The following is a 70308-nucleotide window of genomic DNA, read 5'->3' as shown; positions in this document are numbered from 1 at the left end:
CAAAGCTTTAGTTTAAGAATGTCTATATATTGGCTAGGACTCAGATTATCTATTCTATGGGTTTTATTCCATTATTTAAACTATTTATTCCCGTAATATTCTAGCATGATTAATGATATTTCCTATTTGTTTTTTAAGCATGATATTTCATAGTTGTTAAAAAATTAATGGAGTATATTAAAATTTTTTTATAAAAGTAATTAATTTTCTTTTATCAATTACATTATAGTCTTTTCGTACATGCAGATGTGATTAATTTATATTTAGATCAGAAAAAAATTAATAATGATAGATTTCAGAATTGAAACCTCTAATCTTAAGATAAAATGTATCAGGAATAATTATACTTCTTTGATCCAATTACTTGTTGATTTATAGAGATAATTAATTAATGAGCAAAGAAATGGAGAAAGCCGGCAAAGCAAACCCAGAAAAAGGACGACCACCAGTGTCTCATGTAGCAGACGCATGCCTCCGTTTAAAGCTAAGTTTTATCATTTAAGTATGCGATTGTGTTCCCTTAGTCTTTGCCATTTCTGCTACGTAACTATGTTGGTTTCCATCTCTACACAAGACATATTATAATTAAATTAAATTTTTATTGATTAATTTTTGCGCTAATTAATGAAAATGAGTTTACAACAACTGTATTTATTGCTTTGCGGGAGAGAAAGTGTAGACCACCATCTTTCCTTTCCTAGTCAGAGTTCAGACTGATGGTGGATGAAGCATGGAAGAGGAGGAGGAGATCTGATACGGTGGATGGATGACATGACTTTCTCTTTGCATCGACACATGTTTATTGTTGACCATTAATTAGAAGGCGGCATATAGTTTTTCTTTTCTTCTGCCACGTTAACAAAACTTGTGACCTTTTAGGTGATAAATGGGTCTTTTTCTTTAGGACCTTTGAGTGAAGTTGATCATCTTCCCATTAGCGTAGTACTCCCTTAAACTTAATTTTAATTGCATGTTAATTAATTTAAAAATACCGTTAATTATAAATATAAAAAAATGATAAAAACAATAGAGATGCATAACACACAAGAAAAACAAATTAACAAACTCTAACATAAGTTATACCAATACGATCATATTCTAAACAATAACATAACTTATAAGAATGATAAGTATCAAGAAAAATGAAAAATTAAATGATATCGAAGACGTTTTTAAAATTATAAAATTATAAATTTAAATTTTAATTAGAGTCATTATAAAAAAAAAAATGACGTATTTTATAAGAAAATATATGATTTTTTACTAAATTTTAAGGTTAGAAGAGAATCAAAAGAAGATATGGGAGGATCTTGTATTAGTTAACCGTCCACAGTTACGTTTTAATGTGGCGAATTGACCTTCCAAAGATGATACATCCCTTCTATACCCTAGCTGTTCGATCATCATTATCACTTTGTTATTGAAAACACGTCTACATTTTTCTATTTCTTCCCAAGATTATTTAATTGGATTTTACAATAATGACAGCGATAATGACGATAAAATTCACTTGGAAATGACGATAACAATTATGATTTTAGAAAATAAAATAAATATTTATATAATAATATAAACGGAGGATTGTGACTTGTATATATTGAGTATGAATTTATATGGAGATGGAGATATGAATAAGAAATAAAAGAAAGAAATTATGATTTTTGTTTAATCAGTCCAGATTCAATGGCACATCTTAATTAGATTTCAAGTCCACGTTGTAAAAGGACTGCTTATCTTTTGGAATTTTTTGTCTACTTTTCTATTTATTTAATAAAATTATTATTAATAATAAGAAGATATTTATAATATTTTATTGCACTTCTTATCTTACATTGAATTAAAATAAAGATTTTATGTTAAATATAAAATTAGAATAATTTTTTTTTTGTTTGAGGTTGCTTTTGGGTGAACTCAGACTCAGATCATTTTTTTATTGGGTCACTCATAGATGTATTTATCTATAAATTTAATGTTCTAAATTCTTATACCTAAATGTGAAAAGGATATATTATCTCTCATTAATTTTGAGATAAGAACTTTGAGCTAAATATAATATTAAACAAATCTCCTCTTTTTTAACTACATTTTTGGTGGATGGAGTTAAACCCTTTTCATTTTCTTAATAATGTTTTCTATAAATTTCTTCAGAATCTAATTAAATTTTATTCTATTATTATTATTATTTGAATATGCTATTTGAAATTATTTAATTTTATATTCAACTCAACTAAATTTTTATTCAAAAATTTTAGGATATGCTATATGTATTCTCTTTCTCCACTCTAAACAATCCAATTTTGGATTAAATTCTCGGAAATATGTAATATTTATAGGTCATGTTGTACTACTCTCTTCCAAGTCAATTTTAGTCTACCTCTTATTTTATTTCTATCCTCTAACCTCTTGTACTCTACTTATTTAACTGGAGCCTCCATATGTCTACACTTCACATAATCAAACTACCTTAATTTCTCTTCTCTCAATTTAACCTCAATTGGCGCAATTCCTATCTTTTCTCTAATACTCTCATTACGAACTTTATCTAGTTGAGTATAGCCACTCATCCACCTTAACATTTTTATCTCCGTAACTCTTATCTTGGATATATATGACTCATTCATTATCTAACACTCATTATCATATAACATGACCAGTTGTACGATTGTATGGTTGAATTTTCCTTTCAACTTATAGGGGATCTTGCAAAAATTATTTAATTTTATATTTATTTTAATTAAAATTTTATATGAAAAATATATTATATTTAAAAATTTAATAATCCTATATGAGATTAAATTCTATTTATTTAAAATATAATATTAAAAATTCTATAAATATTATTTTAGATTATATATTTTATATATTAAATTATAAATTATTTAATTCATTTTATATAATTCAATCAAATTGATAAATAAATAACTTATGTTTCTAGTATAGCCACGTCAAACCTTCCATGGTTAATTTATTACAACACCTTTAATTTCTATATTAATTATCCATCTTGGTGCATATATTATTCTAATTTATAATTATAATTCTTGAGAAACTGAAATAGCTAGCAAGCATCGTTTTCTTAATAAATAATTAAATTTAAATTATCACAAATTTTTTTTAGCCTCATCATTAATGTTTTCATTTCAACAATAAAACCCACTGATAATTAAGTGGATTTTCAAGAATTTTAGAAAACTTTGTACGGTCATCCAATTAAGTTAAAACTTAAAGTCCATTTATGATTTTTTTTATTATTATCATGGAGACTAAATGGCTCCGTTTTAAAGCATGGGCAGCTGTACTATTACAAGTCAGCATAAGTTGGCATTACTCTTTTTTTTTTTTTTTTTTGGTTAGTAGAAAAAAAAAGTTGGCATTACTCTAACCTTCTATTTAATTAAGGATTAATTATTAATTAAGTTTAATGAAAATTTTCACAGAAAATAAAAAGGCAGTTTTTATTAGCTTTTGAAGAATTTAAATCGACCATCCATGGCGCTAATTTATTTATTTATTTATTTTTCAAATTCAAGTGTATTTATCTTAATTACGAAGTCTTGCTAGTGCTATGTTTATAATTAGTCTTAGAATGATTAGATAAATGTCTCCACGTGAGGCATCAGTCACGTGCGGCCGCCTTCTATGTCTAGATAATCGATAAATCGATGACTTAGATTATACTTAATAAGTTGAGCATATCTCATTTAAAAACTAAATAATATTAACACTAAAATTTTAAAGATCTAATTAACTTGTTGATATTTAATTATTATTTAAAAAAAAAAAAAGAAAAAGATACCACTATACAATCTTGAGACAACTTTATGATAGATAATGATGAGATTTTTTTTTTTTCTGTAATTAACTTTTGGATATGAAAGACAAAATAAAAGGTTGCGCATGCATCAACCAACATGGGTTCCCAAATACTCTTGAAAATAAACATTTTTATATATGTGGTTGTAAAGTAATTAAGAAAGCATTATGAACTCAAAGCGATGCCCCCAAAATCAAAGGCAGAAAATAAAAAGCAAAGTAGGTTGGAACATGCTTCTTTGTTTTTATCTCCCAAACTTGAAGACATTGTGTTGCTTAAAGCATAGCCAACATAATGGTTGGAGTTGAAACAATGCATCATCTCACAGCCATAGGTACTTGTGCTACATATATACATGTTCAAATCTTTTCGCTTTTTGTTAATTATATTGAGATTTAAATGTTAAATATATATAAATTATAAAAATACAACAAATTTTGACTTATTTTTATAATTAAACCATTGCAAATAGAGCAATTATTCGAAATTTACACCTAAATAACTAGGCTTCTTTTCTTGTATAACATTATCCCATCCTAAGTTCTCATATACAAACCCTGCAAATAGATTAGATTTGGAGCTACGTGCATATTAGCAAGCAACAAGCTTTTTGTGAGCAACTTTAGCCACCATCAACATATATATATATTATATATATATATAAAAGCCATCATGGAAACACCATTCCAATCGTGTGTGCTTTTACCTAGTTTATTGTCAACAAAGGATGCTTATTTCATTATAATATTACTTACATTACAAATATCTAAGACTAATTTAGCATCATAAATTAAAGGGGGAACAGAATCTTTCAGCTTAAATAAAAAAATATTAACAACTAATGAAACTACTCACTAGTCCATCAATAAAAATTGAAGTATTAATTTAATTGAAAAGTTAATTTATTCTTAAATATAACTATAATAAGATTTATAATAAGCATATTTTTAAGAATCATATTTATTATGATCTTTTAAAAAAATTATTATATAAAATTATTTCAAGTATTGAGAATGAAACCGTAATCGTATTGAATTATAATTGAAAAATCAATAATCGCATCAAATCGAAACTGAAAGAATAAAAAACCGAACTAAAAGAATACCAAAATTTCAATTTGATTTCAATTATTTGACAAACCCCAAACCGAACTATAATCCCACATCTCTAATAAAAATTAATCCTAACAATACCTTATCATAATAAAATAAAATAAAAAATCTGTGCCCAGTCAACAAGCTAGTTATTTACAAATTAATTTAAAGTGAAGTTGGATTCATGTTTTGTCTATTGCATGACTCAAGCAAGCTCGACGGATATCCTACCATATATAATGATTCTGTTTATCCAAGTGTATAACCATAAACTAATCGTAACCTACCACTTACATTACATTAATATGAATTTAATTAGCAGATGAAAAAGGTTCAACCTATCAAGTCAAAACCGATTCTTCACCCACCTTAAACAAATGGGTTGAAACACGAGTCAAAAAGGCCTAAAATGTCAACTACCAGAGCACGCAGTTATGCACAAAATTGAACCAAACTCTAAGTGGGTAAGGCAGGAGTCAGCTCAATAACCATTAATCTTCCCAGTTTGAATTAATAAACCTCTAATAATGATAACATGCATGCAAATTTCTTAGTTTGCAGAATTAGATTCAGGACTCCATGAATATATAACTTTGCAACAACACCTAATTTCCTTTGACATTAATTAATAAGCCTTGGACTTTTATCTCTATCCACTTAGATCGTACAAGTATCCATGTGATTGTGCAATGTCAACCCTTAATTCATGGATGCTTTTTCTTTTTTTTTTTTTTGCTCACCAACTGTTTGTTAGAAGTCTCCAATCACTCGCACGAGAAGTTTGTAATTGTAATTTGTACTATACCTTCAATGTGGGCCTTTTCTGGGTCTAATTTTAATCCATTGTTTGATCCAGATAAGGCATCATAATAACTTAACCATCTGCCCATCTATTTAATTTTTACAAGCCACAAGGCTAGGCCCATTTATTTCCCCACCCAAGAGAATACTGATCTCGGCTTTCATTTTATTTGTTGCTCTTGGATCAACTTCTTAATTTTGATGAACTTACCCTCATAGAAAAAAAACAATAATGAAAATTTAATTTTAAATTAGTTAATATTAATTATATGGATTTTTTTTGTTATTGACTTTACTTAAGATTAATTTTATATTAATATTTAAAAATTATAAATTTGTATAGCAACATTATAATCATGTCAAAATTATATAATTAAGTCATCTTAAAAATTATGAGATATTAAATTGGGATGATAATTATATTAGACTCCAAAGTATGGAATTACTTAGCCCTTGAAGCTTTTGAGCCTGAATCCTGGTCGTGCGTGGACTGTCGTTTTTGTTTACAATATAAACGAAACGGCATTAAAACTATAGTCTTGCACAATTCTCACATACGCATATGCGGCCTTTTTGATCTGTAACTTTTCGGGTCCTTCTCTTCATCTTCCATCTCCACTCTGCCAGAGAAAAAGCGCGTGAAAATTCATAAACTTCTCCTCTTCTTCAACTCTCCTTTTGCTTTCCTAAATCAAACACTAATTTCTCCATTCTCTCTTTTTTATTTTCTGATTATTTCACTTCGGCGATCCCTTCATTTTCTCTGATCATAGCCTATTTTGTCAACACAAGCCTTGCCTTGAGCATCAGCTGTCTCTAATCGATTCTTAAACCTCGAATTCGACGGCGTGGTTGATTTTTATTCTCGTAGGAATTAGGGCGTAAGTTAGCTGTGTCGACTCTGGGAGGATGTTTTTTACCGGTGATCCAACCACTCGGAAGCGAGTTGATTTGGGAGGCCGGAGCTCCAAGGAGAGAGACAGACAGAAACTTATTGAGCAAACTAGATTGGAGCGAAACCGTCGATTGTGGTTGCGCCAACAGAATTCGGCTGCAATAAAAATTCAGGTTAGGTTTAGCTCGATAAAGAGTTTTTGCTTTTGTTTTATCAACTAGACTGTTTTTATAACTTGTGTATACTTGCTATTGTAATTGATGGAAGCTTTTTTTTTTTTTAATTTTATTTTTTTTTTTATCTTAGTAAATGGATTTTTTATGGTTTGGAGTTGGAAACTGGGTGTTATGTACATTGTTACATTTTAAAAGTAATAGTGTTGTTTACATACGGATTCTATGTAATTTTTAAGATGTGGGTATAGGATTGGAAGGATTTCCAAAGGTTGGGGTTTTTACTGATTAATTAAGTTCTGATGGAGAGTTATGACGGTTGATATTTTATGGTTTTAGCTCAGGTTGATGCGTAGCAACTTCGTTAGATACTTTTAAGTAGCTTTTGTTGGGAATGGAAGAGTACTGGTTACAGAAATCAAATTGCTATGCTCAAGTTAACTTTCACAAATGTGTCTAGAAGCATTCAATTGGTAGCAAACTGTCTCTTTGATTGGAAACGTGATGTTTAGGTGGCAAGCTGCAGTGATTCATGGGCCCAATTTGTGCAGTGATCCTTTAGCAAGGATACATGTGGAAGATAATGGGGGAAATTACGTTCAAGAGACTGAATATTTTTTTTTTGGTGCGAAGCAATTTATTTGCATTATTTGTGGATGGAATGTTGTGTAATGTGATTACAATTAGCATGTGTTGTTATACCAAAAAACAACAGGGGCACCAGATTTAGTCAAAATCAATTTATGGAAATGAATCAGAAAAAGTTGATTTTGGTTACCAATGTACATATGTTACACGATATAGTCAGAAGAGGTTTAAAATAAGTAAGAGGAATTCATACTGATTTGTCTTAGGGCTAATAACTGTTTCATTTCAATACAAAGGACATGATGCTTTTCTGGTGAACGCAAATAAGAAGAATCAGAAAAGTTGATTTTGGTTGCCAATGTACATATGTTACATGACATAGCCATGAGAGGTTTAAAATAAGTAAGAGGACTTCATGCTGATTTGTCTTAGGGCTAATAACTGTTTCATTTCAATAAAAAGGACATGATGCTTTTCTGGTGAATGCAAATAAGAAGAATCAGAAAAGTTGATTTTGGTTGCCAATGTACATATGTTGCATGATATAGTCAGAAGAGGTTTAAAATACGTAAGAGGACTTAATGCTGATTTGTCTTAGGGCTAATAACTGTTTCACTTCAATAAAAAGGACATGATGCTTCTCTGGTGAATGCAAATAAGAAATTATCAAGTTTACTCATTCCCATGATTCTTACCACTTTAAATGGAGAAAAAAAAATTGAGGAATTCTTTTCTTATCAGGCTTAAAAATTAGATTAAGCTTTATATTTGTACCATAACTAAATAAACAGTTTTATGTTGTGAGATAGAAAATCTGTGGCAACTTTATTCATAATTTTTCAGAACAATCATTAGACTGGACACAGTCTACATCTCATTTACAGCGAATGGAATCTAAAATACATGCAGCTTGAATTAGTTAATTGATATTTACATCAGCAGTAGAGTTTAGAACTTGATTATGCATTTATTGCAAAGTGTTGACTGATTAATGACTACAGAAATGCTTTAGAGGGAGAAAGGCTGTGGAAGCTGAGCATGATAAGGTGCGAGATCAGTTCTATAGAACCTATGGGAAGAGTTACCTAAATATTAACAGGTTCACTGTTGTATATTTATTCTTATTTTAGTAAAATGCATTAAGCACTGTCAATCTCTAATGGGCATTACATGTCTGATGTTCTAAGTGGATTTTTCCACTTTACATTGTTTATGCATCTAGGCAATCTTTTGGTCCAGATTCAGAGTTCCTACGCAATCTATTCTTTTTCTTCAATGCACAAAATAATGGTGATTTTACTGTCCTTGTGGAGACCTGCCGATTGCTTTTGCAACTTGTTCAAGATAATGGTATCTATGCTCTCATCGAACTACTTCTTTACGGATTGATCATTGCTTCCTTTTTCCTAAGACTACTGTCTGCTTTGCTAACAGCTGTCTTAGGAATGGTCTTCTTTGCATTCTCACCTGTATTAATATAGTTGATATACTTCGCTGCTGGAAATTTTTTTGTTTGTATTAACAATTTGTAATTGCGTGACAGGGGATATCATTAGTCTGTTTGGTGGTGTAGATTATCTGACCAATCATGCTTTGGTGGACTATAGGGTGAAACAACTTGCGTTCTGTTGTATTCAGGCTGTATATCATAATAGGTTGGTTCCATCAATACCTTGTTTAAATATCTCTTAAAAATTTTGAGCAGTCAAATATACTGAATTTGGTTGTCAGTTGCTTGCCAAAGTTTTAACTTAATTATTTAAGTCTGTCCTTAGCTCTTGGTACATGAGAGGCATTCAAATGTTCGATTTATTTTCATGCGAAGTTGCCATTGGGCAATGGTTTTGACTATAATAACTGTAGAGTGGAGACGTTCGATTCTAGAAGCTCCAATTGTATCTGTCCTTTGCAAATATTCTTGATTAGTGGGCATAATTTGTTAATCTGTTGTGAAATTGTGATGCTGTCTGACCTTACTTTGAAAGGCAAGAGATTTTGTGGAGTCCTTGCATGAGAGATGTTTCATGTGCTATGTTTGTGTGTATATAATTCAGGGATATTGAAATTGTAAATAATTGTTTGAGATCTTCCATGAGTAATCAAGATTGCATGAAATTGTAATAAGGTAGTTGTGATGTCTGCTAAATTGGCATGATGTTCAGATATTGAATCTTAAATGTACACAGTACATATTTGTGTCAATCTTAAGTTGTTGTATGTCAGTTTCTCTGTATTTTTCAATATCTCATATTGAGTATGGACCTTATGTGATCATCTTGCAATTCACAAGTGGCTTTCATTGCATGCTTAACGTTTTTGGGATTTCTAGAAGAAAGGAAATTGAATCATTTCATTCTTGATGGTTAATTTGGCAATATAATTCTGCATGATCAGATATTGCTATTATGTCACTTGTCAATGCGGTTGATTTTCATTCTACTTATTTACTAGAATATATTTTACTTTTTATCTTTTGCTTAATTTATGAAGTTCTCTTATTTTATTTTATATATATATATATATATATATATATATATATATATAAGGCCTAGGATATCTAAAATTGCAATATGCTCAATTAGCACAAATCTTTTTGGACGATGCTGTTGGGTGTTCCCCCCCCCCCCCACCCCCAAAAAAAAAAAAAAAAAAAAATTGCTATCTTTATGTTTAAGTAGTTGTGTGATGCAAGTGTTGCTCATGCAACATTTCATTTTGGAGCAGAGAACAATTGAAGGATCAAGTATTGATGACACCGTGGGAATCTAGTGAACCGGCAGTTGTCTTGCTGGAAGTTGTAGTTCTGTTGATAGATCAAAAACTTCCATGGGCATGTAAGATTGTCGGCTATCTATTGCAAAGAAATGTCTTCACTCTATTTAGAGAAATTGTTCTTGTGGGGAAGGTATCATTCTAATTCCTGCAAACTTTCTTTTGCTTTGTTATCTGATGTGGTAAAATACAGTCTGGAAGTATTTTGACACTTTGGAAACTTTTAAATGGGAGAGGGCTTCTAGGGTTTGACCCTAACTTCTTGTTTTACAAGATAGGCACCCGACCGTTGGGCTACTAGCTCAATGGTAAAGTATGCATATTTTTATTGTAGTAAAATGCTGGATATAGACCATGCTCTATACTATCCAATTCATCATTTCCTTTTCCACAACAATCATCATGTCTCTTATGCTTTTCTTCAACCTTTATAAGATGATCTTTTTAATAACCATTGCAAACCTCTGTTTCCTTTATGCCTGTCTGGATATTATGTTTCCTTAAGTCTGGAGTTACATATTGTTCCTCCCCTTAACGATGTGCAGGAAAATAGAAGGCCTAACAATTGTGTTGGAAAAGCTCCTTCATTGGAGCGCATGCTCTCTATGATAATTTCTCATGTTGGTCAGAAGCCATGTATTTGCCCACATATTGATCCGCTATGTAGTTTCTCCTCTCAGATGCTGACAATTCCTTTCTTATGGCAGCTTTTTCCAAGCTTAAAAGAGGTATTGTTTTTTCTAATATTCTGGTGGGATTAGTAGATTTTCTTCATAATATTCTGGTGGTGTGCTGCTCATAAAAGAAAACTTTATTGATTATTTCATCCTTTTTTTTTTTTTATCTTGTTCCCTAGAATTTATTTTGCCAATGCATTTCTGTGTTGGACATTCCTTAATGTTATCTTCACTGCTAATTGTTGAAATTCTGTAATTGTTATATATTATAATTCGAGTGACTTTCCCGACCCAGGTCTTTGCAACTCGGGAGCTGAGCCGACATTACACTCATCAGATGGCACTATGTGTGCAGGGTCATGCTAATGTACTGCCCAATGATGTTTCAGCAGAATATCCTGGTTATGCCTGTCTCCTTGGAAACATGTTAGAAACTGCTGGAGTTACTTTATCGCAGCCTGATTGTTCATTTGAGATGGTGAGGAATCCTTGAAAATCTGAGTGGCTATGCATACATCTGTGCATGCACACACACACATTCATACATGGGAAGTGGAACTAATAGCTTTCTCTAATAATGAAACTTTGCGCTTTTCTTATTGACATTTCTAAGTCTTTCTCATTAGTTATTCCTTTTTTAAGTTACTTGATATTGGTTGCTGTTTTGTTCCTAATCGAAGTTACTTAGTTTGTTAGTGTTTTAAGGGAACTCATCAGGTTTTGAAGCTGATTTGCAGTCTTTTTTTTTATTTTAATTAGGCCATAGACCTTGCAGCTGTTACAACATTCTTGTTGGAGACACTTCCTCCTATAAAATCATCAAGTCGGGAAACTAGAGAAAGTATAAATGCTCACTCTATTAATTTTTTATTTGGTTATTCTGTTTAATATGAAATAAATTTATCTTTTACCATTATTTTAAAGCTGCTCGATCGAAATGTATAAATACCTGTAACTGCTGTTCTACAGATTCCACACTGGCTGAGGATGATGCCGCACTGCCTGATGAGATGGAAATAGTTTTGAATAGAGATTTGGAACAACAAATAACCAATGCTATAAATTCACGCTTCCTTTTACAATTGGTAAGCTTTCCAGTTTGACACTTTTCTGATGACTTCTTTCTAACAAGTAGAGCAGTATTCACCCTTTGATATGCAATCCACTGAGCAATAATTAGAAATTTTGTTTTGGGGCAGACAAATGTTTTATTTGGAGAAATTTCACTCAATGGTTCTCATTATGGACTGGATGAAAAAGAGGTTACAGCTGTTGGTGCTGCATGTGCTTTTCTGAATGTCATTTTCAATACTTTACCGCTCGAAAGAATCATGACTATACTAGCTTATAGAACTGATCTGGTTCGAGTGCTTTGGAATTTTATGAAGCAGTGTCATGAAAAGCAAAGATGGTCATCCTTGCCTGAGCAGTTATTGCATCTTCCAGCTGATGTGCCTGGCTGGTTACTGCCTCTGGCTGTTTTTTGTCCTGTATACAAGTAAGTCTGCTTCTGTATTTTTTTTTTTTGGTTTCTTCTGATATTGGTATTTGAAATTTTGTTCATTTCTGGGTTTCATTTACATATTCTTTTTCAATGCTAGAGTGCCATATTGCTTTCTGGACCCAAGTGAGGCCAACAGTTTTGAACCTTGACTGGGCCTGGCTTGTACAATAAAAAAATATTAATTTTTTATTAATCAGGTGTGCCTGTTCATATGTAAACTCAAATCCCAGACCCAGAACAAGCCTGGCATTTTTTCAGGCCGACCAGTTTCCCAGGCCCATGAATTAGTCTATTTTCCCCCTCATTCTCATACTTTTACATTTCAGGGATGTATATATTTCTTACTTCTATCTCTGGTCAACAGGCACATGCTTATGATTGTTGATAATGAGGAGTTCTATGAACAGGAGAAGCCACTATCATTAAAAGATATCAGATGCCTAATTATTATTCTGAGACAGGTAAATATTTGTTGACAAGTTGTAGTTTAACATCACAGAAAAGGGAAATGTAAACCGTACGCTGTTACTTTCGTTAGTCAGTGACTTTGTGGGAACCCATTTTTAAGTCTTGGTAATTTACAGTTATGTTTGTTGCATTTACTATTCTCTGCAGGCCTTATGGCAGCTCCTATGGGTGAATCCTATGGCACACAACAATGCAGTGAAACAGATGATGAACACTTCTGCTTATAGGCGGAACCCTGTTGAATCTATTAAACACAGAGTTAGCGTCGTAGCTTCTGAACTCCTCTCTCAGGTATTTGTTGAATTTCTAATGTAAAGAGAATGATGTTGTTAGTTGTTATTTGCAATTATTGGTTTTTATTTCTTAATCTAATCAAGGTAGATTCCATGGTTATTCTTCACTGAGGGGGAATAACTGGTTGCAGTAGACTATAATAATAATAATGCGGGAGGTAATATACTTCTTATTGTCTTATATCTTAAATAAAATGTTGTAGTTGCAAGATTGGAACAACAGACGACAATTTACTCCACCCAGTGACTTCCATGCTGATGGTGTTGATGATTTCTTCATTTCCCAGGCAAGCATCTTCAATGCATCTTTTGGATCCCTCAGACCCAAGATATTCTGTTGCTTTTTTATTTTTTTTTTTTTATTTTTTTTTTTTTTACATTTGTTTTTTCAGGCTGTACTAGATGGGACGAAAGCAAATGACATAATGAAGCGAGCTCCATTTTTGGTACCTTTTACAAGCAGGGTTAAAATATTCAATGTAAGTGATATAAGTTGTCTAACTTATTCTGGAATAACTGAAATTTTGAGAAATGGATTTAGAGTGGGAGTCATCGCCTTCGGCCATCCCCTCCCCCTCCCATCCATCCATTGATAATCTATGTTTTCCATCAGCCACAGTTTCAAATGTCCAACTTTCTCTCTGATATTTGTGTCAGTTCCTAACATGTAAATTTGTCTTGCAGTCGCAATTATTGGCAGCCAGGCAAAGAAATGGGGCCCATGGTGTTTTTACAAGGAACAGATTCAGAATTCGACGGGATCATATTCTGGAAGATGCTTATAATCAGATGAGTGCTTTGTCTGAAGAAGATCTTCGAGGATTGGTATTTTCTTTGGTTTATGCATAAGCTTCTGTTTGTAGATGATAAAAAAAAATTATGATTTCTAGCATGTTCATGGTTAGTCTGCTTACACACAGATTCGTGTGGCATTTGTCAATGAGTTTGGAGTTGAGGAGGCTGGCATTGATGGCGGTGGAATTTTTAAAGATTTCATGGAGAACATTACTCGAGCAGCATTCGATGTGCAGTATGGATTATTTAAGGTTTGAAATGCATGAGTTGTGATAATATTAGATGGCTCTCTCTCTCTCTCTCTCTCTCTCTCTCTCGCACACACACTTGCACACTGACACACACGCACTTGTATTAAACTGAACACAAAGGCACATTTCTGTGAATGTTTTGACCAGAATTGCAGATAAAGCACTGCTTTCTAATATGGTTTAGACTTTGGTGCTTCTTTTTCATGTATTCTAAGTATGTTTTGTTTGCTTCACAATTTCTCTTTATCGGTTAGTATATTTTCTCTCTTCGTCTCCTGCCTTTGTGTGCAGTCCAATGGCTGGGCGGTCCCTCCCTTAACGATTAGGCTTAACGCGTGTGAGGAATTGTCTGCTTTAGCCCTTTGGCGTTATTGTTTTAACCTACCTAAACCCTCATTATAAAGCCTAGATATCCTTAGCATACGCTCGATGTGGGAGTCAGCACAGTCCAACGCCCACATGACAAGATCTCTAACATCCTCGTTAGAGGTGATGAAATGTCACTGAGGTGGCTTTGATACCAAATGTAAATGTTAGGCCCGGCACATGTGAGTGATTGTTTGCTTTGGACCCTCGGTCATCACAGCTGTGCCCTTAAAAAGGCACCTCACAAGGTTGGAACCTAAACTATCACTATAAAGCCAGATCTTCTTACCATGTGCCTGACCTGGGATTCTACCACACCAATGCCCTCATGTTAGGCTCAGTAATCACCGTTGCTTGATGTTAACTCTCTACCCCCTCCTCAGTGCCTTGTTTTTGTGCTGAGTTTTTTTTTAAAAAAAATATTTGTTTATTTGAGGTGCTGACTTTCTGTTGCAATGCTGCACTCTTTATTTATTAACTTTCTGCTGGCACTTTACATCCAGGAAACAGCAGATCACCTACTGTATCCTAATCCGGGTTCAGGAATGATACATGAACAGCATCTTCAGTTTTTCCATTTTCTTGGAACTCTTCTTGCAAAGGTTTGGAATCCTCCCTACCTTCATATTTTATACGTTTGTCAATAATGTTGTGGTTTCAGTAACATTTATAGATTGAAGATCAACTGCTTGATGTCTCTCTGTTAGCAGCATATAAATGCTAGCGAGCAGCACATCTGACATGAATTACTTTCTATCACTAGCATTTGAATTTCCTGTGTTATTTACTCTGGGATGGCATTAACTATTAGCAAATCTTATGGTTGTCCATTGTATATTTAGTTTTGAGTAAATCAGTTTAGAGCGTCTTTGATAGGCTTTCTTGGACATCTCAACTCTTATGGATGAATGAGCTTTCACTATAAAGTCACTGTTATGTGAGCATGCAATTATTTTAAGCATTGCCACCAGTTGGCAGAAGGCACTGCTACTATCTTGCTTTCTTCACAATCCTATTTTTGGTTCAACATCATTGTATTTGCTGATGGTTGGTGCAATGGTAAGTTTCTCGTAACATGTGGGCAATCATGTTTTTGAAACATGGAAACAGCCTCTGTGCAACATTGCTTGAAGGCTGCCTTCTCAGAACTTGCATTGGCAAAAACTTGTGTGCTTGGCTACCATTCTAATTACTTTTGAAATTTTTAATATGAAAATCCATGTGGGTGGTTGTCATTTGTCTCTTTTACATGGATCCAAAATTTTGCCCACATGGTGTAATTGAATGTTTCATATTTAATTTCTGTGCATGCTATCAATTTTAATTCGTAATAGTGTTAATTTTCTTCTTTTTGCAGGCTATGTTTGAAGGTATTCTTGTTGATATACCATTCGCAACATTCTTCTTGAGCAAATTAAAACAAAAGTATGATTTCTAATGCTATCTATACTCTACATTCCTTCAGTTTGTATGTATTTTTGCGAACATCCTCCAATTCCCTACTTGTATATTTATGAATTTTGTGTGTTTTCTTTCAGTTTACATGGTTTTATCTCTAGTTAATCTCTTAGCATGTTGTGTTGAGATCTTGGACAAGATTGATGCTGTTGAATGTGCTATTGCAAGTTGGGTTATAATCACTATGATATTTACATGGTTTTATCTGTAGTTAATAATGCCTTTAGTCTCGAATCTTTGTCATCAATTTTCCTATGAAGCTTGTTTATTAAGAATTATTTATATATGACTACTTTTGTCTGGTGCCTACTGATGATGATGGCATGGAATAAGATCAAATCATCAATTAGTTAGCTTGCTTGCTGCTGTGGATATTTCTTTACGCCAGTAAAATTTGCAGTATCAATTTACATTTATTTGTATTTCTTTCTTGATCAGGTTCAACTATCTGAATGACCTGCCTTCCTTGGACCCAGAATTATATCGCCATCTTATTTTCCTGAAGGTACATTTTACTTAAACTAGATGCTTATGCTTTCATATGTATTCTTTTAAATTTGGAGCCCTCTCCTTTTACACACACCCACATGCTAATATTTTGCACTTTTCTTTATTCTTATTTTTGTGATTTACAGCACTATCAAGGTGACATTTCTGAATTGGAACTCTACTTTGTCATTGTAAATAATGAGTATGGAGAGCAAACAGAAGAAGAACTGCTTCCTGGAGGAAGAAACAATCGTGTTACTAATGAGAATGTTATTACATTTATTCATCTTGTATCCAACCATCGTTTGAATTTTCAGGTATCCAACCTTTAATTATCATTAATTTAGTCCATTTCAGTTTTATTGTGAACTGTCTTTTGTCATATGATCTTGTTATGATATTTGTTAATATTTCAGATACGCCAACAAAGTTCTCATTTTTTGAGGGGCTTTCAGCAGCTCATACAGAAAGATTGGATTGATATGTTCAATGAACATGAACTTCAGGTATTCAACTTCGTTATGAATAAAGTGCTATCTTTGGAGGAATTCAATTTGCTCATCAATGAACCTATGTTTAACAGCAGTATTAAATCTTTCACGTTAATGAATTGATTAGTCGGTATTCTTAATATGGAAAAATGATGTGGTAAATACAATTTGCTCATCAAATAAGTCAACTTCAGTTGGTGCTTGTGAAGCGCCAAATGGCTATTACGTGTAACACACTGTTATTCCAAAGTAGTTTATGCATCATTCATACTGCTCCCAGGTGCATATTGTCTATTTAATGCTCTTCTATAATTCTTAATATACATATGTTCTAGTGTTCTATGAAAGTTGAGCTACTGCTAAGTAGAATACAGAAGCAAATTCTAAATCCATAGTAATATTAAATCTTTGGTGTAATGACCCAATCTGATTAGACAAAATGACAAAAGTATTAGTTGTGTGCAATGCACGTAGTCTATTCACTTAATGTTTTTCAATTCGGTCATCTTTCTGTTGCTGATGCATGGGGTAATGCCTTTTTGACTGCCATAACTGTGAAATGGTTGTTATTTATTTTACTTTTTTTTTTGGTTTTGGGGAAGGGGGGGGGTAGAGTGTTGATGTTTTTTCCTCCGAGTATTTTATCTGACTCATTGGTTTTTTTTACAGCTCTTGATATCAGGTTCACTTGAAAGCTTGGATGTTGATGACCTTCGTCTTCATACCAATTATGCAGGAGGTTATCACAGTGTAAGTTATTTTTTCATTTGTTTTGACTGCAAAGCTCTGATGGGAATTGGGAATCAATATGTGGTACTGTTATTTTTTTTTTAAACTGTTGCCTCAAATGTGTTGGTTATTACCAGTTGTAGGAATTCATTCGATTTTCTTCATTTTCTTTTTTATTGATGGAAATACACACAGAGAAACGTAAACCTCATAAGAAAAATGTGAGATAAATGGCAGGAAAAAAAAAATGCTCTGGGTCCCCACGTGTGCTATTACTCTCCTGATTTTTTGATACATGAACTCTCTTTTTACCATTTTGTAACTTGAGAACTCTCTATCTATACTTTAGTGTATTATCGAAAGTCGATTGTAATGTTGTGTTCTTGCTGTTGTGCTACTTATTTTATTGTTTCTTGATGTTGATAGGAGCATTATGTCATTGAGATGTTCTGGGAAGTTCTCAAAGGCTTTTCCTTGGAAAAACAGAAGAAATTTTTGAAGTGAGTCTTTTATCTATTATATTTGAGTGTTCGTGTATTGCTGTCTCATTTGTCAGGGTTTAGTCAGTTTGAGGACAAACTATAAAATGATGCAACTATAATGACTCTTTTAGGTTTGTTACTGGTTGCTCACGAGGACCACTGCTTGGATTTAAATTCCTTGAGCCATTATTTTGCATACAGAGGTAAGACTTCTGTCAAATTAAATTGAGAGGCACAAAGAAATACTGAGGTTAATCTAAGCCAATTGGTTGGCAAAGTGCCTGAAACCAAATATCAGAAATTATTATTCTGTATTTTCTTTAAATTTTTAATCTATTATTGATTTTTTTCCAGGGCTGCTGGCAGTGCTTCTGAAGAAGCTCTTGATCGTTTGCCAACATCAGCTACTTGTATGAATCTTCTGAAGCTTCCACCATATAGAAGGTTTGTCCCTGTTTGTTGGTTAAGTAATATTTTTATTTTAAAATTTCTGCCGTTTTAGGAAAGGCAACAGTTGAGCTTCATACAATTAGATGTTACAAAGAAAAAAAGATTGAGAAACTCTAGGGTATTTCTAGGATTCTAGTACTGGTTTCACCCTGCAGCTGTTCAGAGCAAAATTTGGCGCTGCACTTCCATTTTCTAGACTGAAATTTACTGTACAGATAAGGCATATATGCCATTGAATTGACAATCCCATGCATTTCATCTTTCATCTTCTTTCTAATCCAGTTTTTAACATTTTATCCATATTAACCATTTCAGGTATTCTTGCATAAATTTGAAGCAGTTGCTCTTTCATTTACTGACATTAGTAATTTTCTTATCAAATGTTTACGGTAACAGCAAACAGCAACTGGAAACAAAATTGCTCTACGCTATAAATGCTGAAGCTGGTTTTGATTTGAGCTGATAGATTGTTTTTGTTTGGATAATACGAAGTGGAGAAAACCAATCTATTGACCTTGTGATGGTCATCATAATCCATTTGAGTGACTAGGCTTCAGAGCCACCAGGAGCTGTGACAGGAGACATAAGATTTGTGATAGCCCAGAGTGAAGATGAATTGGAACCAACAAGTTCGATTGGAACTGTAAATGAAGGCACGTTAGAATAGCATTAAGGTATATGTGATGGTCAATTTTCTGAAAGGGTTTCAAATGTACATATTTGGGAACATCTGCAGTAGGTATAGTGTTTGTAAAGTTGGTTCATGGTGGAGCTGTCACTGGTTCAAGTCCTGAGAGGGCAATCAATTAGCGAACTGTATCTTTGTCTGAGGAATTTCCCCTTATAATATCTGTAAATGTGAACGGGTAGTCTCTTCTGATTTATGTCCTTCCAAAAGCTTGTACGTGTACAGAATGGCTTTTGTCTTTTGGTCTTTTTTTAACAATCATCTCGTGTCATTATCTATTGCCGAGGTAGATAAGGGCGGACGGAGTACATGTTTCGATTATCTGAATGCTGTAATTAATTGATAGGAGTAGGGGGAAGCTTTATCTTGTTTAGGGAGAGCATTCGGTCGGTTCGGTTTCGAACCGAATTGAACTTCAAAAACTGAAAAATCGAATCACTAAAAAAAAATAAACTGAATTAAATCGATTATATAAGGATAATTAAATCGAACTAAATGGAAAAAAACGGTTCGGTTCGGTTTTGTTCTATTGTATTAAATTTAAAATATTTTAGGTTAATTTCTATTCTTTGACCTAAGCTTGAATAAATAATTGGATTGGATAAGGGTCTTGAGACTTATGCATCTTGGCTTGAAAAATTGCTTGGGTCATTTTACTATTTTGTTTTATTGATATTAATTGATGAAAAATTGAATCGAACTGAAAATTGAATATGCTGAAAATTTTAAATCGAATCGCACTGATAGAATTAAAAAATTGAATCGATGGAATTGAAATGGCTCAGTTCAATTCTATTTTTTGGTTCACACTAAAAACTGCTCAGGCCTAGTCTTGTTACTTCTGTCGGGGAGTTCTTGTTGAGGTGAAGTCATTTTTGACATCCTTGGGATGTTTTCTTATGTTTTTATATAATTTAAAATTTTGTAATCTTTTATATATATATGGAAAGTATGGCATGTGATATTATCTTTTATAGTATTGTCACGTAATTAATAATATAAGATATTCTCTTTAATAGTATTATCATATAAATTCTTTAATAATTATATTATTAATACTATAATAAGTAGTAATTATTATAGGGCAATTATATATATTAATATATATGTATATATTTTAATTATTTTATTATGAAATTTTTATTAAAAAGTTTAAAAGATAAAAATAATAAAAATAAAATGTGAAATAATTAATTAAAAATATAGATTATTTTTATATGTTAAAATTAAAAGTAAATATATAAATTAAAGTTATTAATAACATGAGCATTTATCCGGGCAATTACCTAGTAATTTTTATATAAGCAAAAGGCCATTTTAAGTCCATGTGAAATAGTTCAATAGTTACATAAACTTTGGCCAATCTATTTGTCTGTTTAAGCTCTTAAAATTCAAACAAACGTACAAAAAGGTTTGGACTTGAGACTGTTTAACTTTCTGTTAAAAATTACATTTTATCTAATGAAATATAGTTACTAGGAGAATTCACCAACCAATTGCCACTAATTTGACCATTGAAGATAAATAAACTTTAAAATTTTATAAAAGGCTCATCATTGAGTAAAAAGAAAGCAATAATGGAAAAGCTATTTTAATTACCAAATAAAAGAAATGTAGAATTGTTTATAATTGACCTGTAGATAAAGATTCAAAAAAGTCCACAACAATTTTTACCAATAGTTTTTGCAATTGCTATATATATATATATATATATTGAGTGCATACCACCAATTCATGCTTGAAATAAATATTATATTTAATTAATTTTAAATTTTATTTAAAAAAATTCAAAATTTTACTTGTTTTGTAATTATAGTTAATTTTTTTTTGTCAATTTTGATTTAATTTAAAAGTTTAGTATTTATTGTGAACATATCAAAATTGAAGATTTGGAAATGCTGACGTGGTATTTGACGTGATAAAAAATATTATTTTTTTAATATGTTATTATTGATATAGTATGTGACTTGGCATGAACTTTTTTATTTTTACTTATGTGGTGGTTAACGTTGAAAAAAATATTATTATTTTGTATGTTGGTATTGACGTGGCATAACTTAAATAATTAAAAAAATTTAAAACTTTTTGACCTTTATTAATTATTGTCAATTCTATAAGTTCGTTTCATTTATAGCCAATTAACTAATCTTGATTTAATTTGATTAAAAATTAATATTTTATTACCCAATACAATTATAAAAATAAATATTTATATTACTTAGTATAATAAAAAAATATAATTTTCTCCTCTCTCTTCTCTCATATTTTTTTATTTATTTAAAAATTAAAAATTCAAGTAAAAAAGTATCAATAACTATAGTATTCATTATTTTAGTAAATAATAATAATAATCAAAATATAGGTGATTGTCTATATATATTATTGAATGACAGTGTGTGAGAGGAGAGACAAAGAGAGAGAGAAGAAAGGTGGGTGCAGTTAATAAAAATTTACCTATTTTCATAAGTAAGCTTCATAAATATTGCAAAAAAATAATATATTCATTTTTAACAGTAGTATTAAGTAACAAAATGTAAATTTTATATTAGGTTATATTAAAATTAGTCAATTGGCTATAAATAAAATAAACTTATAGAATTGGCTATAATTAATAAAAATATAAAAAATTTAATTTTTTTAATTATTAAAGTTATAACACGTCAGCAATAATATATAAAATAGTAATATTTTTGTCATCTCAATACCAACATATTAAAAAAATATATATATTTTTGCCACATCAAGTGCCACATTAGTGCCTTCTAATTCCTAATTTTGACCTAGCCATAATAAATACTAATGTAACACTCTGAATTTTTAAATAATTATTTTATGTATAATTATATGATTTTTTACTGGTTTGGTGGGCCCAGGAGGGGCCATATGATGTTAATGAGATGTGGATATGGGAGATTGTTTTAGAAGTATTATTATTTGGATCATTTTGCAGGTTGGGTAGGTCCTAGGTATAATGTGAACTCTGTCGGATTTTCAGCAAAACTTAGGATGTCCTTTTATTCTTCAAAGTTTTGTTTAAGTAAATATTGATCAATTTGTAATGTAATTGTTTAGGTGATATGGGTTAACTCTTCTCCTCTACCCAGCCGCCTCAGTGATATTCGGTTAATCTGTAAGTAGATATTGATTTTATTTATAATTTCAAAATTATTATATATTCAAGGTATGCTCATGCATCACTTATACGTATATGTATATAGAAAAAATTAGGCACGTCTTATATTGCATTTGTTCATTATGATATTGCTATGATTGTTGTTTTATAGCGATCTAGAGCTGTGTGCGTGAGTTAGTGTGTATGTGGTGTGTATATGGATATGAGTAGGACGGGTAGGCACGGCTGGAGCTTGACTCACTAGGGCCCAATCCTTATTACTAGGGCCCAATCCTTATTATAGTTAAGTCGGGGTAGATACGACTTTGAGTTGATTTTGCTGGCCCCCACATTTGGATATTAAGAGAAAGTTTTGCTTTGAGTTAATCTCGCTGGCAGAGATTGGAACTAATAGAGCTGTATAGGGGATTAGCTCCCATATATATATATATATATATATATATATATATATGTGTGTGTGTGAGTATAGATGTGACACAAGGGTGTGTGAGTGCTCCAGATTGCCTTTAATATGATTATAACTTGATTTCTCGGAAATGTGTGAAGATCATGTATTTCACTCTTAGATTGCACTAGACATAGATAGTTATAGAAATTGTAAGTAAAATCAGTATCTTACTCTATGACTAAAACGTTCACTCTTATTCACCCTATTTTTCTAGGTTATAGGAGAGCTTATTCTTGTGTTTAACCTGCTTTCTTCCTCGTAGGTTTAGTTAAAGAAGTTTAATTACATTTTTATTTTTTCTTATCTTCATTTTAGAACTCTGCATGTAATAGCAGTGTAATAATTATTTGATTTGTAATAATTAAATTCTAAGGATGTAACATTAATTATATAAATGTGTGTGGATATATGGGATGTATTGTTCTGACGATAAGAGAGTTAAGCTCCCATTTGATTATATGACTGATTGAGGATTGTGAGGGTGAGCTGAGCCCCCAAACTTAATAAATTTCGTATTTATAAGTCGGGTGAATTAAAGACTCCCTGTTGGGTATGTCACGACCCAACCTATGGGCCGAACCGGCACTAGAACCTGGACCAGCCTAAAGCCCCCGAGGTCCGTAGTAAGCCTAACTATTCATTAACCCAACTCTAAGGCCCAATTGGGCCCAATTTCAAGTAACCAACCGGACAGAGTCCGACCATAAAATGGACTTTTCAACGGGGAGTTTTTGACTCACCCGACCTGTAAACACAATATATATAAATTTGGGGAGCTCAGCTCACCCTCCACATAATCATAACAACATAAAATAAATGGGAGCTCTGCTCCCTCATCCAGTCCATCAACATGCATAAAATAATAAGTTTACAGGTCCAAAATAAGAATTTATATTACAGACCCAAATCAAATAAACATTTCTAACACATGCGGAAATTCTAAGATTTAACAAGTTTATACAAACATTAATAATCGACCTGCGAGGGAGAAAACAGGTTAACCTAAAAAATACCCTCATGTGGCCTGGAAAAATATTGAACAAGAGTGAGCGTTCGACTCAGAGAGTAAAATATTAATTTTAACCATAATCTCTATAACTATCTAAAACTAATGCACCCTGTAGAGTGAAATACAACATCAATAATATTTTCACATCATAGCAGCAAAAAGGTAATTTGGAGCACTCACACACCCAGTAATATCAATCATAATATATGCGAGCTGATCCCCTATACAGCTCTCTTAAATCCAACCTGTGCCAGCGAAGAACTCAGCTCGGACTTCCACTTAATAACCAAATCGGGGTCCCAGCGATGAACTCAACCCGTGTCTACCCCGAAGGATTGGGTCCCAGCGAAGATCTCAAGCCGTGTCTACCCGTCCTATCCGTAGTCCACACCACATCACACGCACGCACACTGCTTCAAATTACCACAACAACATACATGGCACTTTCACAGTTATGAATGCAACATAAATCATGCCTAGAGTTTATCTACATAGATATATGCATATAAGTGATGCATGGGCATGCTTGAACATATAATAATATCGAAATTACAATTAAAATTAATATTTTACTCACAGACTTGACAGCGATCACTGTGGCAGCTGGGCGGAGGAAGAAGGCTGTCTCGGCTCACCTGACAATTACATTACAATTATTTAACACAATTGACTCAATACAAATCATAAAAAGACCAAATACGTCCTAAGTCGTACCGAAAATCCGGCAGAGTCTCCCCTATACTTAGGACCTACCCAACCTGCAAAAGGGCTCAAAACACACTTCTATATTCACAACTCATATATCCACAATTCAATCACATCGCACAGCCCCTCCTGGGCCCATCCAAACAGTCATTCATCACAATATGTAAAATTTCAATTTAGTCCTTATCATTGATTATTTTTGCAAAAACTGCCCAAATAAGCTCTAAAAATTCTAAAACTTTGCCCCGTGGTCCTTAGCAATATTACTAGGCTATTGCAAAAAGAATCATAATTTTCTAAGCTACTACGAATATTTTATGAATTTTTAATCCTATTTAAGCACTAGAAAATTACGAAAAAGCAAGGTTCGGGTTTACCTTTGCCGATTCTGACTCTGGGGACGCGCTTGGAATGTCTGACAATGGTGGGGTAGCCAAAACCTCGATTCAATTCGGAGACTTTTTCCGGTAGCCGGTCTGTTTGGCCGGAAATTCACAGACCCGATTAACTGTCGAATTTCCGCAAATTGAAGATACTTACACAAAGCCCATAACACGGGAGTTAGTACATAAATTTTTCAGAATTTTCTAAGCTCATTAAATGCTCGAAAAAACACTACGAAGTTTTGTGGGACCCACCAAAAAACAGTGTTAGAAAAATTCGAAATTTATGTTGCCGAGAAGCTCTCGATGAGTGGAGCGCTCTGGTACTCTCAATTTTCTCGTGGGGTTCACGGTTTGCGAGAAATCTAGCCCAAAAATCAAAATGGGCTAAAACTTCCCGAGCAAAACTTGGACAAACCGCTCAATGGATTTCGGTGTTCTTGGTATCTATGGAAAGCTCTCGACGAGTAAATGGATTTAGACACAAGACCCGGTCCGATTGGTGGCCGGATCGACCGAATTTCGGCTGGGAAGACGAAGCGGTGCGCTTGCACATCGCGTCGCTTCGGGCGCCGTTTTCCAGCGTTCCAGGCAGCGGCCGTTGGGCTGGGACTGCTGGGGATGGGCGCCGGCGAGCTGGGGTGGCAGGGGAGGTGGTGGTGCGGCAAGGGGAGGAGGGAGGAGAGAGAAAACGGGAGAGGAAGAGAGGAGGGTCGGGACGCGCGTGGGGAGAAGAAGGAAGAAAAAGAAAAGGCCGGTCTGATTCGACTAGTCCGATCTGATCCGATTCGATTCGATCGGTTCGATTCAGGATACAAAATTTTGAATTTTTACTCTTCCTTGGGACCGAAAACGAGGTCCAAAAATTCTGAAAAAATTCTAGAAAACTCAGAAAAATTTGTAGACTCCAAATATATTTTTAGTTTTGCCACATGGTCTTTAAATTAATTTTTAAAAATCATTAAAGTTTATATTTTCGAAAAATCGAACCCGATTTTTAAAATCCGAAAAATCTCAAATAATTTTCTTAAAATTTAAATAAAATTAAAATATCAATATCACTCATAAAAAAATAAATTTAAAATTTTTGGGGTGTTACATTCTTTCCCCCTTACAGAAAATTCGACTTCGAATTTTATACAAGGCAGAATAAAGTACATGATTAGACATTGAACAGATAAGGGTACTTGCTACGCATGTCCCGTTCTGACTCCCAGGTGCACTCTTTCACTGACTGGCTCCTCCACAAAACCTTAACCATAGGAATCTGTTTTGATCTTAACTGTCTCACTTGGTAGTCCACTATGGCTACAGGTTGCTCCTCAAATGTCAAGTTTTCTTTTAGCTCTATTATATCCTGCTGTAGTACATGGGAAGGATCTGAGATGTATTTCCTGAGCATGGAGATGTGAAATACGGGATGAACATAAGAAAGGTTAGGTGGTAGCTCCAACCGGTAGGCAACTGCTCCAACTCTATCAGTAATCTCAAAAGGTCCAATATACCGAGGTGCCAACTTGCCCTTCTTTCCAAATCTCATCACTCCCTTCATCGAAGAAACCTTCAGGAATACATAGTTGCCTACTGCAAACTCCACATCCTTCCGTCTGGGGTCTGCATAACTCTTCTGCCTACTGAAAGCTATTTTCAATCGTTCCCTGATTAAAGGAACTATTTCTGAAGTGTACTGCACTAGGTCTATATCATGCACCTTCGCTTCTCCCATTTCCGTCCAACACAGAGGAGACCTACACTTTCTTCCATATAGTGCCTCATAGGGTGCCATCCCTATGCTGGAATGGTAACTGTTGTTGTAGGCAAACTCCACCAAAGCTAGCTGATCATCCCATTGACCTCCAAAATCCAAAACACTCATGCGAAGCATGTCTTCCAGTGTTTGGATTGTCCTTTTAGACTATCCGTCTGTCTAAGGGTGGAAAGCAGTACTAAAGTTCAATTGTATGCCAAGTGCCTCCTACAACTTCCTCCAAAATCGAGAAGTGAACTGGGGCCCTCTGTCAGATACTATGGAAGCCGGAACTCCATGCAATCTGATGATTTCTCGAATATAGAGTCGGGCGTACTGTGTAACAGAATATGTAGTCTTCACAGGCAAGAAATGAGCTGATTTAGTTAGGCGGTCTACAATTACCCATATCGAGTCATATCCTCACGTGGTATGAGGCAACCCAGTCACAAAATCCATAGTGATCATTTCCCACATCCATTCTGGGATAGGGAGCTCTTGCAGCTTCCCTGACGGTCTCTGGTGTTCAAACTTCACCTTCTGACAAGTCAAGCACTTGGACACAAAGTTTGCTATGTCTCTCTTCATGCCATTCCACCAATGGCTATCTTTCACATCATAGTACATCTTGGTGGAGCCTAGGTGGACACTGTACAGTGTATAGTGTGCCTCTTACATGATTTCATCTATGAGATTGTCTACATCAGGCACACATATCCTAGAACCTTGCACTAGGGCGCCATCATTGGCAAATCCAAACTCACCACCTTCACCTTGCTGTACTCTTTCTATGATCTTCATCAATTGTTGGTCTCTGTGCTGGGAAACTCTAACTCTATCTCGCAAGTCTGGCCTTACTGAAAAATGAACCAACAATACCCCCTCATCTGAAAGATCTAGGAATAAACCTTGATCCATCAACTCATGTATTTCCTTAATCAACGGTCTTTTCTCTGCTGAAATGTGCGCCAAACTGCCATAAGATTTTCTGCTCAAAGCATCTGCCACTACATTGGCCTTCCCAGGGTGGTACTGGATGGTGCAATCATAGTCCTTTAGAAGCTCCATCCATCTCCTCTGTCTCAAGTTTAAATCCCTCTGTTGGAAGATGTACTTCAAACTCTTGTGGTCGGTGTATATCTCGCACACTTCACCATACAGGTAGTGTCTCCAGATTTTTAATGCAAAGACTACAGCCGCCATTTCCAATTCATGGGTGGGGTAGTTCTGCTCATGCCTCTTCAGCTGCCTTGAAGCATAAGCCACTACTTTTCCATTCTGCATCAAAACACACCCTAGGCCAATTCTGGAGGCGTCACAGTACACGGTGTATCCTTCAACGCTCATAGGTAGTGTTAACACAGGGGTGGTGGTTAGACACTCCTTAAGCTTCTAGGAACTCTCCTCACAGTCATCTGTCCAAATGAATGGAACATTCTTCCGGGTTAACTTAGTTAGGGGAGCCACTATCCTAGAAAAATCTTGCACAAAATGCCTATAGTAGCCAGCTAGACCCAGAAAACTTCGCACCTCAGTGACTGTTGTAGGCCTAAGCCAATCAGTTACAGCTTCAATTTTCTTGGGATCCACTTGAATACCTTCACTAGAAACCACGTGTCCCAAGAATGAGATACTTCCTAGCCAAAATTCACATTTTGAAAATTTGGCATACAGCTGGTGCTCCCTCAAAGTCTGCAACACCATCCTCAAGTGCCACACATGTTCCTCCTCGGTCTGAGAGTATACCAAAATGTCATCTATGAATACAATGACAAAACGGTCCAAAAACGGCTTGAACACTCTATTCATCAAGTCCATGAAGGCTGCTGGTGCATTAGTGAGTCCAAAAGGCATCACCAAGAACTCATAATGACCATATCTTGTCCTGAATGCCGTTTTGGACACGTCCTCATTCCTGATTCTCAACTGATGGTAGCCTGATCGCAGGTCTATCTTGGAAAAGAATCTAGCCCCTTGGAGCTGATCAAACAAATCATCGATCCGAAGAAGTGGATACTTGTTCTTCACAATCACCTTGTTCAGCTGTCTGTAGTCAATACACAACCTCAATGACCCATCTTTCTTTCTCACGAATAGAACAGGAGCGCCCCAAGTTGAAGTGCTCGGACGTATAAAACCCTTGTCCAAAAGCTCCTGTAGTTGCTCCTTTAGCTCTTTCAATTCTGCTGGTGCCATCCTGTAAGGTGGCATGGATATGGGATTTGTACCTTGAACAACATCAATGCAGAACTTTATTTCCCTTTCTGGTGGTAACCCTGGAAGCTCCTCAGGGAAGACATCCATAAATTCTCTGACAACAGGAACATTTTCCATGCTGACACCTTCTACAGATGTATCTCTCACCAATGCCAAATACCTTTGACATCCATGCCTCAACATTTTGCTAGCACTAATTGCTGACACCAAATTATATGGAGCCACGCTCCTGTCACCGTCAAAGCTAAACTCTTCCACACCAAGTATGTGAAAATACACCTTTTTGTTCCTGCAGTCTAAAGTGGCATAATGAGTTGCCAACCAATCCATCTCCAATATTACATCAAAATCTATTACTGGTAGAGGAACCAAGTCTGCTAGGAGGATCTTTCCATCCACTACTATTGGGCTACCCGGAAAAACCATATCTACATCAATGTTGTCACTAAGTGGGATAGCTACCGACAAAGGGCATTCTAAAGTTGTAGGGTTCCTACCCAACCTCATGGCAAACACAGGGGAGACAAATGAGTGCATAGCACCCGGATCTATTAAAACACGAGCCTCATAGAAACAGACCAGAAGAATACCTGCCACAACTGCATTTGAAGCCTAAGCACCCTGATGGGTCAGGGTGAAAACCCAAGCTTGACCCCTACCCTGAGTGGCAGAACCCTGATATTGACTTCTATCTCCTGATCTGCCTCCAAATCCACGTCCCCCTTGTCCTCGGCCCTGTTGGCCACTAAACTGCCTACCTGCCATGCTGGAAGCACCCGGATACAACTGACGAGGAACATTTGCAATAGAACCCTGTGACCCCATCTGTGGCTCGCTGAACACGGGGCATTCCCTAGCAAAGTGACCTGATTGGCCACATCTGAAGCATACTCCTGAACCCATCATACAAGGTCCTGAATGTCCTCTTCCACACTGTGCACAAGGTGCCAAGGAGGATCCCGAACCAGACCCAGAACTGTTGTACCCTGAACTGTGACCACTGCTGGATCCGTACCCTGGTCTGAACCTTCGGGATTTGTGTCTAAAACCACTCCTCTTATTCCTGCTTCTTCCTCTGTAAGTAGTTTGGCCACCACTATCCATAGTACCCATGTGGGAAACACGTGAAGAACCCTCTGCTCTGTTTTTCTTTGCTCTTCCGCTGTCATCCACAGTATAGCTAATCTCTATCTGTCTGGCTCGATCAACTACTACATCAAAAGACTGATCAGACATCATGGCCAGGTTTGCATACCTCCTGTCCATCCCCTTTAGGAATCTCTTCACCTTCATAGTTTCTGTAGATACTGCTGTAGGGGCATACCTGCTCAATTCCAGAATTCTGTAGCATACTCATCTACAAACCTGCCATTCTGTCTTAAGGCCTCAAAGGCCCACTGCTTTTGATCCCTGAAGCTTTCTGGCACAAACCGATTGATGAACAGTTCCACAAACTGAGTCCACGACAAACCCTCCATCCGAGGTAATATGTAGTCATTCATCCATTATCTAGGCATAAGCCCCATGACATGCTGCATATACTCTATAAGTCTTCTATCGACCAATCAGACTTCTCGCACATGCGAGAATCCAAAAACCGATATGCATCATGTGACATATCATAAGTACCAGGCACCAACTTCTTAAAATTGATTATCTGTTTGTAAGGTTCCCATCTTGGTGCGGTGAACTGCTGCTGCTATGGAGGGTAGACCATATACTGCGCCATCATGTCGATGGTTCTCTGCAACCCAGCTAGAGTAGCTGCCATGGGGTTCATGGGACCCCGTGCCATGAAAGACTGATCCTGAACTGTTGGCAGCTGCTTTTCTACTTGAGCAGCTCTAGGCCTCCTACCCCGCCTCCTCGGGGCAGGCACCTCACCCTGTGCTGACACCTCGTCAGGCACATATAGTTCTGGTGCAGTGACAGCTCTCCTGCTTCTACGCATTTTCCTGAAATTCAGCAGCATTAGCCCACAAAATTCAAAACTACACATTACACAGCTCTATAGACTCATATTTACACACAATATATATGAAGCAGAAACTAGAAGCAAAGATGACAATGCAAGACGAATGTGGACCCTATTTTCCGCATGTGACTCCTAGTAGACTCTTCCCAACACTTTAGACAAATAATCCCTAAGAATCTGGAGCCTAAGCTCTGATACCACATTTGTCACGACCCAACCTATGGGCCGGACCGACACTAGGACCTAGGCCAGCCTAAAGCTCCCGAGGTCCGTAGTAAGCCTAACTATTCATTAATCCAACTCTAAGGCCCAATTGAGCCCAATTTTAAGTAACCAACCGGACAGAGTCCGGCTATAAAATGGACTTTTCAACGGGGAGTTTTTGACTCACCCGACCTGTAAACACAATATATATAAATTTGGGGAGCTCAGCTCACCCTCCACATAATCATAACAACATAAAATAAATGGGAGCTCTGCTCCCTCATCCAGTCCATCAACATGCATAAAATAATAAGTTTACAGGTCCAAAATAAGAATTTATATTACAGATCCAAATCAAATAAACATTTCTAACACATGCGGAAATTCTAAGATTTAACAAGTTTATACAAACATTAATAATCGACCTGCAAGGGAGAAAACAGGTTAACCTCAAAAATACCCTCCTGTGGCCTTGAAAAATATTGAACAGGAGTGAGCGTTCGACTCAGAGAGAGCGTTCGACTCAGAGAGAGCGTTCGACTCAGAGAGTAAAATATTAATTTTAACCATAATCTCTATAACTATCTAAAACTAATGCACCATGTAGAGTGAAATGCAACATCAACAATATTTTCACATCATAGTTGCAAAAAGGTAATTTGGAGTACTCACACACCCAGTAATATCAATCATAATATATGGGAGCTGATCCCCTATACAGCTTTCTTAAATCCAACCTGTACCAGTGAAGAACTCAGCTCAGACTTCCACTTAATAACCAAATCGGGGTCCCAGCGATGAACTCAAGCCGTGTCTACCCCGAAGGACCGGGTCCCAGCGATGAACTCAAGCCGTGTCTACCCCGAAGGACCGGGTCCCAGCGAAGATCTCAAGCCGTGTCTACCCGTCCTATCCGTAATCCACAACACATCACACGCACGCACACTGCTCCAAATTACCACAACAACATACATGGCACTTTCACAGTTATGAATGCAACATAAATCGTGCCTAGAGTTTATCTACATAGATATATGCATATAAGTGATGCATGGGCATGCTTAAACATATAATAATATCGAAATTACAATTAAAATTAATATTTTACTCACAGACTTGACAGCGATCACTGTGGCGACTGGGCGGAGGAAGAAGGTTATCCCGGCTCACCTGACAATTACATTACAATTATTTAACACAATTGACTCAATACAAATCATGAAAAGACCAAATACGTCCTAAATCGTGCCGAAAATCCGGCAGAGTCTCCCCTATACCTAGGACCTACCCAACCTGCAAAAGGGCTCAAAACACACTTCTATATTCGCAACTCTTATATCCACAATTCAATCACATCGCACAGCCCCTTCTGGGCCCATCCAAATAGTCATTCATCACAATATGTAAAATTTTAATTTAGTCCTTATTATTGATCATTTTTTTCAAAAACTGCCCAAATAAGCTCTAAAAATTCTAAAACTTTGTCCCGCGGTCCTTAGCAATATTACTAGGCTATTGCAAAAAGAATCATAATTTTCTAAGCTACCACGAATATTTTATGGATTTTTAATCCTATTTAAGCACTAGAAAATTACGAAAAAGCAAGGTTCGGGTTTACCTTTGCCGATTCCGACTCTGGGGACGCGCTCGAAACGTCTGACAATGATGGGGTAGCCAAAACCTCGATTCAATTCGGAGACTTTTTCCGGTAGCCGGTCTGTTTGGCCAGAAATTCACAGACCCGGTCAACTGTCGAATTTCCGCAAATTGAAGATACCTACACGAAGCCCATAACACGGGGGTTAGTACATAAATTTTTCAGAATTTTCTAAGCTCATTAAATGCTCGAAAAAATACTGCGAAGTTTCGTGGGACCCAACGAAAAACGGTGTCAGAAAAATTCAAAATTTATGTTGCCGCGAAGCTCTCGACGAGTGGAGCGCTCTGGTACTCTCGGTTTTCTTGTGGGGTTCACAGTTTGCTAGAAATCTAGCCCAAAAGTCAAATAGGGCTAAAATTTTCCGGGCAAAAATTGGACAAACCGCTCAATAGATTTCGGTGTTCTTGGTGTCTATGGAAAACTCTCGACGAGTAGATGGATTTAGACACAAGATCCGGTCCGATTGGTGGCCGGATCGACCGGATTTCGGCCGGGAAGATGAAGCGGCGCGCTTGCGTGTCGCTTCGCTTTGGGCACCGTTTTCCGACGTTCCAGGCGGCGGCCGGTGGGCTGGGAGTGCTTGGTATGGGCGCCGGCGAGCTGGGGTGGCAGGGGAGGCGGCGGCGCGGCAAGGGGAGGAGGGAGGAGAGAGAAAACGGGAGAGGAAGAGAGGAGGGTCGGGACGCGCGCGGGGAGAAGAAGGAAGAAAAAAAAAAGGCCGGTCTGATTCGACCGGTCCGATTCGATTCGACCAGTTCGATTCACGATACAAAATTTTAAATTTTTACTCTGCATTAGGACCGAAAAAGAGGTCCAAAAATTTTGAAAAAATTCTAGAAAACTTAGAAAAATTTGTAGACTCCAAATATATTTTTAGTTTTGCCACGTGGTCTTTAAATTAATTTTTAAAAATCATCAAAGTTTATATTTTCGAAAAATCGAACTCAATTTTTAAAATACGAAAAATCTCAAATAATTTCTTAAAATTTAAATAAAATTAAAATATCAATATCACTCATAAAAAAATAAATTTAAAATTTTTGGGGTGTTACAGGGTAGTTCAGTTTATGACTGGACTCTGTCCGGTTGATTTCTTGAAATCGACTTTGGATATGGGCTTTAAGGTTGGGCTAGAGAATAGTTAGGCTTACTACGGGTTTTAGAAGCCCTATGCTGACCCAAGTCTTAGTGCCGGTCCGGCCCGTGGGATCGGGTCTTGACAATAATGGTATTAGAGCCGACGTTCCTCAAGTACAGTGTGGTTCGGGGACGAACTAGGAGGAAGCTGATGAGCCTGTAACAACTCGCCTCTTCGGGATGGTAGTGGCCATGTAGAGAATGTTGCGGTAAAGGGCTGAGCATTACTTGAGGTCCAGGGCAGGGGCCAGGAATGAACCGAGTCCCACATCGAAAAGGAAAGAAAAAGTGATGGGCTATATAAGTGGCAAGTCTTCTAACCTGGATAGCGCGCTTGTGGGCCTCAAAGAAGGGGTCCAAAGGATAAAGCTGTGAGGTCCAGTGGGTCAAAGCGGACAATACTATCTCTTGGTCCAAGAAGGGGCATTATATATGATATCAGAGCCGACCTCCAAATTATACTGTAGTTCAGGGACGAAATAAAATAAGTTTGATGAAATAAAGAACACAATTAAAGCCAATAAAGGACGACTTATTACCATTAACACTCATATTAGACACGTTTGTCTACAAAAGAGTCAAAAGTAGACTAAACAAAGAACAACCTTGCAGTCATCACCACTTGAGCCATCGACCATGACCACCAGAGAGAGTAGTAATCCAGAAGTCCTGCTTCTTGTTCCAATGATAGAATTTACCCCAAAAAAGAATGAAAGGAACTTCTCTGCCTCATCTCCCACCATTTGATTACTAGTCCAAGCTATAATGGACCCTTGATAGATGAGATTCTCTGGAAATGGAAGAAGAAAAGAAAGAAAATTTCCAGGAACAAGAAAATCAAGAAGTGAAGTTAGAAAATAACTAGAAATTGGCATGTTGGTGGAGGAAGCAACAATCGGAGAGACAATATTAGAATATAAAAGAACAAAAGTAAAGGCAGAGAAGGCACAAACTGAGGGAGAAAGAGGGAGGCAGAGAGGGACACCATTTAACTAAAAGGGACGTTATTTTGACATCCATCAATCATGTTAATTGCATTAAAATTAGAAAATATTAATTTTTTTTAGTTGGATAAATTACTCGTTTCAGTCACGTAATAGACTAAAATTACACTTAAAAACAAGTATATGCAAATCTTACTTCAAAAAAATATTTTACAAAAAATGTATTAAAAAATTCTTATAAAAAAATAATAATTTAAAATAGAAGGGAGGAAATTGTCCAAAGATTGTGGACAAAACGACGTCGCAAGGTATGTCGGAACTGAAAATTAAACAAGGCGCAATGCCATAAAAGCTTGCTAGGGGGCAGAGCGGAGATCCTTCTCGAATCGTTTGAAATCCTAAAGCAACTCCTATTGCTGCCGATAACTGCCACAATTCCGTTCACAAAACATAGAGAGAGAGAGAGAGAGAGAGAGAGAGAGAGAGAGAGCGCGATCGTTGAATAGGAAGAAGATATGGTGAAGTTACGGATGAACACGGCCGATGTGGCCGCAGAAGTCAAGTGCTTGCGGAGGTTAATCGGCATGCGCTGCTCTAATGTCTATGATCTTTCTCCAAAGGTTCTCTTTCTTCCTTTCCAGCCATTTTTCTAACATGGAACTGTAGTTGATCACCAATTGTTCGGCGAATTGCCTTGTTTAATGATCTGTTGCTGAGTGTGTTCTTTTCATTGCTTGTAATGTCTTTGTACTTGATTGAATCCAAAGAAGCCATTAATTGTATTTTTTTTTTTTTTTGTTTCTGTGTTCCCTAATCAATTGGCAGACTTATGTATTCAAGCTAATGAATAGCAGTGGCGTAACTGAATCAGGAGAGAGTGAGAAAGTTTTGCTCTTGATGGAAAGCGGTGTCCGCTTGCATACTACTGCTTACGTTCGGTAATGCTTCACTATTCCTTGTTCTATCTATGATTTGTATTGAGTCCGAAAGAAATGAAAAATTAGATTATTGAGTGCTGTTCTTCATGGTCTCTAGGGACAAAAGTAATACACCTTCTGGGTTTACACTAAAATTAAGAAAGCACATTCGTACGAGGAGGCTTGAGGATGTGAGGCAGCTTGGATATGATAGGGTATGTAACCTTGCTGGATCCTTTAAATTCTACTCCATTTCCTTTTACTGTTCCTTGCTGGTGGTTTTACTGATTGGGTATTTTTATTTTTCTTTCCCTTTTTTCTCCTCAGATTGTTCTGTTCCAATTTGGACTTGGAACTAATGCACACTATGTTATATTGGAGTTGTATGCGCAAGGAAATATTCTGCTCACTGATTCTGAGTTTACAGTTCTCACTCTTCTTCGGTCTCACAGGTTGGTGGTTCTTGTTCATTTCACCCACTTCCCACTTTACCACATTCATTAGTAGAAGAAATTATTAAATATTTCATACATTTCAGGGGTAATTTAATTGCTTAATTATAATCAGAGTGACAACTTATTGATGTCAGGGATGATGATAAAGGGTTTGCAATCATGTCAAGGCATCGATATCCTACTGAAATTTGCCGAGTTTTTGAGCGAACAACTACTGCTAAACTGCAAGAAACTCTTACATCCTTTAAGGAGCCTGAAAACATTGAACCTGTTAATGACGATGAAAATAATATGTCTGATAAGGCTCAAAAAGAAAAGCAGGGTACGCATAAGGGTGGTAAATCTTCTGACTTGAGTAAAAATGCTAGTCATGGAAGTCGTGCCAAACAAGTCACACTAAAGAATCTTATTGGGGAGGCATTGGGCTATGGTCCTGCACTTTCCGAGCACATGATATTGGATGCTGGTCAGATCCCGAATATGAAAATTTCTAAAAATAATAGGTTAGATGATAATGCAATGCAGGTTTTGGTTCATGCTGTTGCAAAATTTGAAGATTGGCTCCAAGATGTTATTTCAGGAGACAAAGTTCCTGGAGGATACATTTTGATGCAGAATAAAAATTTGGACAAGGACCGCAGCCCATCTGAATCTGGAAGTGCTTGCCAGGTTATTGTTATAGTTGTCTGTGATTCCTCTGCAACGTCACATGCACACACACATAAATAAACTCTCACCCCTGCTCTCTTTTCTTTGTGTTGGTAGTTTTGGGTGTTCATCAAGTTCCTATTAATGCATGTTTGAAAGATAGTTGATTCCTCTCTCTCTCTCTCTCTCTTAACATTTTGGTTGATAAGAATCAAATATTGAATATGTTCCTTTACTTCTTGAGCCACACCCAAAGGATGGGTGGTTAGAGTTGTAGTTGCATAATAGTTTTAATTAGCATATTGTCGATATACTTTGCAGATCTATGATGAATTCTGCCCCATATTACTGAACCAATTCAAGACGAGGGAACATATGAAATTTGATACATTTGATGCAGCATTGGATGAATTTTACAGCAAAATTGAGAGTCAAAGGTCAGAACAACAGCAAAAGGCAAAAGAGGACTCTGCCAATCAGAAACTAAATAAAATACGCCTGGATCAGGTCTTTTTTAATTATTATTTAATATGCTTTTTAAAAATTATCCTTACGCTGTATACCATGTATGATTGTGTGCATTTATACACCTCCTTTTATCAAATTTTCAGTGCTTCCTGGAGTGTTTCTACATCTGAAGGCATGCTTACTACTGGCTTGTTTCTTGTTTATGGGTTGTGAGGCCAATTTAACATTCATTGATTTGACGCTTGCATCTTATGTTCACATATATGAGACTTGAATTTGACTCTTTGATTTGGAATTGTCTTTTTTATCATATAAACTGTAAAGAGAACTCTTCTTGGCTTTTTGGGATGAAGGGTGAGAAATGTGTTTCTTTGTCTCATACATCCATTAATATTTTATTGGGATACCTGCTAGAGTTGAGGCGTAAAAGATGGTGGCTATGTGGAACTACATGTGTTCTTTGAGGCCACTTGTTAAAGTGGTCTACTCTAAAATAAAGTGTTAGTATGGAGGGAAGTTTTGTATTATTTCATTAAACTAGCTTTCTCTGGAATTTGCATTTATTCGAGGAGTAAGACCGCCTTCAAGTTGCTATATTTTTCATCATATATTTCATCAAGATAATGGTGTCCTATGAATGAGAATTTTAGTGTTTTATGTTATGCTTGCTTTTACAATGAATTTTTAACATTTGTGGCTATCTTTTATTTTAATATGTTTAGATTCTGTGTTACAGGAAAGTCGAGTGCTAACATTGAGGAAAGAAGTAGACCACTGTGTTAGAATGGCAGAATTAATAGAATACAACTTAGAAGATGTAGATGCTGCTATATTGGCTGTTCGTATAGCTCTTGCAAAGGGAATGAGTTGGGAGGATCTTACTCGTATGGTGAAGGAAGAGAAGAAGTTGGGGAACCCTGTGGCTGGCCTTATTGACAAGCTCCACCTTGAAAGAAACTGCATGACATTGCTTTTGAGCAACAATCTTGATGACATGGATGATGATGAAAAGACGCTTCCGGTTGACAAGGTGCTAATTGATTGCAAACTAGGACTTGGCACACTTTAAGCACTTGCACTAAGAGGGAATCATGAAATCCTTTATGGCCTTATCCCCTTTCTGCTATCAATTTTAACTCATACATTTTTTTTTAATCTGATTAATCTGCTTCTGAACATTGAAGGAATAAGCTTTATCAATTTTCTGGTTTTTATATTTTGTCTCTTCATTAATGGCATTGCCATGGCACTAAAATATGACTAGGAAAATTAATGTCGGTTCATCATTTACATCTGTTTTATAGGTTCATTAGATTAGACCAGAGATTTATAATAGCTCCTTCATATTGATTTGTTCTTATAATTATTTTCATAACATTATCATCATTAATGTATCTTCTATTCGAAGCATAATATTAGGCACATGCTTACATTGGCTTTAAGAACTGTGTATTTTAATATATATATAAAATACCATCATTATTAATATTTACTTCCTTTTTTTTTCCTTGTGCAGGTGGAAGTGGATTTGGCACTTTCTGCACATGCCAATGCTCGGAGATGGTATGATCAGAAGAAAAAGCAAGAAAGTAAACAGGAAAAGACTGTTACAGCTCATGAAAAAGCTTTTAAAGCAGCTGAGAGAAAGACTCGTCTCCAGCTTTCACAGGTTTACTTAGATTGGAAATATATGCATTTTCATTAGTGGCCTGCTGATGCACATAGGTTCTTTTGCCAATCAAAAGGATATGCATTATCAAAAATAAAAATTCATCAGTATCAACATTAAGTGTCATCATGTTAAATTGGTGACTGGCTCAAATATTTCTTATGATGGATTTCACGATTTACTAGTAGAATGGTAGACGGTTATGATATTTAACATGAGTTTTAAAAGGATAATAAGTTACCAATTGCAATGTAAAATAGTTCCATTATGAAAACTTTATGCATGCTTGTCAAAAAAGCAATAGGCAAGTGTCATTGTGTATATGGTATTTGTGTTCTTATTGTTATTTCAACACATTATATCTAAAATTTACATTTTTTAATGTGCATTTTTTTCACTTGATGTACACAGGAGAAATCTGTTGCCACTATATCACATATGCGCAAAGTTCACTGGTTTGAGAAATTTGATTGGTTCATCAGCAGTGAGAATTATTTGGTTATTAGTGGACGTGATGCTCAACAAAATGAGATAATAGTCAAGCGTTATATGTCAAAAGGAGATCTGTAAGTGTATTTGTAATATTGAAATTGTTTTCAGAGGAATTTCAGTTAATACTTTGCTCGGCAAGCTAGAGGACCTACTAATAAATTTCAGATAGTAATCTCTCTAATAAATTTCAGATAGTAATCTCTCTTTTTGGCGCGCAATTTGCAATGAAGTGAATGCAGTAGTAATATCCTTTCATTGAAACTGTGGAACAGGTATGTCCATGCAGATCTGCATGGAGCTTCTAGTACTGTGATCAAGAATCATAGGCCTGAACAACCTGTGCCTCCTTTCACTTTAAACCAAGCTGGATGTTTTACAGTAAGTTATTCTTTCTACTATTGTGTTCATTTTATTTCATCCTATTATAGTGGTAGACTGAACCAGTATATATGCAGCATGATTTGAGTTGTTAGTTAAATTTACAATGTAGGTTTGCCACAGCCAGGCATGGGATTCAAAGATTGTCACTAGTGCTTGGTGGGTGTACCCTCATCAGGTCAGTAAAACTGCTCCTACGGGGGAGTATCTCACTGTTGGAAGTTTCATGATACGTGGGAAGAAGAACTTTCTTCCCCCACATCCTCTTATAATGGGCTTTGGGTTGTTATTTCGCTTAGATGAGAGCTCTTTAGGATCACATTTAAATGAAAGGAGAGTACGTGGTGAGGAGGAAGGGATGAATGACTTTGAAGAAAGTGGACCTCTCCAAGAAGTTTCTGATTCTGAGTCAGAGAAAGAAGTAACAGACAAAGAACATGTGTTAGAATCAAAAAATATTACTGTTAACTTGAATGTCTCCAATGCTGAAGTTATGCATCCACATAAATTTCTTCCACAAGACACTACCAACAGTGGGGACAAGAAGGAAGATTCATCCAATATTGTTGGAAACAGTGTTGCATCTGTTACACCACAACTTGAGGATCTCATTGATAGAGCTCTTGGACTGGGACCTGCTGCTGTATCTCAAAAACATTATGGAGTTGAAACATCTAAGGTTGATTTGTCTGAGGATCATGGTTGTGAGGAAAGGAAGGCGACAGGGAGAGATAAACCTCATATCTCAAAGGCTGAAAGAAGAAAGCTCAAGAAGGATCGCAAAAATGGTGCTGGAGATGCAAACATTGAGTCGGAAAAAGAAGAATCAAAAGAAACTGGTGTTTCTGTCTGTCAACCTGAAAAGAGTGTCCAAAATAAGGCTGTAGGTGGAAAAATCAGCCGTGGGCAGAAGAGTAAACTTAAGAAGATGAAGGAGAAGTATGCAAATCAAGATGAGGAGGAGAGAAGCATTCGGATGGCTTTACTGGCTGTGAGTACAAGAACTTCAATTTCCCCCTTTATTCATTTTGCACCAATTCAGATATTTTTCTTCTATCCTTAAATGGTATTTGTGTCTCTAGGGACGTGAAGTTTTTGTTTTAACTTACTAATTTTACCTATCACTCTCAACTAACATAAGATTCAAGTTCTTTTTATAAGATTTGAGTTTTTTTTTTCCTTGTAAAAAATCCTACATTAGGTTTTGTTTTTCTTTTCTTTTCTTTTCTATTTCAATGGGATTTTAGCATGGTAGTGAGACATGACATATTTTGCTAAACTAGGAGCCACTGGTCTTCAAAGTTGTAATTTTGGTAGTTTTACAACTCCTTGAAAAGATTGTGTCTGTTAGGCCCTCCTGCCATTTAACATGTCAAGCATTTACATCGGGGTTATATTTTTCTTTGGAATAGTGCTGCTGACTGATTCATTGTTCATGCTGAAAGTAACTGTGCGTTTGAATTTTCAGTCTGCTGGAAAGACACACAAGAAAGATGAAGAGACGCAAAATGTAACAGTCACTGCTGGCAAAGACAAGATATCTGTTACCAGTACGTGTTCCATGCTTCAGTGGCTTAGGTTTAGGAAAGATCATTTGATATTTTATTTCTCTTTTTGCTAAACCTAGATACTTGAATGTTTATTCTTCTGCAAGTGCCGTCACTTGATACTGATGAAAACCTTTTGAGTTGTTTCATTGTGGCAGGTCCTGAAAATGCACCAAAAGTATGTTATAAATGTAAAAAGGCAGGTCACTTGTCTCGGGATTGCCCAGAACATCCTGATGATAGTTCAAACAATCATGCAAATGGACAGACCAATGACTCTTGTGTTGGTTTGAATCGTATCACTTTGGAGGAAGAAAAGGTGGCACAGGAGGAGGATGACATCCATGAGATAGGTGAAGAAGATAAAGAGAAGTTAAATGATTTGGATTACTTGACTGGGAATCCCTTGCCTAGCGACATTCTATTATATTCTGTGCCTGTCTGTGGTCCCTACAATGCAGTGCAGTCATACAAGTACCGAGTGAAGATTGTCCCTGGCACAGCAAAGAAAGGAAAAGGTATCTCTTTCCTTTCCAATGCTTACATTTTACTGGCCTTTCCGGCTTTTTGCAGTTCAACAATGTTGTAAGGGGTTGGGCAAGCATTTGGCCCGGTCCTCCAACTTCAATTTACAATCATCTTTTTCCCTTAGAAATCTGACTAATCTGTGGGGCTTGATCTGTTTCAGCTGCAAAAACTGCCATGAACTTGTTCAGCCACATGCCAGAAGCAACTAGCAGGGAGAAGGAATTGATGAAAGCATGTACAGATTCTGAACTAGTTGCTGCAATTATTGGCAATGTAAAGGTTACTGCTGCAGGCCTCACGCAATTGAAGCAGAAGCAAAAGAAAGGTAAAAAAGGCGGTAAAGAGGAGAGCTAGAGAGTTTAGCTTCGGTTAGGCGTTTGTAAATGCAAATTTTGGTGGTTAACAGAAAGGCTGTATTTCCTGTATGTTCTTTGTAGACTTCTAAGATATGAGTTGTCTTCAGAACTGCAGTTACAGTGCAAATATTGTACGAAATTATTATGGGTGTGTTTCTGTCATCGAAACAAAAGCTTTTTTCAGGTTAAATGCCAACTTGATGCCGGTGAAAGAAAACTACGGAACTTCTGCTGAGATTTGAACACTGATGGTCTTACAACTGTTCCAAACAAATACGCATTGATTGTTAAGTTAATTTGTACCAAGTTGCAAGTAATGAAATTTAAATTGGGAAAAGTACCCATTACACGCTTTTGAAGGTGAAATAACGGGATGAGCCATATTGCTACAAAGATGAGACTGCTCTTGAAAACCAGACTTTGTTTATTAAAGAAAACTACGGAACTTTTGTTGAGATTTGAACACCGATGGTCTTACAACTGTTCCCAACAAATACGCATTGATTGTTAAGTTTAGTTCGTACTAAGTTGCAAGTAATAAAATTTAAATTGGAAAAAATACCCATTCACGCTTTTGAAGGTGAAATAACGCGATGAGCCGTATTGCTACAAAGATGAGGCTGCTCTTGAAAACCAAACTTTATGTATAGCATCTTTAAGTTGATTTTGAGGAGCAATTGCACCAGAAGATAAATAGGTGGTGGATTGCTAGTCGCCCTTGGACTCTTTACTGCGTTAGAAGCGCATGCATTAATTTCCTGTTTTTCATGTGCACATACACTTGTTCACAACAAAATCAAATGGAATACAATGGTCAACTCTATAGCTCAGGCTGAAAGGAAGCCATTTGTACAAATTTCATTTTACTGACCAAATCAATGACTCGGTCATCAATCTTCTGCAGTGGGAACATAACTCAAGTCTAAACCCTCTGCTGGCATGTCCGACGTTAACGGACCCAAGATCCCATCAGAGCTCAGACTTAGTCCACTCTGTTTAACAAAGGTAAAATTAGGTTATTGGATGAACATATCTTGAACATTTAATATGATAGAACTCCCTACCCACCGAATTGATTTGTGACCAATGCACGTCCTAACAATTAAGCAACTAACTGACCCTGATAAAATGAACAAAGACGTTCCGATGATTCTAATCCATCAGCTCTATTTTGTAAAGCTCCAAAAGTTAGAACCTTAGATTTCCATCTGACCAAAATTTACTTATTTACTCCTACGAGTGAGAGAGTGCGACAGAGAACTATTTTCCATCTTGTTATTTTTAGAAAGTTCAAATGACAAGAAATGTGATTGAACAAAACCTCAGGCTGGAATCTCAGCATGTCTGCACGAGCCATAGCTTCTGCTTGAGCAATTCTCTGCCTGAATGTCTGAGCCATCTCCTCTGCCTATTAAAACAGGACAAAGGTAGGGAAAAAGATATATATCAGGGAAAATAACTAACACAAGCAATGGGAATTAATTTTAGAGCACCCTCCATCTCAAGTACTTTGAAACTACAAAAAGATAGTCATACTCTGAAGAACAGGGTGCCAGGATACCTCCACCATTTAGGATTTAAAGAAATGCTAATGATGATACAATAACTAATATAACCAACAACTGGTAAAATTGCTGGTCAATATTACCTTCTCGAAAACAAGCTTTGGATTGCGAATCATATCACCAGGAGTAGGTTCTAACTTTTTGGTAGAAAGACTTACTCTACCTCTCTCACGGTCATGGCTCAGTATCATGACCTATATAACACGATGCAGTTAAAACATGTTTAACTCTACAAAATGGTAGATCTCTAGACAGTGGCAGAAATAATCAACAACAACTGACCTTGAGAATATCACCAGGTTGAAGAACTGTTGCAATATCAGAGACCCGATCATGACTAATCTGACTGACATGAAGAAGGCCATTGATTCCACCAATGTCAATGAATGCACCATATGGTTTCAGGCTCTGAACAGTTCCAATGACCACCGATCCGATACCCAGCTGTGCCTGACTGTCTGCCATGGCCTTGCGGTTACTGAGTACTAGCCTAGACTGTTCCTCATCAACATCAACAAATTTCAGTGGAAGTTCCTTGTCAAGAAGTTCTTCTGCAGTTGATTTCTGACACAAGGCAGGGGAAAAGTAACAATTTGGAATACAGAATAATGTACTCCTATGTACAGTGGAAACAAAATACAACAATAAAGAAGCTGAAAAAGGAAAAAAAAGGCTTTTTTTTTCTCTTAAATTACACAAACTGACGAGCATAAAATCAAAGCCATACTCATTATCTTGCTGCCCTCTGTAACTTGCCCAGTCTGATAACTCATAATTCATGAAACCAATTTTAAGTAAAATCCCTAGGTCCATGTTGAACGAACTTAACAAAAGGGTTTTAAAAAATGCCTGTAAGTTGGGACTGCTTTGAATAAAGAAAAATATTTGTTCTAAATTACAAGCAAGGTTAAGTACCAACCGATGATAACTGAGAGAAAGGGACAAATCCTCGAAGGCCCTCCACTAGAGCAACCACTCCACCTTTGTTTGCACCAACAACCTACATTGTAATCCAAATTTCAAATGGCATAACTAAAAGAACTAACAATAGAATGGCACCCCTCCTTATCGGATGGAACGTTCATAACTTACAACATCCAGCATGACTGCATGAGAGAGGGAAATTGCAACATATATAGGATTGTAAGTACATTTCTTAGATGTGAAAAAGTACCCACCTTACCCTTCACAATAACATCCTCAGCTTGAAGCTGACTACACCTTTCCCAGGCAAGGTCATACTGAATTGCCCTTAAGCTCAAGACTAAACTATCATCAGCTTCATTTTCACCAATAATAACAAACTCCTCTGTCAATCCAGGAACTATACCAGCTTCTTCTACGTGTTTTATCTTGTGAATGCATGCTTCTTGGACTAGTAAATACGCAGAAGATTTTGCAGTAATGTCAACTAATGCACCATTGGCATCAGTCATGAAAACTGTGCCCTTGACCTGATACAGAAACATACAAGAAGATCATCAAAATATTCTGTCATGCACAAAAATACAAAATTTCGAACTTTTTTTGAAAAAAGAAAAACACCAACTATGATACAGAAATTTTCCAACTTTAAGGCTAAATTCACTGTTAAAGGTCAGTGTAAACTCAATAACACATACAGCACTTGAGCCCATTACTGATAACAAACTCAAATTTGCAGGATACCCAGTTGCCAAACATCACTTGAAAGTATATTCCGTAGAAACCACATAAATTCCACATAAAATCGAATATTCTCATCCCATTTTCCAGTCTTAATTTGAAAACAAGTGAGGTTAACTAACCGTGGTACCAATCTCGGAATTGAAATCATACTTATCAAGAGCAGAGTGAAAATCATCGAGAGTGAAGGCAACGCCTTCCATAGGGGCAGTACGACAGCGTTCGTAAGCTTCTTCTAAGAGCTGTTTGAGCTTTTGTCTCTCCTTGGTCTGGGCATTTGATATTGCCACCGCAGATACTACAAAAGGCAACTTTCTGGGTTTAGGAGAAGATAATAGGGAAGGTCGATTGGAGAGGCGAGAAGTTGAGAGCGGTGGGCATCTGAGGCCTGTGAAATGCTGAGCCAACGATGTCATCTCTGTTTTTGTTCGATTGGTTTTCAGTCTTGACTCTTCTGTTTTGTCTATTTGGTGCAGTCCATTCAAGGATAAGATAACTAAAGCTCGTTAGCTAGCAAGGAAGAGCTCTTGCACTCGCCAAAATGGAAATAAATAATAATAATAATAATAATAATTAATTTACTTTTAATAATATATATATATATATATATCAAATTAATAAAATTTAACTTTTATTGTGAAATTTCTTATGAAGCCCAAAAAAAATTAAAGGGTTGAGCCCAACTATAGAAGGAAGCGTGGTAGGTCCAAAGCAAGTTTGTTTTTTTTAAATAACAAAAGGTAAAATATAAATTTTCATATTATTATAATTTTATATAAAATAATTTAAGAAAAATTATTTATATAAATATAATAATTATTTTAATTTAAAGAAATTAATCATATTGATAAAATATTTAAGTTTACAATTCAATAAAAAAATATGCTTTCACTCAATTATAATCAATTGTAAAATCAGAATTTATTTTAGAGCCAAATTTAACATTTTATTTTATTCCAGTATTATGCATTTTATTTGTTATTTTAATTTAATAATATAATTTAATATATATTTTTTATATTTAATATTTTCATATTGAGAAAACCATTATCATATTAATATAGGAAAAATTATTATTTACTCCTTATATTTAATGAAATTAATTACATAATTTTATTTTAAAAAATATATCATTTAATTTTTCATTATTTTAAAATAAATTTTTTTTCTCTAACTTAATTATTTCATTCTTATGATTTAAATAATACAATTATTTAATTTCAGTAATTTTAAATTTATTAACTATTTAATATCTATTTATGATTATTCTCACTAGTTTAACTAACTTAACAAAATAGACAAAACATTTCATAAAGTATAAATAGAGATATTAAATAATAAATTTTTCTTTACATAAAAGAACAACATAATAAATATTCTTAAAATGTAATTTTGCCATTAATATAAAAGTGCTAACCACATTGAATGTTTTAAGAATACTCTTTCAGTAATTAACACTCCTCGATTGTTTTGGTATTACGCACTTATACAAGAATTTTCCATTCATATTTGGTTTTATTGTCTTTTAATCAGAAGATCTTTACTTAGGAGGTAGCCATGGAATGGAGATTAATTATATGTTTAAATCTTTTGCGTTATTTTTTATTTTAGTTATCACTAATTGGAATTTGGATTTCAAATTTTATAATTTTGAAAACGATTTAATTATTATCAATTTTTTTTTTTACATTTTACAATCTATATTTAGATAAATACAAAATTTTAAATAAATAAAATAATAATAATAATAATAATAATTGAATGTTATAAAAGTGTGAATATCTACTTGGAATAACAAATGGGACAATGAAAAATGATGTGAGAAAAAAAAAATAAAGCTAAAATAATACATACATTAAAATCTTTGAAGATTTCTATGCTTCTTTTTATTTTTACTCTTGATTTTGGTATAACTAAATAATCAAATTGTTTAATGTTATTTGGTCTTTTTTTACTTGATTTGCTTATTGATCAAGTTCTCAGAATTTGATTCTCATAATTTGTTTACTTCAATTTATAGTTTGAAGTTTGTAATTTTAGATAATTAACTAAAAAAAATTTAATTATTTTAATTGAGATTCAAATAATTCATAATGTTATATATTGATCATTTCATAAATAATATTGTTGTTATTGTTCTAATATTAAATTAATTTTTTTTTAAAGAAAATATGTTTTTTTTCTTCTTAGTTTTGTCTTCAATATATTTATTAAAATAACTCAATAAATTTATGTTTTTATATGCTTCTATTTATAAGCAATTAATTTATAACTTTTTTAAATATAGTAAGTTCTTAGTCGACAAAACATAATTAATTTAGGATTGAAACGATTTTACTGTGAAATTCTTTTAATTTAAAGTATGTACACAATGAGACTTAGGTATAATGGTCTATTTATATAAATATTATTAAATTTGTATTGGTTAAATATATATATTGTCACGACCCAACCTATGGGACGGACCGACACTAGGACCTGGGCCAGCTTAAAGCTCCCGATGCCGGTAGTAAGCCTAACTATTCCTCAATCCATGACTAGGCCCACAATTTATGCCCAATATGCATATAAAATAATTTAAATTAAACTGTTATAATTGTATTTTGGGCTAATTTAACCCAATAATTATCAGAAACTAAAATTAGGGGAGCCGAGCTCAACCCTGTTACACCATTTACAAACTATTTAAAACTCATAAAAAATTTTCATTTGTTAATACAAAAACTTAAATTCATACAATCCCTGACAGGCTTAATGTTACTACTAGCACATGCGGAGTTCTAAGTTACGAATTTAGATAATAATAATACAGTTAAGTAATCTTTTTATAACCTACGAGGAAAGTGACAGGTTATTCTGAAAAAGGTCTCCTCCTGTAACTTGGAAAAATATGGTAAACAGGAGTGAGCGTTCGACTCAGAGAGTAAAATATCAATTTTAACCATAATCTCTATAGCTATCTAAAACTAATGCACCCTGTAGAGTAAAATGCAATATCGTCAATATTTTCACATCATAACAGTAAAAAGGTAATCTGGAGCACTCACACACCCGATAAGGTTAAACAATACATATATGGGAGCTGATCCCCTATACAGCCCTCTTAATCCATCCTGTGACAACGAAGAACTCAAGCTGGACTTTCGCTTAATAAACCAAATCGGGGTCCCAGCGAAGAACTCAAGCAGTGTCTACCCTGAAGGACCGGGTCCCAGCGAATATCTCAAGCCGTGTCTACCCGTCATGTCCATAACCAACACCATACCACACGCACGCCAACTTACGCACATTGCTCCAAATTACCACAAACAACATCTATGGCACTTCAACATTTATAAATGCAATGTAAAACGTGCATTGCATTTAACTACATAGATACATACATATAAGTGATGCATGGGCATGCTAGAACATATAATAATATCGAAATTACAATTAAAATTAATATTTTACTCACAGTACACCGATGACTATTGTGGCTGCTGGATGCAGAAAAATAGCTGACATCGATCACTTAATAATTAAATTATAAATTTATTAATACTAAGTCAAAATAAAACTCTAAAGAGGCAACAAACAGCCTAATTCATGCCGAAAATCTGACGGAATTTCCCCTATACCTGGAACCTGCCTAACCTGTAAAAAGCTTCAAAATACACTTCTATATCCGCCAATCACACAATCAAAACTCAATCACATCACAAGGCCCCTCCTGGGCCCATCCAAACAGTCAACAACCACAATTCGAAAAATTATAATTTAGCCCCTATAACTAGCCATTTTGCAAAAACTATCCAAACGAGCTCTAAAAATTCTAAAATTTTGCCCCGCGGTCCTTAATAATATTATAAGGCTATTGCAAAAGGAATTATAATTTTTCGATAATCCACGAATATTTTATGAATTTTATTCTAAATCGATATTAGCCGAAAATGAGCAACTTGGAGTTCGGGTTTACCTATGTCAATTCTGACACCTGTAACGCTTCCAGAACATCTGAAAATGCTAGGATTGATTGTAATATCGACCACATTCAGAGACAGGCTGTCGAGCAGCTAGATTTGACCGAAAATGCGATCCCGGCGCTAGTGAGCTATCATCGATCCGATTGCACCTAAAATAAGTCCAAATTGTGTTAATAATTATTATAAAATTATTGTTAAATTTTTGAAATCGAAAAAGTTCAAAAATCTTACCAAGCGATTTGGACCGTCCGATTATTGCTTTTTCAAACGGTGTCCGATCGGAGCGAGACCAGTTCTATCTCAAAGATCTCGTTGTCCTGAGTCTATAAGTGGCCTCAAATTTCCGATCTGACTGTCGGATGGCCAGAAAAGTAGCCGGAAAGCCACTGCCGTCACTTTCTCTCTCTTCGAATTTCGCCGGAAACTCCACCATTCCGGGCATGGCTGGTCGGAAAATGGAGCTGGGTTCATGGGGGGGTTGGTGGCACCTTGGATCGCCGGCGTTGGTGGTCAGAATCGGCAGGAAAACGGCCCGCTTCTCTCTCTCTCTCTCTCTCTTCTTTTTCCTTCCATTTCTTCTCTCTTTTTCTCTCCCTCCCTGCCGCCTGCTGCCGTGGCTGTCGCCGCTTGACGCCATCCTGAGGTGGGAGAGTGCCACTGATGCCTCGCCGGTGCTAGTGCTGGTCGGAAGCTAGAGGGAGAAGGTGAGGGGGAGAGGGTGACGTGGGAGAGAGGGGAGAGGGGCTGCTGCATTTTAAATTTTATGTGTTTTTTTTTTTTTAACTTCTAATTACACTATTAGTCCCCCAACTTTTTAGGGGTTTACAATTAGGTCCAAAATTATTTTATTATGTTAAAATTTAATAAAATTATAGTAATGATAAAAATAAATATAATTTAGGAAAATTTAATTATTTTATTCTCATTTACTAAATTAACTTTAATTAATTAATTTATTATTAATTTATTATTATTTTTAAATTTTTAGGTTGTTACTTATATATATATATATTTAAATTAGTTATTTAATTTTTTTAAAATTCATATTGCTTATTTTAATAAATTAATATTAATTATTGTTTGATAAAAATATAATTTATAATTTTTTTATTAATTATAATAATTATATAATTATTTAAAATTTGGCTTTCCTCTATATTTAATCTTGCATCAAATTGAAAGTGATGATTAATTGTTCAATATGTTGGTTTAATTAATTCCCATAGTAGTAGTTGGCTTACATAGATAGATATACCACTCAATCATTTCATACAGTAAGGAGAAAGGAAAGCATCTCATGAGAAATGAAAGCACAAAAAAAAAGAGAGTAATTTAAAGATTCCAAATTTCGTTAACCTCATCTACACCTGTTGCCTCATCACCGCTAGTATATCCGTGGCCAACTATTTTTGGTATCAAAGAATAAAACTGAAAATGACTCTAAAAAAAGAAAGTTTATTGTCCTTTTCATTTTTCAGAATTTCTATTTGCAGGATATATTATATATACATAAAAGAAAATAATTATAATCATGTATAAATAAAATAATACAATAAAATTAAAACTTCAAAGGTTTTAATTTCTGGATCTTTAGTTAAAATTTCAATAACACTTTTATTTCTCTATTGATAAAATGATTTCTCTGTTTATATATTTTTATTTAATTTTTATTAAAATTTAAATTTGATATTTAATAATTTTAAAAACAATTTTAGTATCATTAAATTAAAGTTTACTGACTGTGTATATTTGTTTGTTAAATTAATTACGTAATATATATTTTTTTTTTTAAATTTCAGTCCAATCCCTTTATTTTGTATTAATTATTTCATAGATACAGTCCAAAGCAAATGGTTAATTGTCCAGTGTGCAAATTCATCCCTTTCCAGCTTCAGCAATTGTGTCATTATTCCTTTTTGAAATTGTCTTTTATATATAACTTTTGGTATATTTTATTGAACTTCTTTGTGATATATATTGAAATATTATTTGTGATACTTAAGGGCACTAAATAAAGAATTGCATCAATTGATATGCATAGATTAGAATCCTCAGCTTTATTTTGTTATAAATAAATATATTTATTCTTGATAATTAAGCAGTGATATCCCTACAGTATCTTAACTTGGTCCAGGAAAAAGTAATCCATAATCATAAGAGAATATCCCTCCAGGTTTAATTTATTATTTTACCCGATCTCTAAAAATAATGCTATATTACTTTCCCTAAATAACTATATAAGAATAATTTTTTTTTTTTTTTTATAAAAAGGGAAAAACAATCTTTAAGAGCAGCAAAGAAATTAGAAAAATATTACGGTAACCACAAGGATATTGCCACTTTGCAAAACACCTTATCATAATCAACTGATAAATTTTACTTCAGTTGTTTTAATAAGGTATTCAAATTTAAATTCACTAAATGAATGATATATATATATTTAACCATTGAACAGCATAACATAAAGCTATTCTTACTTTAACGTGTCAATTTCTCAAAACCACTAGTGTAAACTTCCACACAACGGAACAACCATAAAAATCATTGTTCCTCTAATAATTTCTCTAATTTCGCTTTTACTCTTACCATTTTCATCAACATCACCACCACCACCACCAGCACCAGCACCACCACCAGCACCAGTAGCTTCCGTGCTTATAAATAGAGGCACCCGCCAGCCATATACCCAGCATCTCGTACACAACTTTCTTGGATCTTTCTCCCAGTATTATACTCTCTTTCTTCTTCGATCTTTACCCTCTTCCTCTAATCTTTAAAGATGTCTCCTAACGCAACAATGGAACCTCCCATGGACTCCAAAGCCAGGGCATATGTGACTTTCTTGGCTGGCAATGGGGATTATGTGAAGGGTGTGGTAGGCTTAGCCAAGGGTTTAAGGAAGACAAAAACTGCATACCCTCTTGTGGTTGCTGTTTTACCTGACGTCCCAGAGGAGCACCGCCAGATTCTTGAATCTCAGGGCTGTATTGTCCGTGAGATTGAGCCCGTGTACCCACCGGAGAGCCAGACCCAGTTTGCCATGGCTTATTATGTGATTAACTACTCAAAGCTGCGTATTTGGGAGGTAATAATTAATTATCCGATACATTTTTCTTGTTTATGTCACTATAAGCTTGAGGTGTGATCCTGGCATGCATGTGTGCTAATTTTGGTAATGGTATGTGTAGACTCCACGTGTGATCTTTCATAGCGTAAATAAATTATATATATATATATATATTTATGGTTGCAGTTTGTTGAGTATGAAAAGATGATATACTTGGATGGAGATATACAAGTCTTTGAGAATATTGATCACCTATTCGATTCACCAAATGGGTATTTCTATGCTGTTATGGATTGTTTCTGCGAGAGGAATTGGAGGTTCTCTCCACAATACAAGATTGGTTATTGCCAACAGCGTCCTGAAAGGGTTCAATGGCCAAAGGAGATGGGCTCTCCGCCTCCTCCCTACTTCAATGCTGGTATGTTTGTGTTTGAGCCTAATCTTTTGACCTACTCTGATCTCTTGGAGACCCTCAAAGTCACCCCTACAACTTCTTTTGCTGAGCAGGTACTCTTTATTTTGCTCTAAATCCAATTAAATTAACATATTTAATTATATATAGTTATGATGTGATGAATTGGGTTTAATATTTGGGGTTTTATATATGAAGGACTTTCTGAACATGTACTTCAAGGATGTGTACAAGCCAATCCCTCCAGAGTACAATCTTGTTTTGGCTATGCTTTGGCGCCACCCTGAAAATGTGGAGTTCGACAAAGTTAAAGTTGTCCATTATTGTGCAGATGTGAGTGATGGAATCAGAGAAATTGAATGAATGAATTAATTTAAACTAGAGAAATAATTGGGTGAGAATTAAACATTTTTGAAATATATATATGTGATCTCTTGTAGGGTGGAAAGCCATGGAGGTACACAGGGAAAGAAGAGAACATGGACAGAGAGGACATAAAGCTGCTGATGAAGAAATGGTGGGATATATATGAGGATGAGTCATTGCACTACAAGAATGCTACGGCTGATCATGGAAAACTTGGCTCCATAATTGCTGCACTGACTGAGGAAGAAGTGGTTGATCACCAGAGAAGTGCTCCATCTGCTGCTTAATTAAAAAAATACATTAATTCTAATTACTATAGACAATAGTACTTAGTTCTTGAGCAGTAGAGTGCATGTTTTAAGGTATGATGTACTAGTGGCTTGTGTTGTGTTAATTTATACATGGTAATTGCAACCTTGGCACCTAAAATAATCCATGTAATGTATTAATCATCAAGTTTGATTATTATTATTATTATTATTATCCATGTACTCCAAGGTAATTATCAGTATATGTGCATGGATTATTATTAGACTGAACATCGAAATTATTTAAAATTAAAATTGAATAAATTATTTTATTTTTAATATAAGAATATGTGTTTAATTTAATTCAATTGAAAATTATATTTATTTTATTTAAAAATTAAAAAATAAAGGTTAAATTTAATTAAAATTAAAATCGAATCAAAATTTAAAAAGATATTATAATTTTAATTTCAATTTGAAATCAATCTCAACGTATTCGATGATAATACTCATATAAGATTTTAAATCTTGAATTGAAATTGTGAATTTTAATTCAAAATAAGTGTGATCTAATCATCCTAATATTTATTACTCATGAGTTTGTTTGTAATAAAAAAAAAAAATCTCCAGCTCAATTATTACATTATTTATTGGCATAAACGTTGTCACATATGTAAAAGATTTTTTTTTTTTTTATATATATATTTCTGGAAATACTCATTGTCCAGTTGCTTAAGGAAGCAGGGGCCAAGAAAGTTGAATGGATTCCATTTTTTTCATTTCGTCTTTTCAAGGAAGTCATATTCATGTCAATCCATGATTTTTTTTTTTTTTTTTACAATTTATTCCGAGTCCCATTCAAAATCTCACAACCATATATAAAAACAATTCTAATAACATAAAACTAAAATTTACTAATATTTTTTATTTAATAAATTTTTTTATGCATGGGAAAAGAATTTTTCTTTTTAAATGTTATAATTAAAAAAAAAAAAAAACTAGTAGTGATTTAAGATTTGGAATATATCTTTAATCTCAATGTTAAGAATTCGATATATTATATGGAAATTTATATATGAGAGATAGAAATTAATAACTTAAGATATGAAAAACTATTTACGTAATTAAGAAAATTAATAAGAATCTGGAAATCAAGATTCACAATCTTTATAGAAAAAAGATGATGAGGTCAACTCATATATTATTTATTTTTGTTTCCATGTGCTAGAGCTTTAACAGCAATATTAAATAATTATCTGAAAAAAAAAAAGCAATATCAAATAAAAAATGATGAGTTAAGTCTTATTAATAATTATCTGTGCTTCTTTTTTACTGGGTTTTTTTTTTATAAATTTTTTACACCTTTATTGTTTAATTAACATAGCAGGCTAAAAATTACCATCAAGTAAAACATTCGCACCATTTGATAGTTTAAATACTTTATTGACTTGATATGCTTTTTCAAATCAACATAATTGTTCATTTATTTGATTTCAAGGACTTATATTGAATTTATCTAATAAAAAAAATTTAATATTGTAAAAAGTTCTTATTGCTCTAATAATTTGTACTGTTTTTATTTCAATTTTATTTTTCTTTCTCAAACAAGAATATAGTGTGAAAAATGCATGCAATAAAAAAAAAGTGCAGAATGACAAATTTGTGCTCTGATAAGAAAATGATTTTTTTTTAAAAAAAAACCTAATATAATATATAATTTTTTCCCCCTTGAAATGGAGGCTATATCAGCACGTACGTATACATTTAGGGCAAAACTGAATCAAGTTTTCATTGGTCAATCATGGAATACTATACAATAACGTATGCTTCCATTGACTTTCCTACAATATCTTGTCTTTTCGGTCAAAAAACGGCTACCCATTTAAAATCCTATATTCTAATGATTATTAATTATAGCTTGAAGGATGAACTCATCGGTTAGCTCTTAATGCATTTCATATCGAGCTCAAATTCTACTAACTCTGTTTGAATTTCTCTTGGGTGAGCAATACATTATACATAAGTTCTACTCCTTAATGATTTTTAGACTTTTCTTAGCCTAAAATGAGAATACGTCTCCTACCCGTAAACCTTTCAGTGAAAAAAAAAAATGTTATGGCAATAATGCCCTGGGATTGGTAAAACTAGTTAGAAAGAAGCTTTCAATCTGATCATGGCATCGAATAGCAGACAAGCCAAGTAACTAGCAAGACCTCCTAATTAATTGGTATGGCTGCCAAAATGGACCCATTTTTAATTGGGCTAGCTCCAAGTAATCTGGTAATTGGGTTACATTTCAAAATTGTTATTATTCGAATCACACTCGGGCCATATGGATTGAATAACTGACCCTGTCTAATAGGTTTATAATGGCAGTCCTTTTACAATGGAACGGATTGGGTCCATCATCCATGGCCTTCGAAACATCTAGAGGGTAATTTATCCTATAAATTGAAAGTTGGATCATTAGAAAAATTCTGAAAGCCAGGAGGACAAATTTGATTATTTATTCAACTTTAGCCGTTAAGAGCCCTATAAGTATTTGGTTAAAGAGGCCAATGAAGATATCATCACAAAAGCTAAAAATTAAACACTTGGTTAACAGAGAGAGAGAGAGAGAGAGATATCAATGGCTGAAGCAAAAGGAGTGGCAGTAGCAGAAGCAGAAAGAGTCGCTAAGCACATTGTTTTGGCAAAGTTCAAAGAAGAAGTTTCAGCTGAAGAGATTCAACAGCTCACAAAAGGAATATGCCAGTCTCGTCAATCTTATTCCACCCATGAAGTCTTTCCATTGGTAATTGAGACATCAATATATAGATATATATATTACTTGTAATCTTAATGTTGAAACAATTAATGAATATGTGTGGTGAAGACATTCACAGGGGCACAGATGCAGGCATTGAGAACCTGACAGAAGGTTATACTCATGTGTTTGAATCCACCTTTGAGAGTACACAAGGGATTGCAGAATACGTAGCTCATCCTGCTCACATTGAATATTCCAATCTGCTAGCTCCTGCTCTGGAGAAAGTCCTTGCCATGGACTACCAATCCAATACTGTTCTACTCTAAGGTAATATAACTGTAGAATGAATTTATTTACTGAGTATGCATTTGTAAAGAATAAAAGGTTGCCGTAAAGGCCATCTACCTGGAATAATTTGGTGGCGTTGAATCTCCCGATTTGTATTTAATTAATTTTTTTTCTTTGTTTGTAATGGTCAGTTAATTAAACACGTGATTATTGGAAATTTGTTCTCTTTTCTTTTCTTTATCTTTGCATTGTTTAGCTCTTAGTATGGAAATTTGTTCTGTCAGTTTTTACATTATGAAGACACTTTAATTAATTTTGTATACATTTTAATATAAATATTTATTTTTATAATTATTAAATTTATTTTTATATAAATTTAAATTTATATTAGATGCCCTTAATATTTGTTATGAAATTGATCACTCAACGATGAAGGGAGTCTCAATGCATAGCCTGCAAATTATTATTCCCAATGAGCATTCATTAAATAAATAAAAAAAAATTCAGTGGAAGACGCGGAGAAAAATTATTGAAACAGAATGCAAACGACACCGTTTAACAAGGATTTTGGATAGGTGATAGGCTGACCCACATTCTCCAATGGATGCTGCAGTGGCAAAATGGGAATGGAAAATCAAAATTAATTCTCCTTGATAAATAAATCGGCACATAAAGGAAAAATGACAAAAGAGGGAGCTTTAAGTAGAGAAACCTTCATAGATTGCCCAGGACGAAGAAGAAGAAGAAGAAGAAAAAGAAAGAGGAATTCTGCGTTAGCTGAAATAGATCATCATCATCATCAATTCATAGTCCGTTGGTATTTATATATCTGCCCTTCTGGATAATGATTTTAATTAGGGTTTTCTGTGTTTGCACCTTTTGTACATGAAACGCATTTAGGTTTTTATATGAATTTTATTGCTTGCTTCTTTGTTCTTCTCGATTCAATTCATCTAAATTGTTTTGATTTTTAGACAATTTTTCTCTAATAATCATACTATATGGGCCTTTTTCTGCAGCAGGCTGAAAAATTAAAACTAAAATTAAAATCATTTAAAGGGGACTTTTTATTAATTATCTTTGTTAGATGAGAAAGCATTGGACTTTACATGGCCAAGTTGGTCCTTCTGGTCGTTTTGAATGGTGACTTAATTTTTGAGAAGTAAAATGTTGGGGAGTTTGTTAAAGTGGGACTTGCTAGTTCGCTAGGGTTGAATCATATTTGGTATTGAAGTAGTTGGAGTCTTGTGTTTCTTTCAGGGAAGATTAATGTAAAGGATGGATTCTCAAATTGAGTCTTCACAGAAAGTTGATTCAGTTTTGAGTTCAGAGCCAAAACCTGCAGAAAGTGGTAAGAACTAAGGATTTTTTATTTTTTATTTTGGGGGGGTGGGGGGGGGGGGGGTGTGGTGGGTGGGTGTGGGATTTCGTGTTCAATTCTATTGGAAATGTTTCATCATTATCAGCTCTAAACAATACATTTGTAATGGATTGTTCTTTCCTTGATAGATATGGAAGCTCGGGTGCAAGCAATGTGGGAGCAAATGAATAAAGGGTTGGGTAATAAGCCTGTCAAACCCATTTCAAATAAACGTATTAGTTCAACCATGAATACTAATTCACAGAAATTCAACGATGTAAGGATTCTCTCTTTCACCTATTTTAATGAATTATTTGGATGAGAGTTGTATTAAGTATAGTTGATTGATTTTTTCTCATGTGCTAGAATTGGATGACATATCTGGGTCTCGCACCAAAGAAGGCAGGATACCCTGGACAAGGTGACCAGCAGAATGGAGGAAGTGGTTTGCAGGATGGTACCAGCAAAGATGACAAGGTTGCTGCCAGGTGGGACCAAATGAATAAGGAAGTATCTAATAAGACACTTTCAAGCAAGTCTTCAGATAGAACTTCACAAAATAAGTCTGATGTGAGTACTATCTCTTTTCTCAGTATGCAGTGAAGCGATCCAGCCATGTCATTTATTATAAATTTGATACCATGCTCTGATTTCATAGAATTGGATGGCTTATCTGGGTCTGGCAACAAAGAAATCAGAAAGCTCTATACCAGATGCATCACAAAAGGGATCTAGTGTTTTGCAAAATGCCACTAGTGATGAGGCCAAAAAACTTGCTGCTGCTGCTCTCTCAGCAGTTAAGGATGCTGCAGCCGCTGCTTCAGGCAGGGGTAAAGTTGAGGTACATACAAACTTTTTCTTCCATAGGCCTTCTTTGTTGGACTTAGTTGGTTGACTTATGGCCCTGGCTAAAGATTAGTGGTTGTTTTAGCAATATGAAGATGGACAGATGGTACTACTTCCTAGATTATGTGAGATATGAAATTCTGAAAAATAATGACAACTCTTTCAATTTGATTTGCCTGTCTTGTCTTAATTGCAGTTCTGTTATTTGTTAGTTAACCTGAATCAACTGGGATGCACCCTTAGGATAACATGTTTGGGAGCTTTGGTTACATATGCAAAATCAAATGGAAATTCTATTTTAGCTTGATGGTTTGTGAACTTTTCAGTTTTGTCAGCATTTTTTTTTTGGGGTCATTCTTTAAAAAAGTTATTTCCTTTTGCAGATCTCAGAGGTACGAGATTTTGCAGGTCAGGAAATTGAAGTTAAGAAGCTTGTTGATGCAGAGTCAAAAGAGGCTGCTGAAAAGGCCAGAACTCCTCCACCTTCTGCAGTGGATGCTGTTCTAGAACAAATTAAGAAGAAACCTAAGCTCAGTGTGCTTGACAAGACGAAAAAGGATTGGGGAGAATTTAAGGAAGAGAATAAGGGGCTAGAAGAGGAGTTAGATGCTTATAAGAAAAGCTCAAACCAGTATCTGGACAAGGTATCATTCTTGCAACGAGCTGATTACAGAGAATTTGAGAGGGAGAGAGATGCACGGCTAGCTCTACAGGCCAGGAGGAGGACGGATATGCGAGAAGATGATCTTTAAATTCATAAATTCTATCTTGCTTAGCTATCGTGAGCATGTGGAAATCAAGGGATTAACCTGGAATTTTTTACAATGTAGTGAAGGCCTTCTCATAGGGGACCATTTGTCAATGAGCTGTATGAATTTGTGATGCAGTAGAAGTCCTGTGATACATTGTTTTACTTTTGACGGCCAATTTTTTACCAAATGGTTTTGCCTCTTATTTCTTGGAGCTAATGGTAACAGTTGACACGATTATGGAAACATAATCTTCTTTATTTTTCTTTTTCAACATACAGTGCATGTTGGATTTATCTAAGTTTGTGGGCGGTCAATGTGAGACACGGACTATAAATGCAGAGTTCAGTTTGAAGGAGGCTCATAATTTCAGACTAAAAAGACTCCAACATGAACAAGGATAAAAGCTCATTTCCCTCATAGTCTTCATACTCGGGAAGATTTGGAAAGGTCGAAATCTCATTCTCTTTCAGAATCAGCTCTCCTTGTACCCCGTCGTAACCATGGCTTTGAAACATGGAGACGACTTCCTAGCGGCAAGAAGCCCAAAGTACAAAGCACAATTCCAATTCTAGTGCCACAACTTTGGGAACCTCCCAACCAACACTTGGTTAAGATTAATTTTGATACAATAGGGAATCGAGCTAATGGTATGGGAGCCGGTGGCAGCGCGAGACAGTAAAGGCTACTCAATGGGATGGACATGCAAGCGATTCATGTCCATGCAGGATCCCTTGGTGTTGGAAAGCCTTGCATGCATGGAAGCTGTCATCGTTGCCCAGGACAAGGGGTTTCGGCGAGTCATTATGGTCGAGTCGTTATTAATAGGCTCAGTGTTGGTCCAGTTTCACTTGATATTGAAGTAGAGATTACCACCGGGTTCAGGAACTGCTGATTCAAGTTAAATGAAATCATAATCTTGAACTAAATTGTCATGGGGTGATTTGAGAGAGTTCTTGAATTGTCGGTTCTGATTCGAGCTTTGATTTAAAATAGTTTGAAGAACAACAGTTTAAGATTGTTTGAATGATAGTTTAATGGTGCTTTGGACAAAAAAATTAGAAAAAAAAAATTATTTATTTTAAATTAAATTATGTTTATAAAAATATTTTAATTGAAAATTTTCTAAGAAAAAATATAATTTTTCTTAGAAATTTTAATTTTTCTTATAAATTTTTTAATTAAAATAAAATAAGAAAAAATATAATAAAATTAATTTATTTTTAAAAAAAATTAATAAAAAAAGACTTGGACTTAATTAAAAAATTAAAGATGGAATTAATTTTTTCTAAAAAAGAAGTGCATGAACTTAATTTTGACTTCATATGATAAAATTTATAATTAAAAAAAGTATAAAAGAGAAAAAGAAATTAAAATAGAAGGTATTGGAAATTTTATTGAGAATATAAAATAATAACAGAGTAATTGAAATAATATTGAAAATTTTAATAAATATAGAAAATAATAAAGTAAAGAAATTAAGAGAGTATCAAGAAAGAAATAGAATGTAAAAAATAATTATTTAGAAAATTTTAGAAAAATTGATGAGGTATTGGGAATTAAAAAAAAAGTAGAGAATAATTATATAGAGAATTTGAGATTTATATAAATGAATTAGGAGTAGGGTGGGGTACTTATTGAGTTCTTTTTTTATTTAAACTGTCAGTTAATCCGGTTTGGAATCAATGGTTCAATCTAATTAGAAATCACTATAAATCTAAATCAAACTACGAAATTAGTTCGAAGTCAATTTTAATTTTAACTGATTTTAATTTAATTTTAATTGAGTCAACTCTAGTTCGAAACCGAATGATGGCCACCCCAATATCCAAAGCATTATACGGGATATGAATCATTTCCAAAAAGAGTTTAATGAGATTCATTTCCGCTTTGTTAGAACTTGTTGTTATAGGGTGGCTTCTAATTTGGTCTCCAAAGCTTTTAGAGATGAATCTTTTTTTGTAACCCCTCTCAGTAGATTTTACTTGTATGTTCATCGATGCTAATTTTAAGGCTTATCTGATGAAAATCTTACATTAAAAAAAAATAAAATGAAAAGATGACATATAAATGATTAAATCGTAATATTAAATTAATTATAATTATTTATATAAATTTTAATTAAAATAAATTAATTCATAATTTATTCATTTTAACACTGCCGATAAATTCCAACTTCAGGGAGAAAAAAAGGGCACATGGATTCTTTAAAAAATTCGTAGGCAGGAGCGATGCCACTGGAAGTCATGAGCTGGCAGTGAGATTTTACGATCACTCTAAGTATTATTTAATTAAAACTCATAAAATTCTTTTTTTTTATGAATCTTTATATTTTCAATTTTAAAATTATCATAAAATTATTTAAAAATCTTTTAATAAAATTTAATTTAATTCTTGCCTCAACTGAAAAACACACCCCTGTTAAAAGACAGCAGCCCTCACCAAATGGACCGGCGATGCACATAGGCTCCATGATGCAACAAGGAATTCAAGTATTATGACATAATCCATTAAAATAATAATAAAGGGAAAAATGAGAAAAACGCAACCCAACTCGCATTGATATCGTTCTCTAATATCCCAGCCATGTTAACACATGAAATTATTCTGTAAGAGAATGGACAAAAGCAAATTTCTACTAAAGAATTTCATCTGCTTCAATGACAAACAAATAAGAAAAGGTCAATTGGTCAAGTCTTTGCTTAAACCATTGCAAAAATCCTGAAGACAAATGAAAACAAGTACTCTTCAATCTTTTATATGTGAATGGGCTTGTCATGAGCGGCCATGGCAGCTTCCTTCAATGCCTCACTCATTGTTGGATGTGCATGGCACACACGTGCTATATCCTCGCTTGCAGCATCATATGTAAGGGCCACTACTGCCTCATGAATGAGCTCACCTGCATTAGGCGCCATGATATGGACTCCCAATATTTTATCCGTCTCCTTCTCGGCCAATATCTTGACTATCCCTTCAGCATCATCAATTGCCTTAGCACGGCTATTTGCCAAGAAAGGGAACTTTCCAACACGGTATTCAATACCATGTGCCTTAACCTGCTCCTCAGTCTTACCAACAGAAGCAACCTCAGGGTGTGTATAGACAACTCCAGGAACCTTGTCATAATCTACATGGCCTTGTTTACCAGCTATGAACTCCACACAAGCAACTCCATCCTCCTCTGCCTTGTGGGCCAACATTGGTCCTGGAATTACATCCCCAATTGCATAAACACCAGATACGTTTGATGCAAACCTTTCATTGACTAGAATTCGTCCCAACTTGTCTGTTTCCACACCTATCTTGTCCAGCCCAAGTCCAGCAGTGAATGGAGTCCTACCAGCAGAGACAAGTACCACATCAGCTTCAAGTGTTGTCTGGTCACCACCAGATGCAGGCTCAAGCGTCAGCTTTACACCATCTCCAGAAGTATCGACTCCTACCACCTTAGTTTTGAGCATGAATTTCATTTTCTGCTTCTCAAGTGTACGCTGGAATTGCTTGCGAATTTCCCCATCCATGCTTGGGACGACATCCGGGGCAAACTCAACAACAGTGACTTCTGAACCAAGCCGGCCCCACACTGAGCCCATCTCAAGCCCAATGTAGCCTGCTCCAATGACCACAAGTTTCTTAGGAATTTCCGACAAAGCCAAAGCACCAGTAGATGATACAATTTTCTTTTCATCAATGGTGATCCCAGGTAGAGATTTGACATCAGAGCCAGTCGCAATTATGATATTCTTGCCTTTCACAACAGTGTTCCCACCATCAAGAGTGTCTACAGACACCTCAGAGGGGGAGATGAATTTGCCATACCCTTTCACATAGTTCACTTTGTTTTTCTTGAATAAACCTTCAATACCTCGTGTAAGGTTAGCTACAGCTTTGTCTTTTTGGGCCATCATGGCTGGTAAATCAACTTCAACAGAAGAAAACTTCACGCCGTGGTTGGCAAATGAATGCTGGGCTTCGTGGAACATATGGGATGAGTGAAGAAGTGCCTGAACATAAGAAAAGTTAGAAAATTTTTCAAAGGCGGCACATATTGAACACATCGAACATATCACTGAAGTGAATAAAACAGCCCAATACCACATGCATACAAGTCCTATATTTATGTGTGAACACTACCATGTTAGTAATGGATTAGCGTAGCAGAACTAATCAAAAGGAAGAGCACTGATTATTCCACAAAAGGAGGAGTACAACATACCCTACTCTACAGATTACAAGAAAGCCAACAATCTGTCCCCTTTAACCAATCAAATTCTTTCAAAGAACGAAACAAAGACATTCATCACATTATTAACAAGCGTTTTCTGCCAACCATACTTGGCAAAACAATTTCTTGGCCATATAAATGCGCTCTGCTCTAAGTGTGTAAATGGAACAAAGAACTCCAACTTCAAGAGCCAGAGAGAGAGAGAAAGAGTTCATGAGACAAGATTTCTCAAATAAAATAAAAGGGGTTCAATTGAAATCAAACCAACTTTCCCAGTAATCAGTAAAGACACTCAAGCAAGAACAAAATCCTCCACGATGAATGGAGAAATGGTAATCAAGTTAAGCTACCAGATCTGGGCCTAAGCTCAACAATCAGCCAAGCAAATCAAACAATCCTTTATTTACAAAATCAAGAAATAAAATTAAAAAATTGGAAAAGAGATCGAACAAAGAAAAACTAAAATCCCTGAGACATAAGAACGTATACCTTAGAAGGAATGCATCCAACGTTGAGGCAGGTGCCACCGAGAGTTCCACGTTTCTCGATGCAAGTGGTTTTGAGTCCAAGCTGAGCGGCCTTGATAGCTGCAACGTAGCCGCCAGGACCGCCGCCGATAACGACAACATCGTTGTCCTCAGATCCCAAGGAGGCGAATCCACGGGAGAAGCCGGTGAGCGAGAAGGAGTACCTGAGAGCATCAGGATTGGAATTGGAGAAATTTCGAGCGAGAAGGTATGCCTTTCTTCTCGCGAAGCTAGCCATCGCCATTTTTTTTTTATTGTGTTTATGTTTGGTCCTTGCCAGCGCGAGCTCGCTTCGCTTTATATATATATATATATATATATATATATATATATATATATATATATATATATATATATATATGTGTGTGTGTGTGTATATATATAGATATATTATTGATGTTTTCTATTCTATATGCCTTGAAAACAAAGTATTATTCATGCGTATGTTACAAGCTTGATTCAAGTGAGAATAACATGCAATCGTCGCCCTTTCGATGGTCTGGATCAATTTGACTGGTTATTTTCCATTTTTTTTTTTTTCATGATTGGATCTGAACCACTGATGGTGAATACATTAGCAGGTCAACCTTCAACCTAATTCATGGAAAGTGGGAAAGCCTTGTTTGATTTTGATTCCGTTAGTTCAATAATTAACAATTATTCTCAAATTAGGTTTGCCGCTCCTGCAGATAATAGATTGTTTTTCATCGGTTTCTTTCCTCCATTTTTGTTTATTTATTGACTCATTTCACTGAAACCTTTGGTTTTGTCAAGCTCAAGCTCAAAATGTTTACTGATTTGTTTTTTGAATTTTAGAAAGCTAATTATTGATTTATTTTACTCTCCTCCTTTGAATAATATATATATATATATATATTAAGAAAATAATTATCATAAGCGAAAATTCTTATAATCCATCAATTTTTCATGACAATAAAAATATCAAATCACCAAAAATAAATAATGAATTACCCATAATTATAGTCATCAAAATCAAGCATCATTATATTTTTATCTTTGAAGAGATTTAACAATCACGTAAAAAAAAAAAAACAATCACGTAAATCTGAAATTTTTTTTAAATTAAAAATTGAGGAAAAAAATTGTGAAAAAGTTAAAAGAAATAATAAAATGTATAAAATAAGATGAGAAATGGAAAATGATATAGAGGAATAAAGTGAAGATGTGTGCTATGAATATGCACGAGAGATGTCAGAGAGTCACACTTAAAAATAGCAACAACAAAATGAAAATTATGATATATGATTTCTGAAAATATGATTTCGCTTTTTTAAAGCAGTTACGGAAAAAAGATTTTTGAAAATAACGAACAAGTTTTTTTTTTTCAAAATTAAAAAAAAGCAACGTGGCCTCAATTGGTGGGACAATGTATAGCGTTGTAGCACGTAAGGAATAACCACACTCACTCAGTCCATTATTTGGAGTTTTTCTTAGTTGATAATATAAAACTACAAGGTGTAAAATGGTGGCCTCTTATTTCCTACCGTTACTCTTCACCGTTTCTCGAGTCTCGTGGTAGCTGTGTTCTGGGCAGATGGGCTTCTAGCTAAGATGAAGAGGCCTTTGTGTGACTCCAACCCATATTAGTAAATGAACAAAATCCCCTACGCCAGAATCAGACACTGCCTATATGCCAACTTCAAATGACAGCGCAACTTGACAATTCTACTTCCATTCTCCATAACACATAAGACTGAATATTAATAAAATAAAAAAATGACAGAGACGCATTGCAGTGAACTCAATGATATCAAAATATGGCAAAATAATCTGGCCTTTGCCATTAAAGTTACCAATCCGAAACATATACTTTACTTGACACTACCGCCACCCCAGTATCCTCATCTACCCCTACAAAAATGCTGGCTGCTTTTTCCAAGCTATCTGAAACAGCCACAAAACAGATAAAAAAAAAAAAATCCTTTATTATTAAAAATCTCAGGAAATAAATACAAAATAATTTGTCTGTCTGTATATTCAATTGCCTTCCATTAACCTTTTCAATCTATTTCGAGTCTCCTCAGAAAAACTGCACCACCTCAACCTCCTCCTCTGAGGGGGACATGACTCTACAACACTAGGTGAAGAGAAGCAGATGATAACCACAGTGAGATTATCAGTTGAATGAAGACGTGATGCTTCCATAACTAGCTCTCTGGCGCACAACTCTGGGTCATCATGCCGCCTAAGCCCACGCCGGACCAAGCTGACAGCATCCTGGCTTGACATAACATCCCATATGCCATCACAACCAATGATCAAGAATTCATCATCCTCTGTTAACACAAGCTGTTGAACATCTGGCTCAGCAATCAGAGGTGAGGCGGCCCCAAGAGGAAGTTTCAAATCCCAGTCTCCAAGAGCTCTAGTAACAGAGAGATAACCATTAAGATATTCATCTTCAATGTAGCCACCCAAGTTCTCAACACGCTTGCGTTCTGGCAAATAAGAAGGCCTGTGATCTTGTGACATATCAACAGCTACCCCTTTCCTGCATAGAACTGCCCGGCAGTCGCCAGCATTTGCAACCAGTAGATGTCTGCCAAGAACAAGAGCAGTCAGTGCTGTTGTTCCACAAGAACTGCTAACACTGCTTTCATCAGCTAAGGCAACGTCTGCCAGCAAAAATGCCTTCCTATGGGAATTCACCAATGCTTCTAGGAACATGGCATCAATATCAGATGTTTGTGGCAACTCAGCATCTTCAAAAAATAACCTCATTGCATTTTTCTTTATATAAGCAGCAGCATCAGGCCCACCATGACCATCAAACACTGCATAAAAAGCACTTGGCCACTTGAAGAAAGAACCCAAACAAGCAGATAGATCATCAATTCGAATGTGTTCATCATCCATAGAGGGCCTTGTTCCAATGTCAGCATAGCTACCAGAGCGAATGCTTGGAAAAGACTTAGCAGCAGACGAGTCAATAGCTGCTTCTTTCATGGTCTCTGTGCGACTCACAGCCTAGAGTGACATACAGGATGTGGTTAGTCCATGTTCTGATGTGTACACAAGAATAAAGAAATACAAAATACCGAAAAATTCACCATACAGCAAGAAATAATTATAATGACAAACATATGGTAACAATCCCATAATTAAGCTAATCTAATATAAAGTACCATAACCCAGTGACTTCACCAACACCACTGATTCAATTATTTAATTAGAGCTACCTTGCTTTTCACTCTTTTAACTTTCTAATCCTTCTTCTTAGCTTCTTTGAGCCGCATTATGTTCTATGGTTTATCATACTAATGAATATGCAAAGCCACTAATTTAATGAGCTAGCATTCAAACATCTTACAAATTAAGGAAATAGACACTGCAATTGTTAACAAGACACTATACTGCAAGAGTAGCTTCAATTTGATAATCCCCATCAAAACTATTGATCCAAATGTAGCCTAAAATCCATGCAACAATTCAATTCCTCCACGTAAGAATCCATACATGTAACAAGTAACATGATTCAAACATCCAAGCCTTAATCCCAAACTAGTTGAGGTCAGCTATATGTATCCTTTTTTTGCCATTCAAATATAAGAGACATATCAGCATCAATATTCAAAACTTGCAAATCCTTTAATGTTATTTTCCCCCACACCATCTTAAGGCTCCCCTTTCCCCTTCTCACTACTTCCCAGCTAAGTTATCACGCTACCCATAAATCAGAGACGTACAACTCTGGATTGAATTGCCAAAAAAAAAAAAAAAACTAGTTCTAATATCGCGAGGAAAACCCTATCCAAATAATATTTTCTTGTTCAATAAAGGGCATCAGAAGCTACTCCAATAAATCGACAACAGACAATCTGTGGGCAAGACGAGAAAACCATCTAACAAATCAACAAAAGACAATATCGCAGCAAGAAACCCATGAAAAATCAAAATTCTGACCAATACTAACTACAAATATACCCAAATATAAAGAAAGTAAAATCATCAAACCCAGTAATCAGTCGAGCAATCTTTACTCACGAATCAGTAAATCGCCATAAACAACATAAAAATAAAATAAACCGAGAAAATTCAAGAAATCAAGGAAGATTAAGGAACAAAAAAAAAAAACGCACTGATTCAAATCGCGAGATATCAGTGGAGATTGACTCAAAGATGGGAGTCGAAGGAACTGTCACATCTACGTTCAAGTTCTGCAGGTGATACTGCACGTCAAGAACCGGAGGAATGCTAGGTTGACAGATAATCTCTGCTTCCGCAACCATTTTTTCATTCATTATCATCTTTGAAACGTCGTCGCTTAAAAGGTTCTTCCCCTTCTAGCGCTACCAAGAACAAAGCTATGGCTTCAAAGACAGAAATCCAGAAAACCTCACGCCACAAAGTCGAAGGAAAACGGAATTTGTCTCCCTCTCTTTCTTGTGCAAAATAGAGTAACTTCTTTCGAAGCAATTTAGGGTTTCAAATTCTGATTCTCTTGCTCTCACTCTTGCTTTCTCTCCTCTCCGCTCCGCTCTCTCGGTGGATATCGTAAGGGCAAGAGTAGGTATTTTATACATCTCAGATCGGATCTATCCTCCTGGGATCATTGGAAGGGTGAATTACAAAAGCCTCCCTATACTTTATTTATTTTTATATTTGTGTCTCATTTTTACTTTTTGTATTTTGATCATTAAACCCCTGATAAATGATAAAACTGTCCCTAATATTTAACAAGTATAAAATTAAAATGTATATAATTTAAAATAAATTTTAATTTAAAATAAATAAATAAAATAAAAATAAAATGCTTAATTTTTATTTTATTTTTAAAATGATTTGTTTATATAAAAGTTATAGCTTTAGTATTTATTAATATTTTTTTCAAAATACATAATATTATAAGTTGTAATGTTTATGTTAAGAATCTGAAATTAAAAAGTATTTTAAATTTATATTTATTGATTATTTATTTATAATATTTGTATTTTAAAAAAAATAAAATCTAAATAAGAGTTAGATCCTTTCATTTTTAAAATTTATTATAATTAGAAAATACTATAATTAACTCTTTTATTTTACATTATTATAAAAATTTAATGAAAAATAAAATTTTTCGTGGTGGCGTGTCAGACACGCGAACACCTTCTTCTAATATAAGAAACGCTGACGTATTAACTTTTGTAGAAATGTTTGACTACGCAGCTGTGGTGTGTACGCGGTGCTAAGAGCTGTTTCCAACTCTTGTAAACGAAAAGGTCACTGCGGATTATGCTGTGATCTCTTTCCTTCTATTTGAAGCATTTATTTAAGTTAGAAATACTCGGTCATAGAAAAAGTTGTCCCGTGTTAAAAGAATTATGTTTATTTTTTAGAAGATATTAAAATAATTTATTTATTATCAATAATTATATTTATTTTAAAAAGTATAGGTGGATAGATGTGATTATTTTAAGATATATAAAATAAATTATTATATTTATTTAAAAAGATATAATTAAATAAAAGTAATTATTTTAATATATACAAAATGGGATACACATATTTTATAAATAGTAATTTTAAATAAAAATTTATTAACTTTTCCTCTATTTTTTATTTTGTTCACTTTCATTTATAATTAAAATTATTATTTTTTAATTCATTATTTAGAAAATTCTATAATTATGGTCTAAAAACTTTGTTATATCGGAGGAATTTGCTCAAATTACTCACTAACATTATAGTAAGGGATATAATTCCTTTAAAGAGAGTGAGTACATGATCAAATTTATTGTTATTGGTAATTATTTTTCTAATGATTTATTTTTATCCAAAATATAATAATTATATGTTGTGAATTTACTGTTAAAATAAGAAAAACTCACGTTTTTAAATACATTCAGTTGCATTTATATAACTAGACTTGCTTATCTCATTCATAGCAATGCTAATCCGAAATGTCATTAATTAGTGAAGAAGATTGATGTCTACCTATAAATTAACAAAGATCCAAACCATAGAGTAATTAA

At 34.7% G+C, this 70308-nt stretch overlaps 7 protein-coding genes and 1 pseudogene across 13 annotated transcripts; 5 read left to right on the top strand and 3 right to left on the bottom strand.

Annotated features, from left to right (window-relative positions):
* The first annotated feature begins 6153 nt into the window (after window positions 1-6153).
* LOC110637209 (E3 ubiquitin-protein ligase UPL6) lies at window positions 6154-19599 on the top strand. Of its 4 annotated transcripts, none has more exons than XM_058144867.1 (26): window positions 6154-6777; window positions 8367-8464; window positions 8588-8715; window positions 8909-9020; window positions 10090-10270; window positions 10683-10865; window positions 11110-11292; window positions 11574-11655; window positions 11784-11899; window positions 12014-12312; window positions 12683-12779; window positions 12934-13077; window positions 13283-13366; window positions 13472-13558; window positions 13764-13904; window positions 14000-14125; window positions 14995-15093; window positions 15849-15916; window positions 16388-16454; window positions 16585-16755; window positions 16855-16944; window positions 17599-17679; window positions 18085-18158; window positions 18272-18343; window positions 18495-18584; window positions 18987-19599. In XM_058144867.1, the coding sequence occupies exons 1-26, from the start codon at window positions 6619-6621 to the stop codon at window positions 19051-19053; spliced, it is 3099 nt and encodes a 1032-aa protein (XP_058000850.1). In that variant the 5' UTR covers window positions 6154-6618; the 3' UTR covers window positions 19054-19599. The 4 variants fall into 4 exon arrangements, with proteins under 4 accessions (XP_058000850.1, XP_058000848.1, XP_058000849.1 ...); XM_058144865.1 differs by having other exon boundaries at window positions 6237-6777; window positions 8367-8411; window positions 8553-8715; window positions 18906-19599; XM_058144866.1 differs by having other exon boundaries at window positions 6237-6777; window positions 11170-11292; window positions 18906-19599.
* Window positions 19600-35193: 15594 nt separating this feature from the next.
* Window positions 35194-42543, top strand: LOC110637221 (uncharacterized). The gene is made up of 14 exons (XM_021787225.2): window positions 35194-35460; window positions 35666-35778; window positions 35876-35972; window positions 36085-36209; window positions 36347-36881; window positions 37182-37367; window positions 38065-38358; window positions 38845-38997; window positions 39409-39563; window positions 39762-39867; window positions 39980-40858; window positions 41336-41417; window positions 41573-41932; window positions 42103-42543. The coding sequence occupies exons 1-14, from the start codon at window positions 35356-35358 to the stop codon at window positions 42294-42296; spliced, it is 3384 nt and encodes a 1127-aa protein (XP_021642917.2). The 5' UTR covers window positions 35194-35355; the 3' UTR covers window positions 42297-42543.
* Window positions 42544-42704: 161 nt separating this feature from the next.
* Window positions 42705-46065, bottom strand: LOC110637223 (30S ribosomal protein S1, chloroplastic). Of its 3 annotated transcripts, none has more exons than XM_058144863.1 (8): window positions 45651-46065; window positions 45042-45317; window positions 44783-44863; window positions 44146-44427; window positions 43947-44057; window positions 43620-43706; window positions 43170-43290; window positions 42705-43028 (listed from the first exon to the last, which is right to left on the bottom strand). In XM_058144863.1, the coding sequence occupies exons 1-7, from the start codon at window positions 45942-45944 to the stop codon at window positions 43189-43191; spliced, it is 1233 nt and encodes a 410-aa protein (XP_058000846.1). In that variant the 5' UTR covers window positions 45945-46065; the 3' UTR covers window positions 42705-43028; window positions 43170-43188. The 3 variants fall into 3 exon arrangements, with proteins under 3 accessions (XP_058000846.1, XP_058000844.1, XP_058000843.1); XM_058144861.1 differs by having other exon boundaries at window positions 43025-43056; XM_058144860.1 differs by having other exon boundaries at window positions 43025-43290.
* A 5930-nt stretch (window positions 46066-51995) lies between these two features.
* Window positions 51996-53823, top strand: LOC110637224 (galactinol synthase 2). The gene is made up of 4 exons (XM_021787231.2): window positions 51996-52578; window positions 52747-53067; window positions 53171-53305; window positions 53413-53823. Exons 1-4 carry the CDS (start codon window positions 52273-52275, stop codon window positions 53623-53625), a joined length of 975 nt encoding a protein of 324 aa, XP_021642923.1. The 5' UTR covers window positions 51996-52272; the 3' UTR covers window positions 53626-53823.
* A 2365-nt stretch (window positions 53824-56188) lies between these two features.
* Window positions 56189-56661, top strand: LOC110637207 (stress-response A/B barrel domain-containing protein HS1-like; annotated as a pseudogene).
* A 617-nt stretch (window positions 56662-57278) lies between these two features.
* On the top strand, window positions 57279-59783 carry LOC110637226 (uncharacterized). The gene is made up of 6 exons (XM_021787232.2): window positions 57279-57440; window positions 57884-57974; window positions 58133-58260; window positions 58350-58553; window positions 58642-58824; window positions 59213-59783. Exons 2-6 carry the CDS (start codon window positions 57902-57904, stop codon window positions 59579-59581), a joined length of 957 nt encoding a protein of 318 aa, XP_021642924.2. The 5' UTR covers window positions 57279-57440; window positions 57884-57901; the 3' UTR covers window positions 59582-59783.
* Window positions 59784-62112: 2329 nt separating this feature from the next.
* On the bottom strand, window positions 62113-64630 carry LOC110637222 (dihydrolipoyl dehydrogenase 1, mitochondrial). The gene is made up of 2 exons (XM_021787226.2): window positions 64296-64630; window positions 62113-63585 (listed from the first exon to the last, which is right to left on the bottom strand). The coding sequence occupies exons 1-2, from the start codon at window positions 64575-64577 to the stop codon at window positions 62335-62337; spliced, it is 1533 nt and encodes a 510-aa protein (XP_021642918.2). The 5' UTR covers window positions 64578-64630; the 3' UTR covers window positions 62113-62334.
* Window positions 64631-66102: 1472 nt separating this feature from the next.
* Window positions 66103-68860, bottom strand: LOC110637217 (probable protein phosphatase 2C 13). Of its 2 annotated transcripts, XM_021787216.2 has the most exons (3): window positions 68434-68860; window positions 66351-67321; window positions 66103-66238 (listed from the first exon to the last, which is right to left on the bottom strand). In XM_021787216.2, exons 1-3 carry the CDS (start codon window positions 68599-68601, stop codon window positions 66235-66237), a joined length of 1143 nt encoding a protein of 380 aa, XP_021642908.2. In that variant the 5' UTR covers window positions 68602-68860; the 3' UTR covers window positions 66103-66234. The 2 variants fall into 2 exon arrangements, with proteins under 2 accessions (XP_021642908.2, XP_058000841.1); XM_058144858.1 differs by having other exon boundaries at window positions 66103-67321.
* Between the last annotated feature and the right edge of the window lie 1448 nt (window positions 68861-70308).

Source organism: Hevea brasiliensis, chromosome 4 (assembly GCF_030052815.1).
Source record: "Hevea brasiliensis isolate MT/VB/25A 57/8 chromosome 4, ASM3005281v1, whole genome shotgun sequence".
In the NCBI taxonomy this organism is placed as follows: Eukaryota; Viridiplantae; Streptophyta; class Magnoliopsida; order Malpighiales; family Euphorbiaceae; genus Hevea; species Hevea brasiliensis.
Note: the sequence above shows the minus strand (reverse complement) of the source record. Positions and strands in the feature narration are given on the sequence as shown.

Excerpts from the sequence above, each read along its gene's own strand:
- LOC110637209 (XM_058144864.1), top strand. The coding sequence starts at position 6,619 with ATGTTTTTTACCGGTGATCCAACCACTCGGAAGCGAGTTGATTTGGGA. Across the intron at positions 12,313-12,682 it reads GTTTTTTGTCCTGTATACAA|GCACATGCTTATGATTGTTG; the intron begins GTAAGTCTGCTT and ends TCTGGTCAACAG. Across the intron at positions 14,126-14,994 it reads TGCAGTATGGATTATTTAAG|GAAACAGCAGATCACCTACT; the intron begins GTTTGAAATGCA and ends CTTTACATCCAG.
- LOC110637221 (XM_021787225.2), top strand. The coding sequence starts at position 35,356 with ATGGTGAAGTTACGGATGAACACGGCCGATGTGGCCGCAGAAGTCAAG. Across the intron at positions 35,461-35,665 it reads TCTATGATCTTTCTCCAAAG|ACTTATGTATTCAAGCTAAT; the intron begins GTTCTCTTTCTT and ends ATCAATTGGCAG. Across the intron at positions 35,779-35,875 it reads CATACTACTGCTTACGTTCG|GGACAAAAGTAATACACCTT; the intron begins GTAATGCTTCAC and ends CATGGTCTCTAG.
- LOC110637223 (XM_058144863.1), bottom strand. The coding sequence starts at position 45,944 with ATGACATCGTTGGCTCAGCATTTCACAGGCCTCAGATGCCCACCGCTC. Across the intron at positions 45,318-45,650 it reads ATTCCGAGATTGGTACCACG|GTCAAGGGCACAGTTTTCAT; the intron begins GTTAGTTAACCT and ends TTTCTGTATCAG. Across the intron at positions 44,864-45,041 it reads ATGTTATTGTGAAGGGTAAG|GTTGTTGGTGCAAACAAAGG; the intron begins GTGGGTACTTTT and ends ATTACAATGTAG.
- LOC110637224 (XM_021787231.2), top strand. The coding sequence starts at position 52,273 with ATGTCTCCTAACGCAACAATGGAACCTCCCATGGACTCCAAAGCCAGG. Across the intron at positions 52,579-52,746 it reads CAAAGCTGCGTATTTGGGAG|TTTGTTGAGTATGAAAAGAT; the intron begins GTAATAATTAAT and ends TTATGGTTGCAG. Across the intron at positions 53,068-53,170 it reads CAACTTCTTTTGCTGAGCAG|GACTTTCTGAACATGTACTT; the intron begins GTACTCTTTATT and ends TTATATATGAAG.
- LOC110637226 (XM_021787232.2), top strand. The coding sequence starts at position 57,902 with ATGGATTCTCAAATTGAGTCTTCACAGAAAGTTGATTCAGTTTTGAGT. Across the intron at positions 58,554-58,641 it reads CTTCACAAAATAAGTCTGAT|AATTGGATGGCTTATCTGGG; the intron begins GTGAGTACTATC and ends CTGATTTCATAG. Across the intron at positions 58,825-59,212 it reads CAGGCAGGGGTAAAGTTGAG|ATCTCAGAGGTACGAGATTT; the intron begins GTACATACAAAC and ends TTCCTTTTGCAG.
- LOC110637222 (XM_021787226.2), bottom strand. The coding sequence starts at position 64,577 with ATGGCGATGGCTAGCTTCGCGAGAAGAAAGGCATACCTTCTCGCTCGA. Across the intron at positions 63,586-64,295 it reads TTGGATGCATTCCTTCTAAG|GCACTTCTTCACTCATCCCA; the intron begins GTATACGTTCTT and ends TCTTATGTTCAG.
- LOC110637217 (XM_058144858.1), bottom strand. The coding sequence starts at position 68,601 with ATGATAATGAATGAAAAAATGGTTGCGGAAGCAGAGATTATCTGTCAA. Across the intron at positions 67,322-68,433 it reads ATATCTCGCGATTTGAATCA|GCTGTGAGTCGCACAGAGAC; the intron begins GTGCGTTTTTTT and ends ATGTCACTCTAG.